At 41.6% G+C, this 72,089-nt stretch overlaps 2 protein-coding genes across 2 annotated transcripts in view; both read left to right on the top strand.

Moving 5' to 3' along the window:
- Positions 1-20,004, top strand: part of LOC135518510 (ropporin-1-like protein) — a 25,090-nt gene extending 5,086 nt beyond the window's left edge. The window contains exon 6 of the mRNA XM_064943682.1: positions 19,598-20,004. Coding sequence (XP_064799754.1) covers positions 19,598-19,655 — 58 coding nt within the window. The 3' untranslated portion in view covers positions 19,656-20,004. The remainder of the gene's footprint in view (positions 1-19,597) is intronic.
- A 10,685-nt stretch (positions 20,005-30,689) lies between these two features.
- LOC135517155 (ankyrin repeat domain-containing protein 33B-like) lies at positions 30,690-57,683 on the top strand. The gene is made up of 6 exons (XM_064941203.1): positions 30,690-31,735; positions 53,380-53,509; positions 53,767-53,907; positions 54,220-54,361; positions 55,111-55,309; positions 55,436-57,683. Exons 1-6 carry the CDS (start codon positions 31,304-31,306, stop codon positions 55,985-55,987), a joined length of 1,596 nt encoding a protein of 531 aa, XP_064797275.1. The 5' UTR covers positions 30,690-31,303; the 3' UTR covers positions 55,988-57,683.
- Positions 57,684-72,089: the final 14,406 nt, after the last annotated feature.

The following is a 72,089-nucleotide window of genomic DNA, read 5'->3' as shown; positions in this document are numbered from 1 at the left end:
TATGAAGAGGAAGTATTACTGCAGCTCAGTTTGACAACGAATGGAACTTTCTCATTAGTCATGTAGTGGATGACCTCCAGTGCTGTAATTACTGGGACAGTGAAGCATTCTTCAGTTGGCTCTATAGTCCCAACAGTTTAGATTTGAAATCAAACAATGACTTTGAGGATGAAGTGCAGACCGTCAACTTTAATTTGAGGGTATTCGTGTCAGGTGAACTGTTTAGAAATTACAGCACTTTTTTGTACATCGTCCCCCTGTTTTAGGGGACCAAAAGTATTGGGACAAATTCACTTGATGTTTATTAAAGTACATATAAATGCTAACCTACCCTGTTATTGTAATGGTGACGTTTTGGGGGTATGATATTTGTGCTTTTATAAAAGTGACCCCAAAATGACACAATACAGGATTTACCGGTCAATTTCTATTGGGCATAACATCATCCAAAACAAACAGAAAATACACCCAACAAACGGAGGACCAAATGCTTTTCCCTGCTTTAAGTTGTCCAGGTACTGTTGGGGGGGTCTGTGTTCTAAAAGTGCTGTAATTTCTAAACGGTTCATCCGATATGGATGAAAATACCCTCAAATTGAAGTGGACCATCTGTACTTTAAGCCCTTGGTCTGTACTTTAAGCCCTTGGTCTGTACTTTAAGCCCTTGGTCGTGCTTGATTTCCAAACTGTTGAAGAATAGAAGCCAAAAGAAGAAAAAAGGATTCACTGTCCCAATAATTACTGAGGGAACTTTAGTTAGAACAATGTATACAAGGTTTACCCAAAAGCCCTTCAGCCCAACTTAAATCAAAAGGGGACGTCAGTTGCTCGAAAAAACATTCCTTACCCCAGGATACTTCAACTAGTAACTATCATTCCTTACCCCAGGATACTTCAACTAGTAACTATCATTCCTTACCCCAGGATACTTCAACTAGTAACTATCATTCCTTACCCCAGGATACTTCAACTAGTAACTATCATTCCTTAACCCCAGGATACTTCAACTAGTAACTATCATTCCTTAACCCAGGATACTTCAACTAGTAACTATCATTCCTTACCCCAGGATACTTCAACTAGTAACTATCATTCCTTATCAACTAGTAACCATTCCTTACCCCAGGATACTTCAACTAGTAACTATCATTCCTTACCCCAGGATACTTCAACTAGTAACTATCATTCCTTACCCCAGGATACTTCAACTAGTAACTATCATTCCTTACCCCAGGATACTTCAACTAGTAACTATCATTCCTTACCCCAGGATACTTCAACTAGTAACTATCATTCCTTACCCCAGGATACTTCAACTAGTAACTATCATTCCTTACCCCAGGATACTTCAACTAGTAACTATCATTCCTTACCCCAGGATACTTCAACTAGTAACTATCATTCCTTACCCCAGGATACTTCAACTAGTAACTATCATTCCTTACCCCAGGATACTTCAACTAGTAACTAACTTATCCCAGGATTCAACTAGTTACCCCAGGATACATCCCAGGATACATCAACTAGTAACTATCATTCCTTACCCCAGGATACTTCAACTAGTAACTATCATTCCTTACCCCAGGATACTTCAACTAGTAACTATCATTCCTTACCCCAGGATACATCAACTAGTAACTATCATTCCTTACCCCAGGATACTTCAACTAGTAACTATCATTCCTTACCCCAGGATACTTCAACTAGTAACTATCATTCCTTACCCCAGGATACTTCAACTAGTAACTATCATTCCTTACCCCAGGATACTTCAACTAGTAACTATCATTCCTTACCCCAGGATACTTCAACTAGTAACTATCATTCCTTACCCCAGGATACATCAACTAGTAACTATCATTCCTTAACCCAGGATACTTCAACTAGTAACTATCATTCCTTACCCCAGGATACTTCAACTAGTAACTATCATTCCTTACCCCAGGATACTTCAACTAGTAACTATCAGGATTCTAGTAACTATCATTCCTTACCCCAGGATACATCAACTAGTAACTATCATTCCTTACCCCAGGATACATCAACTAGTAACTATCATTCCTTACCCCAGGATACATCAACTAGTAACTATCATTCCTTACCCCAGGATACTTCAACTAGTAACTATCATTCCTTACCCCAGGATACTTCAACTAGTAACTATCATTCCTTACCCCAGGATACTTCAACTAGTAACTATCATTCCTTAACCCAGGATACTTCAACTAGTAACTATCATTCCTTACCCCAGGATACTTCAACTAGTAACTATCATTCCTTACCCCAGGATACTTCAACTAGTAACTATCATTCCTTACCCCAGGATACTTCAACTAGTAACTATCATTCCTTACCCCAGGATACTTCAACTAGTAACTATCATTCCTTAACCCAGGATACTTCAACTAGTAACTATCATTCCTTACCCCAGGATACTTCAACTAGTAACTATCATTCCTTAACCCAGGATACTTCAACTAGTAACTATCATTCCTTAACCCAGGATACTTCAACTAGTAACTATCATTCCTTACCCCAGGATACTTCAACTAGTAACTATCATTCCTTACCCCAGGATACTTCAACTAGTAACTATCATTCAACTAGTAACTATCATTCCTTACCCCAGGATACTTCAACTAGTAACTATCATTCCTTACCCCAGGATACTTCAACTAGTAACTATCATTCCTTACCCCAGGATACTTCAACTAGTAACTATCATTCCTTACCCCAGGATACTTCAACTAGTAACTATCATTCCTTACCCCAGGATACTTCAACTAGTAACTATCATTCCTTACCCCAGGATACTTCAACTAGTAACTATCATTCCTTACCCCAGGATACTTCAACTAGTAACTATCATTCCTTACCCCAGGATACTTCAACTAGTAACTATCATTCCTTACCCCAGGATACTTCAACTAGTAACTATCATTCCTTAACCCAGGATACTTCAACTAGTAACTATCATTCCTTACCCCAGGATACTTCAACTAGTAACTATCATTCCTTACCCCAGGATACTTCAACTAGTAACTATCATTCCTTACCCCAGGATACATCAACTAGTAACTATCATTCCTTACCCCAGGATACTTCAACTAGTAACTATCATTCCTTACCCCAGGATACTTCAACTAGTAACTATCATTCCTTACCCCAGGATACAGGATTCAACTAGTAACTATCATTCCTTACCCCAGGATACTTCAACTAGTAACTATCATTCCTTACCCCAGGATACTTCAACTAGTAACTATCATTCCTTACCCCAGGATACTTCAACTAGTAACTATCATTCCAACTAGTAACTTCATTCCTTATCCCAGGATACTTCAACTAGTAACTATCATTCCTTACCCCAGGATACATCAACTAGTAACTATCATTCCTTACCCCAGGATACATCAACTAGTAACTATCATTCCTTACCCCAGGATACTTCAACTAGTAACTATCATTCCTTACCCCAGGATACTTCAACTAGTAACTATCATTCCTTACCCCAGGATACATCAACTAGTAACTATCATTCCTTATCCCCCAGGATACATCAACTAGTAACTATCATTCCTTATCCCAGGATACATCAACTAGTAACTATCATTCCTTACCCCCCCAGGATACTTCAACTAGTAACTATCATTCCTTACCCCAGGATACTTCAACTAGTAACTATCATTCCTTACCCCAGGATACTTCAACTAGTAACTATCATTCCTTAACCCAGGATACATCAACTAGTAACTATCATTCCTTACCCCAGGATACAGGATACATCAACTAGTAACTATCATTCCTTACCCCAGGATACATCAACTAGTAACTATCATTCCTTACCCCAGGATACATCAACTAGTAACTATCATTCCTTACCCCAGGATACTTCAACTAGTAACTATCATTCCTTAACCCAGGATACTTCAACTAGTAACTATCATTCCTTACCTTAACCCAGGATACTTCAACTAGTAACTATCATTCCTTACCCCAGGATACATCAACTAGTAACTATCATTCCTTACCCCAGGATACATCAACTAGTAACTATCATTCCTTACCCCAGGATACTTCAACTAGTAACTATCATTCCTTACCCCAGGATACTTCAACTAGTAACTATCATTCCTTAACCCAGGATACTTCAACTAGTAACTATCATTCCTTACCCCAGGATACTTCAACTAGTAACTATCATTCCTTAACCCAGGATACTTCAACTAGTAACTATCATTCCTTACCCCAGGATACATCAACTAGTAACTATCATTCCTTAACCCAGGATACTTCAACTAGTAACTATCATTCCTTAACCCAGGATACTTCAACTAGTAACTATCATTCCTTAACCCAGGATACTTCAACTAGTAACTATCATTCCTTAACCCAGGATACTTCAACTAGTAACTATCATTCCTTACCCCAGGATACTTCAACTAGTAACTATCATTCCTTAACCCTTAACCCAGGATACTTCAACTAGTAACTATCATTCCTTAACCCAGGATACTTCAACTAGTAACTATCATTCCTTAACCCAGGATACTTCAACTAGTAACTATCATCCCAGGATATTCAACTAGTAACTATCACCCCAGGATACTTCAACTAGTAACTATCATTCCTTAACCCAGGATACTTCAACTAGTAACTATCATTCCTTACCCCAGGATACTTCAACTAGTAACTATCATTCCTTACCCCAGGATACTTCAACTAGTAACTATCATTCCTTACCCCAAGGATACTTCAACTAGTAACTATCATCAGGATTCAACTAGTAACTATCATTCCCAGGATACTTCAACTAGTAACTATCATTCCTTACCCCAGGATACTTCAACTAGTAACTATCATTCCTTACCCCAGGATACTTCAACTAGTAACTATCATTCCTTAACCCAGGATACTTCAACTAGTAACTATCATTCCTTACCCCAGGATACTTCAACTAGTAACTATCATTCCTTACCCCAGGATACTTCAACTAGTAACTATCATTCCTTACCCCAGGATACTTCAACTAGTAACTATCATTCCTTACCCCAGGATACTTCAACTAGTAACTATCATTCCTTAACTATCATTCCCAGGATACTTCAACTAGTAACTATCATTCCTTACCCCAGGATACTTCAACTAGTAACTATCATTCCTTAACCCAGGATACTTCAACCCAGGTACTAGTAACTATCATTCCTTATCATTCCCAGGATACTTCAACTAGTAACTATCATTCCTTACCCCAGGATACCAACTAGTAACTATCATTCCTTACATCAACTAGTAACTATCATTCCTTACCCCAGGATACTTCAACTAGTAACTATCATTCCTTACCCCAGGATACCCAGGATACTTCAACTAGTAACTATCATTCCTTACCCCAGGATACTTCAACTAGTAACTATCATCGGGATACTTCAACTAGTAACTATCATTCCTTAGGATACTTCAACTAGTAACTATCATTCCTTACCCCAGGATACATCAACTAGTAACTATCATTCCTTACCCCAGGATACTTCAACTAGTAACTATCATTCCTTACCCCAGGATACTTCAACTAGTAACTATCATTCCTTAACCCAGGATACTTCAACTAGTAACTATCATTCCTTACCCCAGGATACATCAACTAGTAACTATCATTCCTTAATACTTCAACCAGGATATCATTCAACTAGGATAACTAGTAACTATCATTCCTTACCCCAGGATACTTCAACTAGTAACTATCTAGTAATTCCTTACCCCAGGATACTTCAACTAGTAACTATCATTCCTTACCCCAGGATACTTCAACTAGTAACTATCATTCCTTACCCCAGGATACTTCAACTAGTAACTATCATTCCTTACCCCAGGATACATCAACTAGTAACTATCATTCCTTACCCCAGGATACTTCAACTAGTAACTATCATTCCTTACCCCAGGATACTTCAACTAGTAACTATCATTCCTTATCATTCCCAGGATACTTCAACTAGTAACTATCATTCCTTACCCCAGGATACTTCAACTAGTAACTATCATTCCTTACCCCAGGATACTTCAACTAGTAACTATCATTCCTTACCCCAGGATACATCAACTAGTAACTATCATTCCTTACCCCAGGATACTTCAACTAGTAACTATCATTCCTTACCCCAGGATACTTCAACTAGTAACTATCATTCCTTACCCCAGGATACTTCAACTAGTAACTATCATTACTTCAACTTATCATTCCCAGGATACTTCAACTAGTAACTATCATTCCTTACCCCAGGATACTTCAACTAGTAACTATCATTCCTTACCCCAGGATACATCAACTAGTAACTATCATTCCTTACCCCAGGATACTTCAACTAGTAACTATCATTCCTTACCCCAGGATACTTCAACTAGTAACTATCATTCCTTACCCCAGGATACTTCAACTAGTAACTATCATTCCTTACCCCAGGATACTTCAACTAGTAACTATCATTCCTTACCCCAGGATACTTCAACTAGTAACTATCATTCCTTACCCCAGGATACTTCAACTAGTAACTATCATTCCTTACCCCAGGATACTTCAACTAGTAACTATCATTCCTTACCCCAGGATACTTCAACTAGTAACTATCATTCCTTACAGGATACTTCAACAGGATCATTCCTTCAACTAGTAACTATCATTCCTTACCCCAGGATACTTCAACTAGTAACTATCATTCCTTACCCCAGGATACTTCAACTAGTAACTATCATTCCTTACCCCAGGATACTTCAACTAGTAACTATCATTCCTTACCCCAGGATACATCAACTAGTAACTATCATTCCTTACCCCAGGATACTTCAACTAGTAACTATCATTCCTTAACCCAGGATACTTCAACTAGTAACTATCATTCCTTACCCCAGGATACTTCAACTAGTAACTATCATTCCTTACCCCAGGATACATCAACTAGTAACTATCATTCAACTTAACTACCCCAGGATACTTCAACTAGTAACTATCATTCCTTACCCCAGGATACTTCAACTAGTAACTATCATTCCTTACCCCAGGATACTTCAACTAGGATCACTTACCCCAGGATACTTCAACTAGTAACTATCATTCCTTACCCCAGGATACTTCAACTAGTAACTATCATTCCTTACCCCAGGATACTTCAACTAGTAACTATCATTCCTTACCCCAGGATACTTCAACTAGTAACTATCATTCCTTACCCCAGGATACTTCAACTAGTAACTATCATTCCTTACCCCAGGATACTTCAACTACTAGTAACTATCATTCCTTACCCCAGGATACTTCAACTAGTAACTATCATTCCTTACCCCAGGATACTTCAACTAGTAACTATCATTCTTACCCCAGGATACTTCAACTAGTAACTATCATTCCTTAACCAGGATACTTAACTAGTAACTATCATTCCTTACCCCAGGATACTTCAACTAGTAACTATCATTCCTTACCCCAGGATACTTCAACTAGTAACTATCATTCCTTACCCCAGGATACTTCAACTAGTAACTATCATTCCTTACCCCAGGATACTTCAACTAGTAACTATCATTCCTTACCCCAGGATACTTCAACTAGTAACTATCATTCCTTACCCCAGGATAGTCAACTAGTAACTATCATTCCTTACCCCAGGATACTTCAACTAGTAACTATCATTCCTTACCCCAGGATACTTCAACTAGTAACTATCATTCCTTACCCCAGGATACTTCAACTAGTAACTATCATTCCTTACCCCAGGATACTTCAACTAGTAACTATCATTCCTTACCCCAGGATACTTCAACTAGTAACTATCATTCCTTACCCCAGGATACATCAACTAGTAACTATCATTCCTTACCCCAGGATACTTCAACTAGTAACTATCATTCCTTACCCCAGGATACTTCAACTAGTAACTATCATTCCTTACCCCAGGATACTTCAACTAGTAACTATCATTCCTTACCCCAGGATACTTCAACTAGTAACTATCATTCCTTACCCCAGGATACTTCAACTAGTAACTATCATTCCTTACCCCAGGATACTTCAACTAGTAACTATCATTCCTTACCCCAGGATACTATCATTCAACTAGTAACTAGTAACTATCATTCCTTACCCCAGGATACTTCAACTAGTAACTATCATTCCTTACCCCAGGATACATCAACTAGTAACTATCATTCCTTACCCCAGGATACATCAACTAGTAACTATCATTCCTTACCCCAGGATACATCAACTAGTAACTATCATTCCTTACCCCAGGATACTTCAACTAGTAACTATCATTCCTTACCCCAGGATACTTCAACTAGTAACTATCATTCCTTACCCCAGGATACTTCAACTAGTAACTATCATTCCTTACCCCAGGATACTTCAACTAGTAACTATCATTATCAGGATATTAACTATCATTCCTTACCCCAGGATACATCAACTAGTAACTATCATTCCCAGGATACTTCAACCAGGATACTTACCCCAGGATACTTCAACTAGTAACTATCATTCCTTACCCCAGGATACTTCAACTAGTAACTATCATTCCTTACCCCAGGATACATCAACTAGTAACTATCATTCCTTACCCCAGGATACTTCAACTAGTAACTATCATTCCTTACCCCAGGATACTTCAACTAGTAACTATCATTTCCTTATTCCCCCAGGATACATCAACTAGTAACTATCATTCCTTAACCCAGGATACTTCAACTAGTAACTATCATTCCTTAACCCAGGATACTTCAACTAGTAACTATCATTCCTTAACCCAGGATACTTCAACTAGTAACTATCATTCCTTACCCCAGGATACATCAACTAGTAACTATCATTCCTTACCCCAGGATACTTCAACTAGTAACTATCATTCCTTAACCCAGGATACTTCAACTAGTAACTATCATTCCTTACCCCAGGAGTAACTTAACCCAGGATTCAACTAGTAACTATCATTCCTTAACCCAGGATACTTCAACTAGTAACTATCATTCCTTCATTCAACTAGTAACTATCATTCCTTAACCCAGGATACTTCAACTAGTAACTATCATTCCTTAACCCAGGATACTTCAACTAGTAACTATCATTCCTTAACCCAGGATACTTCAACTAGTAACTATCATTCCTTAACCCAGGATACTTCAACTAGTAACTATCATTCAGGATATTCAACTAGTAACTATCCCCAGGATACTTCAACTAGTAACTATCATTCCTTAACCCAGGATACTTCAACTAGTAACTATCATTCCTTACCCCAGGATACTTCAACTAGTAACTATCATTCCTTAACCCAGGATACTTCAACTAGTAACTATCATTCCTTACCCCAGGATACTTCAACTAGTAACTATCATTCCTTACCCAGGATACTTCAACTAGTAACTATCATTCCTTACCCCAGGATACTTCAATAACTATCATTCCTTACCCAGGATACTTCAACTAGTAACTATCATTCCTTACCCCAGGATACTTCAACTAGTAACTATCATTCCTTACCCCAGGATACTTCAACTAGTAACTATCATTCCTTACCCAGGATACTTCAACTAGTACCCCAGGATACTTCAACTAGTAACTATCATTCCTTACCCCAGGATACTTCAACTAGTAACTATCATTCCTTACCCCAGGATACTTCAACTAGTAACTATCATTCCTTACCCAGGATACTTCAACTAGTAACTATCATTCCTTACCCCAGGATACTTCAACTAGTAACTATCATTCCTTACCCCAGGATACATCAACTAGTAACTATCATTCCTTAACCCAGGATACTTCAACTAGTAACTATCATTCCTTACCCCAGGATACTTCAACTAGTAACTATCATTCCTTACCCCAGGATACTTCAACTAGTAACTATCATTCCTTACCCCAGGATACTTCAACTAGTAACTATCATTCCTTACCCCAGGATACATCAACTAGTAAATCATTATACCCAGGATATTCAACTAGTAACTATCATTCCTTACCCCAGGGATACTTACCCCAGGATCAACTAGTAACTATCATTCCTTACCCCAGGATACTTCAACTAGTAACTATCATTCCTTACCCCAGGATACTTCAACTAGTAACTATCATTCCTTACCCCAGGATACTTCAACTAGTAACTATCATTCCTTACCCCAGGATACTTCAACTAGTAACTATCATCATTCAACTAGTAACTATCCCTTAGGATACTTCAACTAGTAACTATCATTCCTTACCCCAGGATACTTCAACTAGTAACTATCATTCCTTACCCCAGGATACTTCAACTAGTAACTATCATTCCTTACCCCAGGATACTTCAACTAGTAACTATCATTCCTTACCCCAGGATACTTCAACTAGTAACTATCATTCCTTACCCCAGGATACTTCAACTAGTAACTATCATTCCTTACCCCAGGATACTTCAACTAGTAACTATCATTCCTTACCCCAGGATACTTCAACTAGTAACTAATTCCTTATCAGGATTCTAGTAACTTATCATTCCTTACCCCAGGATACATCAACTAGTAACTATCATTCCTTACCCCAGGATACTTCAACTAGTAACTATCATTCCTTACCCCAGGATACTTCAACTAGTAACTATCACTTAACCCAGGATACTTCAACTAGTAACTATCATTCCTTACCCCAGGATACTAGTAACTAACTTAGTAACTATCTATCATTCCTTACCCCAGGATACTTCAACTAGTAACTATCATTCCTTACCCCAGGATTCAACTAGTAACTATCATTCCAGGATACTTCAACTAGTAACTATCATTCCTTACCCCAGGATACATCAACTAGTAACTATCATTCCTTACCCCAGGATACTTCAACTAGTAACTATCATTCCTTACCCCAGGATACTTCAACTAGTAACTATCATTCATTCCCCAGGATACTTCAACTAGTAACTATCATTACTTACCCCAGGATACTTCAACTAGTAACTATCATTCCTTACCCCAGGATACTTCAACTAGTAACTATCATTCCTTACCCCAGGATACTTCAACTAGTAACTTACCCCAGGATATTCCTTACCCCAGGATACATCAACTAGTAACTATCATTCCTTACCCCAGGATACTTCAACTAGTAACTATCATTCCTTACCCCAGGATACTTCAACTAGTAACTATCATTCCTTACCCCAGGATACATCAACTAGTAACTATCATTCCTTACCCCAGGATACTTCAACTAGTAACTATCATTCCTTACCCCAGGATACTTCAACTAGTAACTATCATTCCTTACCCCAGGATACTTCAACTAGTAACTATCATTCCTTACCCCAGGATACTTCAACTAGTAACTATCATTCCTTACCCCAGGATACTTCAACTAGTAACTATCATTCCTTACCCCAGGATACTTCAACTAGTAACTATCATTCCTTACCCCAGGATACTTCAACTAGTAACTATCATTCCTTCAACTAGTAACTAGGATACCCCAGGATACTTCAACTAGTAACTATCATTCCTTACCCCAGGATACTTCAACTAGTAACTATCATTCCTTACCCCAGGATACTTCAACTAGTAACTATCATTCCTTACCCCAGGATACTTCAACTAGTAACTATCATTCCTTACCCCAGGATACTTCAACTAGTAACTATCATTCCTTACCCCAGGATACTTCAACTAGTAACTATCATTCCTTACCCCAGGATACTTCAACTAGTAACTATCATTCCTTACCCCAGGATACTTCAACTAGTAACTATCATTCCTTACCCCAGGATACTTCAACTAGTAACTATCATTCCTTAACCCAGGATACTTCAACTAGTAACTATCATTCCTTACCCCAGGATACTTCAACTAGTAACTATCATTCCTTAACCCAGGATACTTCAACTAGTAACTATCATTCCTTATCCCCAGGATACTTCAACTAGTAACTATCATTCCTTACCCCAGGATACTTCAACTAGTAACTATCATTCCTTACTATCATTCCCCAGGATACTTCAACTAGTAACTATCATTCCTTACCCCAGGATACATCAACTAGTAACTATCATTCCTTACCCAGGATACTTCAACTAGTAACTATCATTCCTTACCCCAGGATACTTCAACTAGTAACTATCATTCCTTACCCAGGATACTTCAACTAGTAACTATCATTCCTTACCCCAGGATACTTCAACTAGTAACTATCATTCCTTATCCCAGGATACTAGTAACTAACTTACCCAGGATACTTCAACTAGTAACTATCATTCCTTACCCCAGGATACTTCAACTAGTAACTATCATTCCTTACCCCAGGATACATCAACTAGTAACTATCATTCCTTACCCCAGGATACTTCAACTAGTAACTATCATTCCTTACCCCAGGATACTTCAACTAGTAACTATCATTCCTTACCCCAGGATACTTCAACTAGTAACTATCATTCCTTACCCCCATCAACTAGTAACTATCATTCCTTCAACTAGTAACTATCATTCCTTACCCCAGGATACTTCAACTAGTAACTATCATTCCTTACCCCAGGATACTTCAACTAGTAACTATCATTCCTTACCCCAGGATACTTCAACTAGTAACTATCATTCCTTACCCCAGGATACTTCAACTAGTAACTATCATTCCTTACCCCAGGATACTTCAACTAGTAACTATCATTCCTTACCCCAGGATACTTCAACTAGTAACTATCATTCCTTACCCCAGGATACTTCAACTAGTAACTATCATTCCTTACCCCAGGATACTTCAACTAGTAACTATCATTCCTTACCCCAGGATACTTCAACTAGTAACTATCATTCCTTACCCCAGGATACTTCAACTAGTAACTATCATTCCTTACCCCAGGATACTTCAACTAGTAACTATCATTTCCCAGGATACATCAACTAGTAACTATCATTCCTTACCCCAGGATACTTCAACTAGTAACTATCATTCCTTACCCCAGGATACTTCAACTAGTAACTATCATTCCTTAACTATCATTCCCAGGATACTTCAACTAGTAACTATCATTCCTTACCCCAGGATACTTCAACTAGTAACTATCATTCCTTAACCCAGGATACTTCAACTAGTAACTATCATTCCTTACCCCAGGATACTTCAACTAGTAACTATCATTCCTTACCCCAGGATACTTCAACTAGTAACTATCATTCCTTACCCCAGGATACTTCAACTAGTAACTATCATTCCTTAACCCAGGATACTTCAACTAGTAACTATCATTCCTTACCCCAGGATACTTCAACTAGTAACTATCATTCCTTAACCCCAGGATACATCAACTAGTAACTATCATTCCTTACCCCAGGATACATCAACTAGTAACTATCATTCCTTACCCCAGGATACTTCAACTAGTAACTATCATTCCTTACCCCAGGATACATCAACTAGTAACTATCATTCCTTAACCCAGGATACATCAACTAGTAACTATCATTCCTTACCCCAGGATACTTCAACTAGTAACTATCATTCCTTAACCCAGGATACTTCAACTAGTAACTATCATTCCTTAACCCAGGATACTTCAACTAGTAACTATCATTCCTTAACCCAGGATACTTCAACTAGTAACTATCATTCCTTAACCCAGGATACTTCAACTAGTAACTATCATTCCTTAACCCAGGATACAGGATTCAACTAGTAACTATCATTCCTTAACCCAGGATACTTCAACTAGTAACTATCATTCCTTACCCCAGGATACTTCAACTAGTAACTATCATTCCTTACCCCAGGATACTTCAACTAGTAACTATCATTCCTTAACCCAGGATACTTCAACTAGTAACTATCATTCCTTATCCCAGGATACTTCAACTGGTGACTTTTCAGGAGAATAAAGGATGAAGCACTCTGTTGCTGGGTAAATCTGATATTTATTGACCAGAGAAACAACCAATAGGCTCACGTTTAGGCATGACTCACCTTCATCAGCCAGGGAGTGTTCTATTCGTCATATCAATCATAGATGTCAGTAGTAGTAGCAGCAACGCCACAGGTTATTCAAACGAGTATGATCATCAGTCAAGAGCCGTAGACACACATTCCACTTGAAAAACAAAAGACAGAAAGATCAGAAAGGAGCTGTTCATTCAGACCCTTTGTCTCGGCACAATCTAAGCAGTCGATCCAAAGTGCCTCTAACAATTTCCTCACTATATTCCCTCCTCTGGAGGACAGAGAAACTCGAGGCTGAGCCATGATTAGCGTTTGCGTAATGCCGCGCATTCCCCTAGTCCATATTTTTTTGTGCAGATAGCCGTTTTTGTGCTCAGCTATTCTTAATTTGAGCGCGTGTTTCGTCTGACCAATTTAAACAAGCCCACTTGGGCATGTAAATAACGTGTTGTACTACAATTTAGGATGTATTTTATCTTGTATTCTTTAACCGAACGTGGGTGATAGAATACTTTTGTGTCACATGAGTTGGAACAATGACCGCAGCGGTAGAAACCATTAAGGGACCTGGGAGCACACTGTGCACGACGCCGTCTCTGATATTACAACCCTCCTAGAGCATATCAGGGGAGGGTTGGACGCAAAGTCTTTGAGCAAGGGGTGACTCTGGAGAATGTGCCTGTGTTTGAGGATGAGGCTTTTTATCTGCCTGTATGGCACTGTAGTTAGGCTGCTTCATGCTTGAAAGATGATCAATGTAGATTTTACAGTGGGGTGTTCATGCCAGACATAGTGTTTCTTGAATATATGCCAGGGTTTCATTGGGGTAATCTAGTTCCCTGGCTAGCATGTCCCTGATGCTAATGTAATGAACTCCCTTACCTCACAACACCCTGTCATCCGATTGGCTATTGGCAGCACTGCTTAATAAGCCTATGATCTGAATTTCTCCTGACAGCGTTTAATCAACTCTGTAATCTGATTTGGTCCTTGCAGTGATTGGTTAGGTAATTCTGTGATTTAATTGGTTGCTGGCTCTTTTAGGTAAAGTACTAATTTGATCTGATTGGCTCTTGACAATGATGAGTGAAGGAGCAGAAAAGAGCTTGGTAAATGTAAATGTCAAAGACTTAATTGAAGAATCACTACTGTTGACCAATCACTAACGAAGGGGCCTAGACTTCGGGTACTGAACTTCGGCTTGCCTCAAGAAAGAAAATGGTGTGCTGGTCGAACACCCGCAAAAAAACAACTGCCGAACGCAGTCGAACTCCAACACAAACAAAATGTGACAAAATGTTGTCATAATCTTAACCAATAGTTAAGATTATGAATGTGACAAAATGTTGTCATAATCTTAACCAATAGTTAAGATTATGAATGTGACAAAATGTTGTCATAATCTTAACCAATAGTTAAGATTATGAATGTGACAAAATGTTGTCATAATCTTAACCAATAGTTAAGATTATGACAACATTTTGTCACATTTTGTTTGTGTTGGAGTTCGACTGCGTTCGGCAGTTGTTTTTTTGCGGGTGTTCGACCAGCACACCATTTTCTTTCTTGAGGCAAGCCGAAGTTCAGTACCCGAAGTCTAGGCCCCTTCGTTAGTGATTGGTCAACAGTAGTGATTCTTCAATTAAGTCTTTGTTGTCATTAAACGAGAGACGACTGCTTTTCAATGAGAAATCCTGCACCAATCATCTTAGTTAGATGGAAAATTGTGCGACTAAGATCTCCTCAGCACAAACGTGAAAATGAATGGCAGATTTCTGGGTGTGTTGTTGATACGGCAAATGTCTTTAGGCAGTATGCGAGCACAGAAGTTCACTTCGCCTCGCCGAGTTCTGCTTGGAGCAAAGACATACCACGTCATGATGCCAAAGGTACACTCACTGATGGGGAGCACTCTCACCTCATAGTGAGGTAATGGCTGGCTGGCTGCTGAGACAGCCTGCAGCATGATGCCAAACCTCAACAGCAGCCAACTCACTGAGAGGAAACCACTAAATCCCTAACACACCCACTGCAACTCTGACAGAGTACACACACACACACATACACACACACACATACACATACACACACACATACACACACACATACATACACACACACACACATACATACACATACATACATACATACATACATACATACATACATACATACATACATACATACATACATACATACATACATACATACATACACACACATACACACACACACACACAAACATACACACACACACACACACACACATACATACACACACACACACACATACATACATACATACACATACACACACAAACACACACACACACACACATACATACATACATACATACATACATACATACATACATACATACATACATACATACATACATACATACATACATACAGTGGGGCAAAAAAGTATTTAGTCAGCCACCAATTGTGCAAATTCTCCCACTTAAAAAGATGAGAGAGGCCTGTAATTTTCATCATAGGTACACTTCAACTATGACAGACAAAATGAGGAAAAAACATCCAGAAAATCACATTGTAGGATTTTTAATGAATTTATTTGCAAATTATGGTGGAAAATAAGTATTTGGTCAATAACAAAAGTTTATCTCAATACTTTGTTATATACCCTTTGTTGGTAATGACAGAGGTCAAATGTTTTCTGTAAGTCTTCACAAGGTTTTCACACACTGTTGCTGGTATTTCTTGTGAACCTCGAACAAAAGAGATCTCAGAAGACCTAAGATTAAGAATTGTTGCCCTGCATAAAGCTGGAATGGGTTACAAAAGTATCTGATGTTCATCAGTCCACGGTAAGAAAAGTTCTTTATAAATGGAGAACGTTCAGCACTTTTGCTACTCTCCCTTAGGAATGGCCGTCCTGCAAAGATGACTGCAAGAGCACAGAGCAGAATGATCAATGAGGTTAAGAAGAATCCTAGTGTCAGCTAAAGACTTACAGAGATCTCTGGGACATGCTGACATCTCTGTTAACGAGTCTACGATACGTAAAACACTAAACAAGAACGGGGGTCACGGGAGGACACCACCTGGAGAAGCCACTGCTGTCCAAAAAAACCATTGCTGCACGTCTGAAGTTCGCAACAGAGCACCTGGATGTTCCAGCTCTACTGGCAAAATATTCTGTAGACAGATTCAACTAATGTTGAGTTGTTTGGATGTGAGGAGAGAAAAAAGGCCCAGCACACCAACATCAAAACCTCATCCCAACTGTAAAGTATGGTGGAGGAAGCATCATGGTTTGGGGCTGCTTTGCCTCCTCAGGGCCTGGACAGCTTGCTATCAAAAACTTGGGAATTCATTTTTCCATTGATCAAGACATTTTGCAGGATAATGTAGGCTATCTGTCCGCCAATTGAAGCTCAACAGAAGTTGGGTGATGCAGCAGGCCAACAACCCAAAACACAGAAGTCAATCAACAACAGAATGGCTTCAACAGAAGAAAATACACCTTTTGGAGTGGCCCAGTCAGAGTCCTGACCTCAACCCCATTGAGATGCTGTGGCATGACCTCAAGAGAGCAGTTCACACCAGACATCCCAAGAATATTGTTGAACTGAAGCAGTTTTGTTAAGATGAATGGTCCAAAATTCCTCCTGATCTTTGTGCAGGTCTGATCCACAACTACAGAAAACGTTTGGTTGAGTTTATTGCTGCCAATGGAGGGTCAACCAGTTATTAAATCCAAGGGTTCACATACTTTTCCCACCCTCCACTGTGAATGTTTACAAGGTGTGTTCAATAAAGACATGAACATATATAATTATTTGTATTATTAGTTTAAGCAGACCGTGTCTGTCTATTGTTTTGACTTGGATGAAGGATCATATAAAATTTTATGAACAATTTATTCAAAAATCCAGGTAATTCCAAAGGGTTCACATACGTTTTCTTGCCACTGTACATACACATCAACACACAAACCTGTGACAGGGAACAATTACAAACACACAACATCAGAGAGCAAGTTTACAAACACACATACACTAGCACAGGTAAGACCAAGCTTAGCGGAGTAGGGTTTTCCTCTTTATCTTTCCAAATGAAGGGATGTAACCATAATACACAGTAGTATAGGTCCTAACCAGCAGTACTGTGTATTCACAGTATTATAGGTCCTAACCAGCAGTACTGTGTATTCACAGTATAATAGGTCCTAACCAGCAGTACTGTGTATTCACAGTATTATAGGTCCTAACCAGCAGTACTGTGTATTCACAGTATTATAGGTCCTAACCAGCAGTACTGTGTATTCACAGTATAATAGGTCCTAACCAGCAGTACTGTGTATTCACAGTATAATAGGTCCTAACCAGCAGTACTGTGTATTCACAGTAGTATAGGTCCTAACCAGCAGTACTGTGTATTCACAGTAGTATAGGTCCTAACCAGCAGTACTGTGTATTCACAGTATTATAGGTCCTAACCAGCAGTACTGTGTATTCACAGTATAATAGGTCCTAACCAGCAGTACTGTGTATTGTATAGGTCTAACCAGCAGTACTGTGTATTCACAGTATAATAGGTCCTAACCAGCAGTACTGTGTATTCACAGTAGTATAGGTCCTAACCAGCAGTACTGTGTATTCACAGTATTCACAGTAGCTATAGGTCCTAACCAGCAGTACTGTGTATTCACAGTAGGTCCTAACCAGCAGTAGTATTCACAGTAGTATAGGTCCTAACCAGCAGTACTGTGTATTCACAGTATTATAGGTTCTAACCAGCAGTACTGTGTATTCACAGTATTATAGGTCCTAACCAGCAGTACTGTGTATTCACAGTATTATAGGTCCTAACCAGCAGTACTGTGTATTCACAGTATTATAGGTCCTAACCAGCAGTACTGTGTATTCACAGTATTATAGGTTCTAACCAGCAGTACTGTGTATTCACAGTATTATAGGTCCTAACCAGCAGTACTCTGTATTCACAGTATAATAGGTCCTAACCAGCAGTACTGTGTATTCACAGTAGTATAGGTCCTAACCAGCATTACTGTGTATTCACAGTATTATAGGTCCTAACCAGCAGTACTGTGTATTCAGCTAATTCTGGATAGGTACAGCTCTAATACATGAGGGGGCCATACTGTGTGAGTGTGGAGCAACCTAGCCAGGACACAAGTCAGGACACATCAAAATCCCTCTTTTCAGATGGACTGGTAACCCACTTCTCCCTTCTAGGCTGTGATAGTCTCTTCATCATCTTTAGGTAGCTTAGGACTGACGCTTGTGCACAAGGCTCCATTGACTGTAGTGCCAGTCTGTGTGTAGAGGCTGTGGTCCCAGTGAAGATTTTGTTGCACATCAGAAGCCTCTACTGCAGCCTGGCTCTGGGAAACAACATCTCTGGGGAAGTGACGCTATCACAGAATAGTGTGAAGGGAGGAGGGAGGAAGAGAAAGAAAGAGAGAGAGAACAAGTGGACAGAGCTGGACCGGAAGGGAGATGGACGAGAGAGGGAAAGATGAGGGAGAACCGCTTTTGTCCCCTGGCAACATGCTGTCAGGGTAGGTCCCAGCTAACAATACAACAAGGTCCCACTCTCCTCTATTGCAACTATTTTCATGTTTTAAAGTCCTCTCCCCTCTCTCTCTCTATCATCCTCTAGGGAATGCCAAGGAGGGATGGTGCAGACAGCTAACTTCAGGGATGTGATTTTTTCCTGAAATGTGATTTTTCCTGAAACCAGTCATTCCTGCTTTTTTGTCGTCATCCTCCAAGCCAACAGCATTAGAAGGGATGAGTTATACCCCCAAAAGTAAAGTCCCATTTTCCCTGCCCTGAATTATAATGCTTTCTGTATTGTGGGCCAACAGACTGCAGTGACTAGGACCCAGGACAGGAAGCCTCATTCAAATACGTGTCTGTCTATTGCCTGTCTATAATACTGTACTGAGATATGACAGTGTGTGTGTATCTGTATCCATGTCCACTCTTATGGACTATTTATTTACTTGTACTTTGGTTCTGGGCATTTTCAATCCACCTGGGACTGAATAAAGTTGTTTTATAGTATTTCTAGGCTGTCTTTTAATAAATGGTACGTACACACACACACACACACACACACACACACAGTCAGACACACACACACACAGTCAAACACATGCATGCGAGCGAGTACGCACACATACAAACAACTTGTGTTAGGGTGTTGGTGTTGCTCTGTGGGTATGAAGGGTGTTGCTCTGTGGGTAGAATTTGTTAATTGCTACTCGGAAGGCTAAATAAATACTATTTAATGCCATTTACCATGCACTCTCTCTCCACCTCTCTCTCTCTGTCCACCTCTCTCTCTGCCCACCCCTCTCTCGCTCTCTCTGTCTCTCTGCCTACCTCTCTCTCTTTCTGCCCACCTCTCTCTCTGCCCACCCCTCTCTCGCTCTCTCTGTCTCTCTGCCTCCCTCTCTCTCTCTGCCCACCTCTCTCTCTGCCCACCCTTCTCTCGCTCTCTCTCTCTGCCTCCCTCTCCACCTCTCTCGCTCTCTCTTTCTCTGCCGACCTCTCCACCCCTCTCTCTGCCCACCCCTCTCTCGCTCTCTCTCTCTGCCCACCTCTCTCTCTGCCCACCTCTCTCTCAATTCAATTTGCTTTATTGGCATGACGTAACAATGTACATATTGCTAAAGCTTACTTTGGATATTTATAATATTAAAATAATAAGAATCAAAATTGCCAACGGGACAACAGTAACAACAATAACCAAGGGTCAAAATAACCATACAATGAACAATAACAATAAGCATAGAGGACATGTGTAGAATGGTTGGTCTGTCAGACACTGTCCCTCATCTTATGGCAGGCAGCAATGTAGTGCGCTGCCAACCCACAGCTCTCTGCATCCTCCCCCAACAGGATGGGTAGCCTACTCTCATCAGAGAGGTCTTTGAATCATTGAATAGGGGTTTCACATTTTGGGAAATGACACTCTCTAATTGTTTTATATATTTTTTAAACATTTTGTCAGGAAATGCAGCTCTGTCTCAGGTTCTGCTGTTGTGCAGTGGTTGCACAACCTTTCCTCTACAGGGAGCCAGGTTTTCCTCTGTCTACCCTTCTCAATGGCAAGGCTGTGCTCACTGTGCCTGTACTTTGTCAAGGTTCTTCTAAGGTTTTGATCAGTAACCATGGTCAAATATTTAGCCACAGTGTACTGTCGATTTAGGGCCAGATAGCACTGCATTTTGCTTTGTGCTTGTGTTTGTGTTTCCCAATAAGCAATATAGTTTTGTTTTGACTGTGTTGTAATTTGGTTTATCCTGATTGATTGGATTTTCTGGTCCTGAGGCTTCAGTGTGTTAGTAGAACAGGTTTGTGAACTCAGCCCCAGGACCAGCTGGATGAGGGGACTCTTTTCTTTGCTCAGCTCTTGGCATTGCAGGGTTTGGTAATGATATGAGAGGGGGTCACTGTATTTTAGATGTTTCCAAAACTTAATTGCTATTTTTGGAGTTTTTATTATTCATGGATTTTGGACTAATTTTGCCCTGCATGTATTGTTTGTAGTTTTCCTCTGGACATGTAGGAGAATCTTACAGAACTCTGCATGCAGGGTTTCAATGGGTGTTTGTCCCATTTGGTGAAACCTTGTTTTGCAAGTGGACCCCACACCTCACTGAAATAAAGTGCAATTGGTTCAATAACGCATTCAATTAGTTTTAGCCAAATGTTAAGGTATTTGAATTTGTTTTTTAATGGGGTAGAATGCCCTGCGTGCTTTCTCTCTAAGTTCATTCACTGCATCATTAAGGAGTCTAGTTTAGCTTATTTTTAAACCTAAGTAATTGTAGTGTGTGCAGAACATATATTATGTACCAATTGAGAACTTTTGTCTAATCTTTGGTCCCTCTCTTTCTCTCTCTGCCCAACTGCCTCTCTCCCTCTCTCTACCTCTGGCTCTACCCCTCTCTCTCTCTACCTCTCTGTCTCTCTCTACCCCTCTCTCTCTCTTTCCCTCTCTCTCTTTCCCTCTCTCTCTCTCTACCCCTCTCTCTCTCTCTCTCTCTCTACCTCTCTGTCTCTCTCTACCCCTCTCTCTCTACCTCTCTGTCTCTCTCTACCCTTCTCTCTCTCTACTACCCCTCTCTCTCTCTCCTTTAGTGTCTACCTGGTGTCCTCTGCTCAGGCCAATTAACTGATTGACCTGTTGGTTCAAGAGCTGCTAATCAACCTATTAATACTCAGCAGATTGGTACTTTATGGTAACAGGGGAAACCACTCATAGAGACCTGTAAAAACCCACACAGGGTATTTCAGACTGGTTCAAGTTTACCTCAGAAATAAACCAGTTTTTTCCAGACATCTGAACCTTGGGCAGCTCTATGCATTTAAGGTGTTGTGTAGGCCCCGTGGTAAAGGAAATAATTGGAGAGGTCTGTAGGGAGAGAGAGAACATGTATAGACATGTTTAAATCCCAGGTTGGATGCTGTTGTGTTGAGGAATACTGCCTTAGATTACCAGAATGCTCTATGACTGGTTGGTGCTTGCCTACGGAGCTGTGAGGGGAACGGCACGGCACCGCAGTACCTCCAGGCTCTGATCAGGCCCTACACCCAAACAAGGGCACTGCGTTCATCCACCTCTGGCCTGCTCGCCTCCCTACCACTGAGGAAGTACAGTTCCCGCTCAGCCCAGTCAAAACTGTTCGCTGCTCTGGCCCCCCAATGGTGGAACAAACTCCCTCACGACGCCAGGACAGCGGAGTCAATCACCACCTTCCGGAGACACCTGAAACCCCACCTCTTCAAGGAATACCTAGGATAGGATAAGTAATCCTTCTCACCCCCCCTTAAATGATTTAGATGCACTATTGTAAAGTGGCTGTTCCACTGGATGTCAGAAGGTGAATTCACCAATTTGTAAGTCGCTCTGGATAAGAGCGTCTGCTAAATGACTTAAATGTAAATGTGGTTAGTTGTCAGTCAGTTCCTCTAGATACAGTATAAATGTCATATAAGACCTTCATGGGGGAAGTAACAGCATTGAGATGACATTGACTCAGGCTCATCTTTGTAGTGACACACCTTCCTCTGTGGCTATCTCACACCTGTGGCCCTACCCCCAGGGGTCCTACTCTGATTGGCTGTCTGGGGATTCCAGGAGCGGCTCACTGTCGAGGAGATGAATGTTATTGGCCGGTGGTGCATAATCCCAGAGGGATAGTACTTTAGGGGCTGAAATTACATGGCAGGAAGTTACATCCTCCTCACTGTCTCACACAAACACACAAACTAACTCCAGCCAGGGCCGTGACTAAAAATCATTAGATGTGGGACGGCAGGTAGCCTGGGCCAGTAACCGAAAGGTTGCTAGATTGAATCCCCGAGCCGACAAGGTCAAAATCTGTTGTTCAGCCCCTGAGCAAGGCAGTTAACACCCAACAACTGCTCTCTGATTCAGAGGGCTTGGGTTAAATACGTAAGATGCATTTCAGTTGAATGCATTCAGTTGTACAACTGACTAGATATCCCCCCTTCCCTTGTGTCAGACCTGTGACTAGATCAGGAGAAAACAGGCCTGTGAATAGATCAGGAGAAAACAGACCAGTGACTAGATCAGGAGAAAACAGACCAGTGACTAGATCAGGAGAAAACAGACCAGTGACTAGATCAGGAGAAAACAGACCAGTGACTAGATCAGGAGAAAACAGACCTGTGAGTGACTAGATCAGGAGAAAACAGACCAGTGACTAGAGAAAACAGACCAGTGACTAGATCAGGAGAAAACAGACCAGTGACTAGATCAGGAGAAAACAGACCAGTGACTAGATCAGGAGAAAACAGACCAGTGACTAGATCAGGAGAAAACAGACCAGTGACTAGATCAGGAGAAAACAGACCAGTGACTAGATCAGGAGAAAACAGACCAGTGACTAGATCAGGAGAAAACAGACCAGTGACTAGATCAGGAGAAAACAGACCAGTGACTAGATCAGGAGAAAACAGACCAGTGACTAGATCAGGAGAAAACAGACCAGTGACTAGATCAGGAGAAAACAGACCAGTGACTAGATCAGGAGAAAACAGACCAGTGACTAGATCAGGAGAAAACAGACCAGTGACTAGGAGGAAAACAGACCAGTGACTAGATCAGGAGAAAACAGACCTGTGACTAGATCAGGAGAAAACAGACCAGTGACTAGATCAGGAGAAAACAGACCAGTGACTAGATCAGGAGAAAACAGACCTGTGAATAGATCAGGAGAAAACAGACCAGTGACTAGATCAGGAGAAAACAGACCTGTGCTTAGATCAGGAGAAAACAGACCTGCTGAACTGAACACTGGACAGCCTTGCCATCCACTCCTATTGGATCTGATTAGCTATGTACTGATACATTACAGACCGACTGAGAGGCTGCTGGGGCCGGGCCAGGGGCGGATTCGGGTCAGACACACAGAGAGAGGAGAGACTCCCTCTAGCAGATGCACAGATCCAGAGGACATTTAAAATCACAGCACCACTGGCTGGCCCTGGGACTGACATCACGAGGATCCCACTGGGAACAGATATCTATTCCACGTTCAAATTGAAATTACGTGGCAACAACGTTGATTCAACCAGTCTGTGCTCAGTGGGATGGGACCATATTAAACACATTAGTGTATGGTAGCCTGCCCTGGATAGGTCTGTGAATCAATAGTTAGTTTGGTGGAGTATCTAGGCTAATGGGCTGCTCACAGTATGCCTACTTTAACTTGGCTTGTTCTGCAGGTGTGGAAATATGAAAACTATTTGGTTGAATCAAGGAAGGATATTGTATGAATTGTTGTAACTGTTTTGATTGAATGGCTGAGTCAGTCAGCTCTGAGGTAGTGTAGGGGATTCCATGAAAAGAGGAACGAACTTCTATGGTTTTGATTACACCGCCAAAACCTCACACATTATCTCATTTTCGTTTCCAAGAAACAGAAAAGGGGTGTTTTTCCTGTAAAAAATAAAATTGTTTTACTTCAGAATGACTGCTCATAAGTTGTGCGTTTTCTTTTCTGCAGTATGAATCATCCGAACAATGACAGAACCTGGCACATTCTTTCTCACTTGTGCCAAACAATATAGTTTGAAAAGGGGGTTTAACATTAGGAAGGGTAGCACTGGGTTTACCTCGTTTAGTTCTGATCAGTGGCGTCATTAGGCCTGGGCTTCCAGGGCTTCAGCCCCGGATGGTTTTGGTCCAGTCCCAAAAATAACAGTATTTTACAATTCAGTCTGATATGAGTTTCTACAACCACACATCACTTGCTCTATGCAATTTAACATTTGTATTTTTACTGACAAATTTTACTGACAAAAATAAACAATCCAACCTACTGCACTAGGCCGTAGCAGGCACTGCAAAAAGCCCCTGGAGTGATGCGGTGCCTGCTGTTATTGGTCAAGATTTCACAACGCAGTAGACTGCTCACGTTCCTTGACCCTTCCTCCACCCCTACAGCAGCTGTTAGATGTCAATGTCACCACTCAGCAAGACGCCTGACACTCAGAGGCTGCAGCATAGCACAGCGCTAATATGGATATTCCAATTTCTTCCCGAAAGAGGCGCAAAAAAAGTGAGCAGGTTGAGGCAACAGTGAATGAGGTGGAGAGAGCAGAAAAGCCAGGAAGTCAAGTGCAGCAGAGATAGTCATATGTTTGTGTAGGGTTGGTGGTAGCTAACTAGGTACTCTCCCTCAGCATAAGGGTTGGTGGTAGCTAACTAGGTACTCTCCCTGAGCATAAGGGTTGGTGGTAGCTAACTAGGTACTCTCCCTGAGCATAAGGGTTGGTGGTAGCTAACTAGGTACTCTCCCTGAGCATAAGGGTTGGTGGTAGCTAACTAGGTACTCTCCTGAGCATAAGGGTTGGTGGTAGCTAACTAGGTACTCTCCCTGAGCATAAGGGTTGGTGGTAGCTAACTAGGTAACTAACTAGGTACTCTCCCTCAGCATAAGGGTTGGTGGTAGCTAACTAGGTACTCTCCCTGAGCATAAGGGTTGGTGGTAGCTAACTAGGTACTCTCCCTGAGCATAAGGGTTGGTGGTAGCTAACTAGGTACTCTCCCTGAGCATAAGGGTTGGTGGTAGCTAACTAGGTACTCTCCCTGAGCATAAGGGTTGGTGGTAACTAACTAGGTACTCTCCCTCAGCATAAGGGTTGGTGGTAGCTAACTAGGTACTCTCCCTCAGCATAAGGGTTGGTGGTAGCTAACTATAGTCTCCCTCAGAATAAGGGTTGGTAGTAGCTAACTAGCTAGTCTCCCTCACCATAAGGGTTGATGGTAGCTAACTAGCTAGTCTCCCTCACCATAAGGGTTGATGGTAGCTAACTAGCTTGTCTCCCTCACCATAAGGGTTGGTAGTAGCTAACTATCTAGTCTCCCTCAGAATAAGGGTTGGTAGTAGCTAACTAGCTAGTCTCCCTCACCATAAGGGTTGGTAGTAGCTAACTAGCTAGTCTCCCTCAGCATAAGGGTTGGTAGTAGCTAACTAGCTAGTCTCCCTCACCATAAGGGTTGGTAGTAGCTAACTAGCTAGTCTCCCTCAGCATAAGGGTTAACCTAGCTAATGCTAATAAGATTAGCACTCAGCATCCTTAAACTATTGGTTGTAAGTCAGAGTTATTTAGCCGTATATTTAGTGAATGGTCAAGCTAAGGATGTTGAAATAATCATGATATTAGGAAAAATTATTTATTTTCCACGAGTATGTGATGGGTTTCGTTTCTGTAGCTAGCTTGGCTGAATAGCCACTTCGGTAGCTACTGGCTAGCTAGCTAGCTGAGACCGAAGAGATGAGATAATGTGCTTCAGTCAGAAAAACATTATCTTCTGGCATTGACACTGTGCCCCCCTGTGGACTGAGGCTGAACTTTACTGCATTATATTTAACCTTTTTTTGTATTACTCTTTTTATTCACTTATTTAGCTACTTGTTTTTACATTGTTGAGAGGTTAACCTGCAAGTAATAATTTTGTTGCACTGTGTACTCTGTGTATATCGTGTCTTATATGACAACAACAAAAAAATAACTTTATGGTGATTTTTCAGTAGCATATTGTGAAATAATATTGTAATTAAACTGAATCATTAAAAGCATTAAAGGAACCTGTAATCACACCTGTATAGCATAAGAAAAGCCAATATTCAAAAGAAATAGACACACATTGTAATCCAGATGCATGCCTGGATAAGAAGTATCAGAATCAATATAATGAATGTACTTGTGAATGCAGCCTGGTACGGGCCCCTATTATTTTTTTACCAAACTGTCACAGTTGCGCCACCAATATAATCGGGTCAGTGATTTGTAGAGTGTTAAATGATTTGTAGAGGCGGGAAAAAGCCTGCCTCCAAGAAAGAACTTTGGGTGGGAAACTAGTGGTGCAAAGCCAAAAAGAGTTGATCATTTACATAGACAAGAGTGACTATGTATGTGATGTAAGGATGAAACTGTATAAAAGGAGTGTGCTGAGGCTGGGAAAAACAGTTGATCCAGGGACCAGATCGGCCTGTTACTTTGTAATAAAGTCTACTTTGAATTCACAAGTTCCCGTATCTGAGAATATTATTGGACCAATATTTCTACGACAACTTCAAATCAAATTTTATTTTTCACATACACGTGGTTAGCAGATGTTAATGTGAGTGTAGCGAAATGCATGTGCTTCTAGTTCTGACCATGCAGTGATATCTAACATGTAATCTAACCTAACAATTTCACAACTTGAACTTAGAAGGAGGAGGGCAGCCAGAAAGAGAGGGGAAAATATTGTCAGCTTTGTGGATAGTTTGTAGGTAAACAAAACATTGAAAATACATAGGCTCTTAACCTCTGACATCTATGGGGGCGCTATTTCATTATTGGATAAAAAACGTGCCCGTTTTAAGCGCGATATTTTGTCACAAAAAGATGCTCGACTATGCATATAATTGACAGCTTTGGAAAGAAAACACTGTGACGTTTCCAGAACTGCAAAGATATTGTCTGTGAGTGCCCCAGAACTGATGCTACAGGCGAAACCAAGATGAAACTTCAAACAGGAAATGAGCAGGATTTTTGAGGCTCTGTTTTTCATTGTCTCCTTATATGGCTGTGAATGTGCCATGAACGAGCTAACACTTTCTACCGTTTCCCCATGGTGTCTGCAGCATTGTGACGTATTTGTAGGCATATCATTGGAAGATGACTGGTATTTTGAAATATTGCGAAAGACATTTTAGCTGCCGCCCGCTGTTTATTGACAGCCGCCCACAACTCAAAAATCAGCTGTTGGATATTTGCCGCTTGGGCTGCTCAACAGCGGGATTCCCAAATGTAGGCCTATGCCTTTTTGATATAACTAAACACAATCCACAGCAATGTTGTTTAAAGAAGCCATTGATCCTCTGTGGCACAATTATTCTCTCTGGTGTAGTGTTTTTAATGATTTCATTTATTTCAGTACAGACAGGAGTAATTATATACTGTCATTTTGCTAATTTATTTATATTTATCTGCAGCACTTACAGCACCCCTTCCAGCGGCAATGGTTTCTTCCACGGAGTGTGTACAGTAACACCATATGAGGTTATTGCGTAGCTCGGTCTACTGTTACAATCACATTTAAAATAATCTCTCAGCCGACAGTTAAAAGAGAACACATTCAGTAGGCGAAGTCAATGAAGCCAATAGTGTTTTCAGTTATATTGTTATAGAACCTTTGTCGGCCTCATGTCTTTGTGAACCAGCGTAGCACAGTTTCAATGTCCATAAGGCTAATCAGAAAACACGTCGAATTACTTGAATGGCCAACGGGAAAAGTGTCAAAATTAGTATTCGCATCAGTAGGCTAAGTGACTGAAATGCATTAGAAAAGTTTTGGAGAGATCAGGAAAACATCAGGGAAGCTTATCGGATAGGTTATAGGCCTACTGTGTGTGTAGAGAACATCTGCATTGCTTTCAATTGCTAGACTAATGATCATGAGCACTGATCTCAATTTAGCTAATATTTCCCAGTCTAATTGTAACCAAATATCCAAATGGACATTCAGTGAAAACGAAAAATCTTCCATTGAATGATTTATCAAGACGTGTCCCCCATGCTTGACGCTGTCAAAACGGACACTGTCAAAACAGGGCTGAAATGATCAGTTGACCACACATGGCAATCGATTTACATTTGTTAAAAGAAGTGGTGTACTGCTGTGTTTGTTTAGGTAGCCTACTAAAGCACAGTTTTTTACTGTTATTTTGTCTTAACTTCTGAATGACAGTTGGTACCAACATGTAGCCTATTATACTGTATAATACATTTTTAGAATATAATTAGAATGCATCCTCCAAATTCTAGAATTGCCTATGCCTACACATGTGGTTCAATTAATTAATAAAAAAAATGTTTTCTTCCTTAAAACACCAAATTAGATCTACCTTATTTTACATTAGGCGATAATAAACGATAAACGATAATTCCCCACGTTTTACAGGTGAAATGTCCATGCTGCCTTTGATCCCAATCAGTTTCACGGGAATATGCATTTTGATCTTATTGAATGATATAGGCTAAGTAGCCTAATTACTATTTCATCTAATGTTAGAGCCGATGGAGCTAAACACAGCCACCTGGATGTTGTTTCAATCAAAACATGGTACGCTGTTGAGTGACATTTCAGCAAGCATCCTAAATTGTCATAAGAAATGATGTGGTGTCTTTGGTCTAACCGTATCTTAATATTATGTATGCTATTATATTTGATTTATTATGTAGAATACTAATGAATCATTAATGGATCTTGTGAGACAGCACCATTCTGAGAAGTGGCAGCTCTACACCCCTGGTTATAACAGTTGGATGACTTCGGGAGTGTCACCACATCTCTATGAACTAAGAGGTGAATTCATTTGGCCAAATGTCTTACACCATCACAGCAACGGAAAGGTTTAGGGTTGACCCCGAAAGCCAGGGTCCTGGTGATGTCCCTGGTGAGCACGCAGTCGACGGTATCACTGAAAGTATCACTTAAAGCTGCTCCATTGATTCTAATTACAGCACTGTGTGTGTGTGTGTGTGTGTGTGAGAGAGAGAGAGAGAGAGAGAGAGAGAGAGAGAGAGAGAGAGAGAGAGAGGGAGAGAGAGAGACTGTGTGTGTGTGTGTGTGTGTGTGAGAGAGAGAGAGAGAGAGAGAGAGAGAGAGAGAGAGAGAGAGAGAGAGAGGGCGAGAGAGAGAGAGAGAGAGAGAGAGAGAGAGTGTGTGTTTAGGTACTGTGTGATTCTTTAATCAGTTTGGCTCATCGGACAGGTCAGAGTTCATGTTTGAAGTTGTTGAGTAGTTTTTGGCAATACACTGTAGATGTATGTGTTCCGGAGTAGAGAGATTATTTCAGAGTAGAGAGACCCACAGTAACAACTGTAATTGACTATTGATGGTGTCTGCTGTGGCAGGTGGGAAGGTGCAAATCACTAGAAAAATATATAATCTCTCAATGTTCTAATCTCTCAATGTTAATCATAAAATGCACCAAATTCATCTATTTAGCTGTTGAAATTATTTGTACATCTTTTTAGGGGGATGCCTCAGGACCACCCTACTGGCATTGGGCTAAACCCCCGAATGTCTTCATATCCTAGAAACGCCCCTGGCTCTGATGCTTCCGATGGGTTTGCCCGATTTTAATCTGCTCAAACGAAATGAGAGGGAGGGAGGGAAGGGGAGAGCGAAGGAAGGAAAAGAGAGAGAGAGAGAGAGAGGAGGGGGGGTAGTACACTACGAAACTAATCGGATTATGGGAAAGTTTAGCGTGTGCCTGTTTCTCTATTCTACATTGGTTTCTATTCTATTCTACACTGGTTTGGTGTGTGTGGTATTTTTAATTTCTGTACTGTCTGTTTTCTCCCCGAAATGAGGACCGGAATTTTGTCTCATCTCGATGATGAAATAACAAATCGGCGGAACTCTCTCGGTTTGATTTGTTTAGGAGGACTTTGACTGGTGAATTAAAATGAAGAAAAAAAGCACCAATAATCTTCTCATCTCGAATGCGGACTACAAACCCGTGTTGCCTGGGTTGGTACTCCAGAGCGAGAGCAGAAATATGTTTTGATGTCTATTTCTCACGGAATGCGGGATGATGGAGTTGAAATATTAACCGGGACATATTCCCCAAAGGAGTCGGAGCGGCAGTTGGCCTGTTGGATTACGTCAAAACTATTTGCCAAACCTTCACTTTCATTTCATTTCCAGGCTCTTTACAAAGTTAAACTCATAATCCGCGTTGATGTTGGCAAACACATCCAAGTGCGCCAGCCCACATCCACCATTCTTTCCCCCAAGGAGGACAGCCACCTAGGGGGTTAGATGGTTCTGATCACGGACGAGAGAGACGGAGGTGGCTCCTCTACTACGACCCGTGTCAACCAGCTGCAGCAGAGCACCAAAGGCGCCAGCGTTTTCTTCCAGGTCCACCCGACCATAACCGCCGAACCCCCGCCCTTATCAAACGACGACTCATACCTCGGGTCCTGTGAGTCTGAGGGAGACGAGGACGATGACTACGAGGAATACGACGATTTATCGTTATTACCGGACACCAAGAGTATCGCCTCGGACGACTCATTCTACCCACCGGACGATGCGTTCGCGGACAACGAGCGGACCCCCTCCCCGCAGAGTCCCGAGCCGTTGTCGTTCTTCCAGGCGTGCTGCACCAACAATGCCACGATAGTCCGGATCATGATCCGACAAGGTGTGAAGGAGGCGGAGGTGAGGGAGACGGATAAAAACAACAGGGTAAGTCGAGTTCGATGTGCCTATATGTACAGTGTCAAATAGTTTCCTCGGAAAGTGTTCTGTTCTAATGCATGTATATCCAGTGGCTGCTCCTCTTGTGTGTTTGGAGATGAGGAAAATATAATTAGGTCGTTTGGACACAATTGCGCGTGAGGTGCGAACTCATATGTGCGTAATTACGCATGGTCAAAAGGCGTATCCAAAGTGATCAACTGTTGCATGTCTGTTGGATGAAGACTTGGGCATTTCACACATTTATGTCACAGGAGTTAAACAAGAACATGTCAGCCACCACAACAGTATTTAGATGATCCATATATCACCGACCACTGTAGCTGATCATAACCAGGGGTGTAGAGCTGCCACTGTTCAAACTTTCAGATTCATGAGGACCTTTGTATCCCAAAGTTAAACCTGTCCTTCCATCCCTGCTGAACTGAGTTGCTAATGTAGTTTGTTCCACATCTTGGCCTAAGTGCTTTGTTTCCTTGGTTTCCCTGGTTTTGTTATGAAACTGGTTTCCTGTAGATGGATGAAACATTATATGGGTATACTTTATTGTACCCAGTTCCATGTTTTATTCAAGTTGTTTGATATAACGGCCATATTCATTTAATATCCTCTCAGGTGTGTGTGTGTGTTTGTGTGTGTTTGTGTGTGTGTGTGTGTGTGTGTGTGTGTGTGTGTGTGTGTGTGTGCGTGCGTGTGTTTGTGTGTGTGTGTGTGTGTGTGTGCGCGTGTGTGTGTGTGTGTGCGTGCGTGTGTGTGTGTGTTTCTCCCTACCCATAGTTTATGGGTTTAGAGAGAGGAGCCTGGAGCTCTGCTAGTCATAATTACAGCAACAGGAAAACACTGAGCCTCTCGCAGTCAGTAGAACAGCCAGTCTTGTTTGTTTGTTTGTTTGTTTGTTTGTTTGTTTGTATGTATGTATGTATGTATGTATGTATGTATGTATGTATGTATGTATGTATGTATGTATGTATGTATGTATGTATGTATGTATGTATGTATGCATGCATGTATGTATGCATGTATTTCTGTGTGTCTGTGTGGATTTAGGGTAATTGTGAGAGAATCAGTGTAATATAGGTTTGCTTTCTGACTTTCTAATATGAATCTACCTTCAAATGAAGGGCCTGTTTTAAGACAGAGATTCATGAGAATACTTTTCTAATTTAGGTCTACAGACTGTCCAGCGACACATTACAACTCAATATCTGTTTTCTATAAAACATAGTGTAGATTTTATTAGACGATGTAAGTCAAAGAGAGAGCGAGCTTCGCATCTGTTTATCAACGTTCCGATCCACCTGCTGTTTTAACTGTCATTATGACTCAACAGATGTTTTTCAACCACAGCCCTCACAACAGAGAGACCAAAGAGGAACTGGCTGGAAACCACCAGTGGGGCCACTCCTCCATTGACACACAGACACTCAAAGCCACTGAAGTCTTCACTGCTGTACGGGGCGGCAGGGTAGCCTAGTGGTTAGAGCGTTGGACTAGTAACCGGAAGGTTGCAACTTCAAATCCCTGAGCTGACAAAGTACAAATCTGTCATTTTGCCCCTGAACAGGCAGTTAACCCACTGTTCCTAGGCTGTCATTGAAAATAAGAATTTGTTCTTAACTGACTTGCCTAGTAAAATAAAGGTTACAAAAATTGTTGTTTTGCTTTTTTTCATGCAAAGGACAGTTGCATAAACATACACAGACAAACACACACTCACTTGTTCTATCAGTGCACTGTATCAGGGGCCTTTTCTCAGATTGTACAGTGAAGTGGTCATGCAGTCCTCTCTGTGTGTAATCACTGATGAGGTCAGAGTGCCTGAGGGAGGAGGAGCGGGAACTACATCATCGGAACCGGAATGCCATGATGCCGACTGGATGTGTCTCTCTGCCTGGCCCTGTGCCTGCTACCCATCTCACCCCATGCTGTATAGCATTGAGAGAGAGAGAGAGAGAGCTGTCCCTTCTTGTCACCCTGATAAACTCTGCGTGCGTCTGCTGTCTGTCTCATGTTCATTACACTGAGAGATACTCCTGTCTCCTGTCTCCTGTTTCCTGTTTCCTGTCTCATGTCTCCTGTCTCCTGTTCATTACACTGAGAGATACTCCTGTCTCCTGTCTCCTGTTTCCTGTCTCCTGTCTCCTGTTTCCTGTTTCCTGTCTCCTGTCTCCTGTCTCCTGTCTCCTGTTCATTACACTGAGAGATACTCCTGTCTCCTGTTTCCTGTTCATTACACTGAGAGATACTCCTGTCTCCTGTCTCCTGTCTCCTGTTCATTACACTGAGAGATACTCCTGTCTCCTGTTTCCTGTCTCCTGTTTCCTGTCTCCTTTCTCCTGTTTCCTGTCTCCTGTCTCCTGTTTCCTGTCTCCTGTTTCCTGTCTCCTGTTTCCTGTCTCCTGTCTCCTGTTTCCTGTCTCCTGTGTGTGTCTCCTGTTTCCTGTCTCCTGTCTCCTGTGTGTCTCATGTGTGTTCATTACACTGAGAGAGAGAGAGAGTTCATTACAGAGAGAGTCTCCTGTCTCCTGTCTCATGTCACCCTGATAAACTCTGCGTGTCGTCTGCTGTCTGTCTCCTGTTCATTACACTGAGAGATACTCCTGTTTCCTGTCTCCTGTTCCTGTTTCCTGTCTCCTGTCTCCTGTCTCCTGTTCATTACACTGAGAGATACTCCTGTCTCCTGTTTCCTGTCTCCTGTCTCCTGTTCCTGTCTCCTGTTTCCTGTTTCCTGTCTCCTGTCTCCTGTCTCCTGTTCATTACACTGAGAGTCTCCTGTCTCCTGTTTCCTGTTCATGTCTCCTGTTCTCCTGTCTCCTGTCTCCTGTCTCCTGTCTCCTGTTCATTACACTGAGAGATAGTCTCCTGTTTCCTGTCTCCTTTCTCCTGTTTCCTGTCTCCTGTCTCCTGTTTCCTGTCTCCTGTTTCCTGTCTCCTGTTTCCTGTCTCCTGTCTCCTGTTTCCTGTCTCCTGTCTCCTGTCTCCTGTTTCCTGTCTCCTGTCTCCTGTTTCCTGTCTCCTGTCTCCTGTTCATTACACTGAGAGATACTCCTGTCTCCTGTCTCCTGTCTCCTGTTCATTACACTGAGAGATACTCCTGTCTCCTGTTTCCTGTCTCCTGTCTCCTGTTTCCTGTCTCCTGTCTCCTGTTTCCTGTCTCCTGTCTCCTGTTTCCTGTCTCCTGAGAGATACTCCTGTTCCTGTCTCCTGTTTCCTGTCTCTCCTGTTTCTCCTGTTTCCTGTCTCCTGTCTCCTGTTCCTGTCTCCTGTTCATTACACTGAGAGATACTCCTGTCCTGTTTCCTGTCTCCTGTCTCCTGTTTCCTTTCCTGTCTCCTGTTTCCTGTTCTCCTGTCTCCTGTTTCCTGTCTCCTGTTTCCTGTCTCCTGTTTCCTGTCTCCTGTTTCCTGTCTCCTGTCTCCTGTCTCCTGTTTCCTGTCTCCTGTTCATTACACTGAGAGATACTCCTGTCTCCTGTTTCCTGTCTCCTGTCTCCTGTTTCCTGTCTCCTGTCTCCTGTTTCCTGTCTCTTGTCTCCTGTCTCCTGTTCATTACACTGAGAGATACTCCTGTTTCCTGTTTCCTGTTTCCTGTCTCCTGTCTCCTGTTTCCTGTCTCCTGTCTCCTGTTTCCTGTCTCCTGTCTCCTGTCTCCTGTTCATTACACTGAGAGATACTCCTGTCTCCTGTTTCCTGTCTCCTGTCTCCTGTTTCCTGTCTCCTGTCTCCTGTTTCCTGTCTCCTGTCTCCTGTTTCCTGTCTCCTGTTTCCTGTCTCCTGTTTCCTGTCTCCTGTTTCCTGTCTCCTGTCTCCTGTCTCCTGTCTCCTGTCTCCTGTTCATTACACTGTTCATTACACTGAGAGATACTCCTGTCTCCTGTTTCCTGTCTCCTGTCTCCTGTTTCCTGTCTCCTGTCTCCTGTTTCCTGTCTCCTGTCTCCTGTCTCCTGTTCATTACACTGAGAGATACTCCCTGTTTCCTGTCTCCTGTCTCCTGTTTCCTGTCTCCTGTTTCCTGTCTCCTGTTTCCTGTCTCCTGTTTCCTGTCTCCTGTTTCCTGTCTCCTGTCTCCTGTTTCCTGTTTCCTGTCTCCTGTTTCCTGTCTCCTGTTTCCTGTCTCCTGTTTCCTGTCTCCTGTTTCCTGTCTCCTGTTTCCTGTTTCCTGTCTCATGTCTCCTGTCTCCTGTTCATTACACTGAGAGATACTCCTGTCTCCTGTCTCCTGTTTCCTGTCTCCTGTCTCCTGTTTCCTGTCTCCTGTCTCCTGTTTCCTGTCTCATGTCTCCTGTCTCCTGTTCATTACACTGAGAGATACTCCTGTCTCCTGTTTCCTGTCTCCTGTCTCCTGTCTCCTGCCTCATGTTCATTACACTGAGAGATACTCCTGTCTCCTGTCTCCTGTTTCCTGTTTCCTGTTTCCTGTCTCCTGTCTCCTGTCTCCTGTCTCCTGTTTCCTGTCTCCTGTTTCCTGTCTCCTGTTTCCTGTTTCCTGTCTCCTGTTTCCTGTCTCCTGTTTCCTGTCTCCTGTTTCCTGTCTCCTGTTTCCTGTCTCCTGTCTCCTGCCTCCTTTCTCCTGCCTCCTGTTCATTACACTGAGAGATACTCCCTTCTCCTGCCTCCTGTTCATTACACTGAGAGATACTCCCTTCTCCTGCCTCCTGTTCATTACACTGAGAGATACTCCCTTCTCCTGTCTCGTGTTCATTACACTGAGAGATACTCCCTTCTCCTGTCTCGTGTTCATTACACTGAGAGATTCGTTGTACATCAGCTGTACTATTTGAGTGTGTATGGGGCCAACAAAGGGATTAGTGGTTAGGGTTTGAGATGTGTTTTCAGTTTGCTTAGTCACAGAAACAAGGGACAATGTTTTCATCTGTGAAATGATCTCTTGGATCAGGAATGATGACCTTAGCTATCTGTCACACTGTCAACAAAGCTCTGTTTTTGGGTTTGAGTCTCTCTGTGTGACGTACGTCCCATCTCATGTCCTCTGGTGTTACCGAGGCAACATCTATATCTGATACACAGACAGAAACAAAACTAAATCTGTCAAGAAAGGGGGAACACTTATAGAATTCTGTTTACTATTGCTGTAGTTTAGAAGTAAAATGTAACAATGTAAAATGTAACAATGGAACCTGGTCAGTTGAAGACAAGGAACGATGAACAGGCTACATGGTAGAGTAATATGGTAGCATACAGCAACAGTACACAGTCAACAACCTGTCTAGGGGGTTAAAGGTCATCCTCTGGACTGGACACAACCCTGATGATAGAGAGAACCTCTAAACCAGTGGAGGCTCTTCAGATGAGGAAGGGGAGGACTATAGTCCTCAGTGAGTTTCATAAAAACAAAAATAGTGAAACGTTAAAAAAGTTATCCTTTTTAGATAAAACTGTACTAAATATATTCACGTCACCAAATAATTGATTAAAACACACTGTTTTGCGAAAAAGGTCTATGGTAGCCTCAACAGCACTCTGTAGAGTAGCACCATGGTGTAGCTGTACGACAGCTAGCTTCCGTCCTCCTCTGGGTACATTGACTTCAATACAAAACCTAGGAGGCTCATGGTTCTCACCCCCTTCCATAGACTTACACAGTAAAACAACTTCCGGAGGACGTCCTCCAACCTATCAGAGCTTTTGCAGCTTGAACTGACATGTTATCCATCCAATCAAAGGATCAGAGAATGAATGTAGTACTGAAAGCATAAGCTACAGCTAGCTACCACTGTAGTGTATAAAATGTGATGAGTAGCTGACTCAAAGTGAGAGAAAGACAGTAGTCGAACAGTTTTTAACAAATTAATTTCTTCCAAAATTAGGGAGAAGCAAGAGAGAAATAGAGAGAGAGAACTTAACTTTAACTTAGCGAGCAAATGCATGCTATGTTAGCTAGCAGGCTATGGCTATCAAACAGAGAGGGATGCTATGTTAGCTAGCAGGCTATGGCTATCAAACAGAGAGGGATGCTATGTTAGCTAGCAGGCTATGGCTATCAAACAGAGAGGGATGTTATGTTAGCTAGCAGGCTATGGCTATCAAACAGAGAGGGATGCTATGTTAGCTAGCAGGCTATGGCTATCCAACACTGGAACTCTTCCAAGTCAAGGTAAGCGTTTGGTTTTACGAATTTATTGCCACCGGGGCTCGCCAGTGTAACTGCCAAACGGCTTTCTGACTGTACGCTGTACTGCACGATTGTACTGCATGCGTTAGTTCTAGCAGTTCTAGTAGACTATGACTTGACAATGATGTAGGCTGTGTGTAGCAGTTAGCGTTTATGATATGAACGTTTGGCCTGGAAAGGTTTTTTCACCTACTCACAGACAGCTGATGTGCTGTGCACTGAAATCCATAAACGAAGGGAAAAGTTGAGAGGAGTCGAGTGCGCAGATTGTCTAATTATATTAAACAATGAGCAACGTTACCATGCAGTGTTTATGTGGCTGTTATGAAAGTGAACTATTTTCGTGTGATCAGGTGGTGTATTCATTCCACCGATTCCGTTGAAAAACTTTTCTTAAACGGAAGCAAACGGAATAAAACGGGGATAAACATACCTGAATTTGTCTGATAGACTTGTTTGCAACTGTTGAACTAATGATTACACCCTAGATCAGCTAGATGCAGGCAAGAATGTACAAGGTGGTATTGAATGTGTCACTGTTTGTCACCTTGTTTACTCACAATACTCTTGACCTGTGTGCATCTTCGTTGTAAACTTTCATTCATAGGTTAGGTTGTAGTAACCTCATGATTGGAACAGGGACCATTTGAGTATCATCGAGCAGCCTAAACCTATAGATGTTACATTGAACTTGGTGAATGGAATATGAATGACAGTCATCCAACATGCTGTAATAGAAGTAAGGCCATGCTCATAAAGAAATTATCTCTCATCATAAACAGCACTGACCGCCACTGCTCTAAACCCCTAGAGATAAAGACACTGACTGGAGGGACAACGGGATGTTTTATTCAACATGTTACATTTCTTCTTTCTTGAGGTTGATCTTTCTTTTGTTGAGGAAAGGCTTCAAAGTTGAACATACTGTATGTCTTCAACACAAACACACCACTCTCTCAGTGACCTGTGGAAGTTTCAGCAACGGGCTGTTTCTTGACAGAGTAGTGTGTGCGTGTCTATTTGTATGTGTGTGTGTGTCAGCAGTGGCAGTCCCTCCCTCCTTCTGTCTCGGTTTAGCCTCTCCCACGCTCTCTCTCTCTCTCTCGCTCTCTCTGTCACACACAGATGGATGGACACAGCAGATCACTAGAATGAGGCCACCCCTCTCTCTGTCCCTTCCCCATGTTACCTCACCCCTCTCTCTCTCTCTCTCTCTCTCAGTGTGAAGCTGATAGGGCTAAGCTTTTCTATTTCTGTCTCTATATTCCGAGATTACTCCCTGGCACTGGGTCTCTCTCTCTCTCTCTCTCTCTCTCTCTCTCTCTATGTGTATCAGCGTCCTGGGATTTTGTGTGTGTACCTGTGGGGCTGAGAGCGGAGTAGTTTCACTCAGTGACCCTATTGACCTTAAGGACCTCCTCCTACAGTATATATCTAATGGGACTAGCCCTGATGCTCCTCCTCTTTCCCCCGACCCCTCCTACAGTATATATCTAATGGGACTAGCCCTGATGCTCCTCCTCTTTCCCCCGACCCCTCCTACAGTATATATCTAATGGGACTAGCCCTGATGCTCCTCCTCTTTCCCCCGACCCCTCCTACAGTATATATCTAATGGGACTAACCCTGATGCTCCTCCTCTTTCCCCCGACCCCTCCTACAGTATATATCTAATGGGACTAGCCCTGATGCTCCTCCTCTTTCCCCGACCCCTCCTACAGTATATATCTAATGGGACTAGCCCTGATGCTCCTCCTCTTTCCCCCGACCCCTCCTACAGTATATATCTAATGGGACTAGCCCTGATGCTTTCCCCCGACCCCTCCTACAGTATATATCTAATGGGACTAGCCCTGATGCTCCTCCTCTTTCCCCGACCCCTCCTACAGTATATATCTAATGGGACTAGCCCTGATGACCCCTCCTACAGTATATATCTAATGGGACTAGCCCTGATGCTCCTCCTCTTTCCCCGACCCCTCCTACAGTATATATCTAATGGGACTAGCCCTGATGCTCCTCCTCTTTCCCCCCGACCCCTCCTACAGTATATATCTAATGGGACTAGCCCTGATGCTCCTCCCTTTCCCCCGACCCCTCCTACAGTATATATCTAATGGGACTAGCCCTGATGCTCCCCTTTGACCCCTCCTACAGTATATATCTAATGGGACTAGCCCTGATGCTCCTCCTCTTTCCCCCTGACCCCTCCTACAGTATATATCTAATGGGACTAGCCCTGATGCTCCTCCTCTTTCCCCTGACCCCTCCTACAGTATATATCTAATGGGACTAGCCCTGATGCTTTCCTCCTACAGTATTTCCCCCTGATGCTCCCCCTCCTACAGTATATATCTAATGGGACTAGCCCTGATGCTCCTCCTCTTTCCCCTGACCCCTCCTACAGTATATATCTAATGGGACTAGCCCTGATGCTCCTCCTCTTTCCCCTGACCCCTCCTACAGTATATATCTAATGGGACTAGCCCTGATGCTCCTCCTCTTTCCCCTGACCCCCCTCCTACAGTATATATCTAATGGGACTAGCCCTGATGCTCCTCCTCTTTCCCCTGACCCCTCCTACAGTATATATCTAATGGGACTAGCCCTGATGCTCCTCCTCTTTCCCCCTGACCCCTCCTACAGTATATATCTAATGGGACTAGCCCTGATGACTAGCCCTGATGCTCCTCCTCTTTCCCCTGACCCCTCCTACAGTATATATCTAATGGGACTAGCCCTGATGCTCCTCCTCTTTCCCCTGACCCCTCCTACAGTATATATCTAATGGGACTAGCCCTGATGCTCCTCCTCTTTCCCCTGACCCCTCCTACAGTATATATCTAATGGGACTAGCCCTGATGCTCCTCCTCTTTCCCCTGACCCCTCCTACAGTATATATCTAATGGGACTAGCCCTGATGCTCCTCCTCTTTCCCCTGACCCCTCCTACAGTATATATCTAATGGGACTAGCCCTGATGCTCCTCCTCTTTCCCCTGACCCCTCCTACAGTATATATCTAATGGGACTAGCCCTGATGCTCCTCCTCTTTCCCCTGACCCCTCCTACAGTATATATCTAATGGGACTAGCCCTGATGCTCCTCCTCTTTCCCCCGACCCCGCTACACAGTTTCTCCCTGTAGTTAAGAGCTCCTTAAACTGACTCCCCGAAAAACATCTGGGTCAGATGGTATAGATTCTTTCTTCTTTAAGGTTTCTGCCACTATCATCGCCAAGCCCATCTCTGACCTTTTTAACCTGTCTCTCCTTTCTGGGGAGGTTTCCAGTGCTTGGAAGGCAGCCACGGGGTGTCCTTTTTTAAAGGGGAGATCAAGCTGATCCTAACTGTTATAGGCCAATTTCTATCTTGCCCTGTTTCTCAAAAATGTTGGACAAACTTGTCAATAATCAACTGACTGGTTTTCTTGATGTCTATAATATTCTCTCTGGTATGCCGTCTGATTTATGGATGTGTCACTGCAGCCTTCAATGTTTAATTTATGTCACCACTGTTCTTGACTCTAAGCAATGATGTGCTGATATTTTATTGACTTGGCCGAAGCTTTTGATATGTAGCCATTCCAAGTGGATCACCAAACATTTCTGTAAAACACACAACGATAAGCCCTATTCTTTATTTGTTTGCAGGTCGCTGCACTTGATTCAGCAGCGCCGGGAAGTCAGTGTTCCCATGTTGAACCATTTCATGTGTCTGAAGGTAGAACTCCGCCTACCTGCAGGCCCAGAGAAACAAATCATGTACACCTGTAGGCCTACCGCTGGCCAATCAGATAGCTGAGATCACAGTGTCGAGTTCCCTCGCTCCATAGGCTGTAAAAAGAAACCTTGAACATTTTTGAAACTATGACTAGAGAGAGACTCAATGAATATAGCAAAGAGCTGCTGTTTTTATGATTAAGTTAATCTTTAAGTTGTTATTCAGCACATTGTTCAACAGTTTTATAAGACATCAAATGCGTGTTTCAATAAGCTTGCGTTGATATTATTTGGGAGTTGTGTATTTTTTAATATCAAGGAATATTTCACTTTCTCTGGTCATATGAGTAACAACATGAATTGGTGCATGAGGCAGAGATAATGCAGTGCGACTTGAGTTTCGCTATCAGCTGGAAGACTGTCTGTCCTCTTTTCTCAGCGGAGGGAGGGAGAGAGAAGGGACAGTGAGTCGCGTGGGAGGCAGCCTCAACTGCACTCTCACTCCCCTCAGACTGACCATCAGATGCAGGCTAATAGTCTACTCAAATTTTAAAAAGCTAACTATTATGCTCACTCAGCTGTGCCTCACAAGTAATACAGCAAATGATCTATTACCAACCAGTGTGGTCATAAACCTTCCATTTTGAAAATGGTATGAGAAGAACAGCATTGGCGGGAAAAATAAAGTGTATGCAGTGATAATGTTTCAGAGCATTTTTAAACAATTTTATTTTGGGTAATTTTCATTGTTGGACATAAAATACTTTAAAAACAGTTTTGAAATGATTTTATTAGTAAAACATCTGTTTGGGCTTTTTGCGGTTTTGGGCTTTTTGCGGTTTTGGGCTTTTTGCGATCTACAAATAATTTGTCATTATGTTCTGGCCCCCATCCACTCAAGAAAAAAATTGCCCATGGCCGAATTTAGTTGATGATCCCTGGTATTGAGCTTTATTAAGTCACCTCATATCAGTACTTAGGAGTATGGTTAGACTACACGGTCCTTCTCTCAGCACATGTGGCTTGCGAAAGTATTCACCCCCTTGGCATTTTTCCTATTTTGTTGCTGTACAACCTGGAATTCAAATAGATCTTGGGGGCGTTTGTATCATTTGATTTACACAACACACTTTGAAGATGTAAAATACAATATTTATTGTGAAGTAAACAAGAAATAACACAAAAAACAGAAAACTTGAGCGTGCATAACTATTCCCCCCCCCAAAAAAAATCCAATACTTCGTAGAGCTCTCTATAAGCTTGGCACATCTAGCCACTGGGATTTTTGCCCATTCTTCAAGGCAAAACTACTCCAGCTCCTTCAAGTTGGATGGGTTCTGCTGGTGTACAGTAATCTTTAAGTCATACCACAGATTCTCAATTGGATTGAGGTCTGGGCTTTGGCTAGGCTATTCCAAGACATTTAAATGTTTCACCTTAAACCACTCAAGTGTTGCTTTAACAGTATAATTAGGGTCATTGCCCTGCTGGAAGGTGATTCTCCTTCCCAGTCTCAAATCTCTGGAAGACTGAAACAGGTTTCACTCAAGAATTTCCCTGTATTTAGCACCATCCATCATTCCTTCAATTCTGACCAGTTTCCCAGTCCCTGCCGATGAAAAACATTTCCACAGCACGATGATGCCACCACCATGCTTCACTGTGGGGATGGGATTCTTGGGGTGATGAGAGGTGTTGGGTTTACACCAGACATAGCGTTTTCCTTGATGGTCAAAAAGCAACATTTTTGTCTATTCTGACCAGAGTACCTTCTTCCATATGTTTGGGGTGTCTCCCATATGCCTTTTGGTGAACACCAAATGTGTTTTCTTTTTTTCTTCTTTAAGCAATGGCTTAAAGCCCAGCTCTGTGGAGTGTGCAGCTTTTATTTTTTTAATTTCACCTTTATTTAACCAGGTAGGCTAGTTGAGATCAAGTTTGCAACTGCGACCTGGCCAAGATAAAGCAAAGCAGTTCGACACATACAACAACACAGAGTTACACATGGAATAAACAAACATACAATCAATAATACAGTAGAAAAATCTATATACAGCATGTGCAAATGAGGTAGGATAAGAGAGGTAAGGCAATAAATAGGCCATGGTGGCGAAGGAATTACAACATAGCAATTAAACACTGGAATGGTAGGATGTGCAGAAGATGAATGTGCAAGTAGAGATACTGGGGTGCAAAGGAGCAAGATAAATAAATCAATACATTATGGGGATGAGGTAGATTGTATGGGCTATTTACAGAAGAGCTATGTACAGGTGCAGGTGACCAGTTAGCTGAGATAAGGCGGGGCTTTACCTAGCAGAGACTTGTAGATGACCTGGAGCCAGTGGGTTTGGTGACGAGTATGAAGCGAGAGCGTACTACCCACCCCCAGTGGTGGGTGGTAAACGGGGCTTTGGTGACAAAACAGATGGCACTGTGATAGACTGCATCCAATTTGCTGAATAGAGTGTTGGAGGCTATTTTGTAAATGACATCGCCGAAGTCGAGGATTGAAGGATGGTCAGTTTTACGAGGGTATGTTTGGCAGCACGAGTGAAGGATGCTTTGTTGCGAAATAGGAAGCTGATTCTAGATTTAATTTTGGATTGGTCATGTTTAATGTGAGTCTAGAAGGAGGGTTTACAGTCTAACCTGACACCTAGGTATTTATAGTTGTCCACATATTCTAAGTCAGAACCGTCCAGAGTAGTTGGATGGGCGGGCAGCGATTGGTTGAAGAGCATGCATTTAGTTTTACTTGCATTTAAGAGCAGTTGGAGGCCACGGAAGAAGAGTTGTATGGCATTGAAGCTTATCTGGAGGTTAGCTAACACAGTGTCCAAAGAAGGGCCAGAGACTTAAAGTGGTCCTGTGGACAGATACTCCAATCTCTGCTGTGGAGCTTTGCAGCTCCTTTAGGGTTATCTTTGGTCTCTTTGTTGCCTCTCTGATTAATGCCCTCCTTGTCTGGTCCATGAGTTTTGGTGGGCGGACCTCTCTTGGCAGGTTTGTTGTGATGGCATATTCTTTCCATTTTTTAATAATGGATTTAGTAGTGCTCCGTGAGATGCTGATGATATTTTTTTAGAACCTCACCCTGATCTGTACTTCTCCACAACTTTGTCCCTGACCTGTTTGGCGAGCTCCTTGGTCTTCACGGTGCCGCTTGCTTGGTGGTGCCCCTTGATTGATGGTGTTGCAGTCTGGGGCCTTTCAGACAAGGTGTATATATATTGAGATCATGTGACACTTAGATTGCACACAGGTTGATTTTATTTAACTAATTATGTGACTTCTGAAGGCAATTGGTTAAAACCAGATCTTATTTTGTGGCTTCATAGCAAAGGGGGTGAATACATACAGTTGAAGTCAGAAGTTTACATACACCTCAGACAAATACATTTAAACTAAGATTTTCACAATTCCTGCCATTTAATCCTAGTACGAATTCCCTGTCTTAGGTCAGTTGGTATCACCACTTTATTTTAAGAATGTCAGAATATATAATAGTAGAGCAAATTATTTATTTGAGCTTTTATTTCTTTCATCACATTCCCAGTGGGTCAGAAGTTTACATACACTCAATTAGTATTTGGTAGCATTGCCTTTACATTTTTTAACTTGGGTCAAACGTTTTAGGTAGCCTCACACAAACTTCCCACAATAAGTTAGGTGAATTTTGGCCAATTCCTCATGACAGAGCTGGTGTAACTGAGTCAGGTTTGTAGGCCTCCTTGCTCGCACACGATTTTCGCACACGATTTTCGCACACGATTTTCAGTTTCATTTTGCCACAACTTTGGATGCTTGGGGTCATTGTCCATTTGGAAGACCCATTTGCGACCAAACTTTAACTTCCTGACTGATGTCTTGAGATATTGTTTCAATATATCCACGTAATTTTCCTCCCTCATGATGCCATCTATTTTGTGAAGTGTCCCTCCTGCAGAAAAGCACCCCCACAACATGATGCTGCCACCCCCATGCTAGCGACTGGAACGAGCATGGTACTACCATGTTGTGTTTCTGTCATGTTGTGTTGCTACCATGCTGTGTTGTCATGTTGCTGCTACCATGTTGTGTTGTCATGTGTTGCTGCCATGTTGTGTTGTCATGTTGTGTTTCTACCATGCTGTGTCGTCATGTTGTGCTGCTACCGTGATGTTGTCATGTTGTGCTGCTTCCATGTTGTGTTGTCATGTTGTTTTGCAGCCATGTTGTGTTGTCATGTTGTGTTGCTGCCATGTTGTGGTGTTGTCTTAGGTCTCTCTTTTTGTAGTGTTGTGGTGTCTCTCTTGTTGTGATGTGTTGCTACCATGTTGTGTTGTCATGCTTCCATGTTGTGTTGTCATGTTGTTTTGCAGCCATGTTGTGTTGTCATGTTGTGTTGCTGCCATGTTGTGGTGTTGTCTTAGGTCTCTCTTTTTGTAGTGTTGTGGTGTCTCTCTTGTTGTGATGTGTTGCTACCATGTTGTGTTGTCATGCTGCCATGTTGTGTTGTCATGTTGTGTTGCTGCCATGTTGTGTTGTTGTCTTAGGTCTCTCTTTTTGTAGTGTTGTGGTGTCTCTCTTGTCGTGATGTCGGTTTTGTCCTACATTTACATTTTGAATCCCATCCCCGCAGGCCGTCTTTGTCAATACAAATGTATTCTTAATTGACTTGCCTCGTCAGATAAAGGTTCAATAATGTTTTTGTTTTTTTATCCTGCGCTCTGGCATTTTGGCCACCTGTAATGTTTTGTTCTGGGAAATGTATGATTAGACATGTTTTTTAACACCTGCTGATCAAATAGATGTTATTTGTCTCAAAAACAGTGAAAATGTGTAACTTGTATAACAATTAGGGTTTCAAACAGGGAAAAAATGTAATGTTTCCACAACAGGGTTGGGATTTGGACGTTGCTCCAGGCAAAACACTATGGACACCAGACTGCTGTCTTTTAATCAACGAATATCTTCAAAATTAGCCAATTTAGTTGTTGTATTTGTTCTGTGGATGAAGAGTTTGCACTGTTGCAAACAAGTAAAGACAAATCTTACGAAATGTAAAACATGATCCAACAACCTTGGACATGGAAACCTGTTACTCAAGCACATTACAGAACAATGTCATCCACACTAAAGACACACCTCTTCACACAGATTCTCTGTTGTCTTAGTTACAGAACAATGTCATCCACGCTAAAGACACACCTCTTCACACAGATTCTCTGTTGTCTTAATTACAGAACAATGTCATCCACACTAAAGACACACCTCTTCACACAGATTCTCTGTTGTCTTAGTTACAGAACAATGTCATCCACACTATAGACACACCTCTTCACACAGATTCTCTGTTGTCTTAGTTACAGAACAATGTCATCCACACTAAAGACACACCTCTTCACACAGATTCTCTGTTGTCTTAGTTACAGAACAATGTCATCCACACTAAAGACACACCTCTTCACACAGATTCTCTGTTGTCTTAGTTACAGAACAATGTCATCCACACTAAAGACACACCTCTTCACACAGATTCTCTGTTGTCTTAGTTACAGAACAATGTTATCCACACTAAAGACACACCTCTTCACACAGATTATCTGTTGTCTTAGCTTTCCATCCTCCGTCTAGTTCACTTCCCTGGTTAGTCTGTCATCATGTTTAGTCAGTTTTTATATCCCGACTTATTTTAATGTGATTTTTATAGCTTTTTATCCTGCTGGTTTCCTTCTGTATGTTAAGTGACTTTGGGTGTCTTGAAAAGCACTTAAAATAAAGTGTAATGTGATTATGAATGAAACTTGTGCATTTAAAAAAACAACAACATTCAAATCCTTTTGGAGCTGCTAAGCAGTTATGCAGAACCGAGTGCAAGAGCTGGGAGCAACATCAATCCACTACAGAACAGATTAGGATTTGGGAAGGACACACATTAATCTGCTTTAAGAACAAGCCAGCGCCCTAAATGTAAAACATCAGAACGTCCGCTATGTGTATGGCCAGGTACATTACGTGCAAAGGCAATATTTCACACACACAGCCATCGTCTCACGTAGAATTTAAACACCAATGAACAATTTCGCTGCTCAGTTATTCCATGAATTCCTGATAATGCAGCACACAAATCACTTAAATCACACACACACACACACACACACACACACACACACACACACACACACACACACACACACACACACACACACACACACACACACACACACTCACACTCACACACACTCACACACACACACACACACACACACACACACTCACACACACACACACACACACACACACACACACACACACACACACACACACACACACACACACACACACACACACACACACACACACACACACACACACACACACACACACACACACAGTCGTTCCCTAGAAGTACCTCTCACGGTGATTGTTTCAGGGTTGAGCCGTGAGTGTCTGGCATTATTTTTAGCCTCAGCAATCAATAGGCTTGTCTCATACCCCCCTCCACCTACCCACCCACCCACCCACCCACCCAATCAACCAACCACACACTCACTCACTCACTCACTCACTCACTCACTCACTCACTCACTCACGTACACACACACACACACACACACACACACACACACACACACACACACACACACACACACACACACACACACACACACACACACACACACACACACACACACACACACACACACACACACACACACACACACACACACACACACACAACCTGTTGCTTTAAACCATCACCTGACATTAATCATGTTAGCAGGTTAATGCAAACACACCTTCTCACCAACATAGCTGTTAGACAGGCCCTCGAGAGCTGCAGTCCTTCTGGTTTTCTTTTAACACTAAGATTAAGAGGACTTAGATTCCTGCCATAAACCCCGGACCGTTGATCATCACAGCTAGCTAACTGCCACTGAGTGACCCAGCCCTGAAGCGTGCCCTGAGCCAGGCGCTTCTCCCGGCTAGCAAACGAAATTACCACAACTACAATACCTCTTTTGCCATCTGGCACGGTTCCTTCGTCAACACGGCGCCCCGCCGTACCACCATGACTGGACCCGGAGACGTAATTCCATCAGCTGTGCCTTCAACCGGCCTTCTCCGGACGACAAAGCAGACGCTTCTACTTTCCCCGGACTGCTAACACAGTCAGTCAGGAAAGCAAAGACTTTTTCAAACAGAAATTTGCATCCTGTAGCTCTAACTCCAAAAAGTTCTGGGACACTGTAAATTCCATGTAGAACAAGAGCAACTTCTCCCAGCTGCCCACTGCACTGAGGCTAGGCAACACGGTCACCACCGATAAATCCTTGATAATCAAAATTGTCAATAAGCATTTCTCTACAGCTGGTCATGCTTTCCTCCTGGCTACCCCAACCCCGGCCAACAGCTCCGCACCCCTCGCAGCTACTTGCCTAGACAATCTGGACCCTCTCTTTCCAAAATTATCCGCGATATTGTTGCAACCCCTATTACCAGTCTGTTCAACCTCTCTTTCGTTTCATCCGAGATCCCTAAAGATTGGAATGCTGCCGTGGTCATCCCCCTCATCAAAGGGGGATTACACTCTAGACCCAAACTGTTACAGACCTATATCCATCCTACCCTGCTTTTCTAAATTCTTTGAAAGCCAAGTTAACAATCAGATCACAGACCATTTCAAATCCCACCGTACCTTCTCCGCTGTGCAATCCGGTTTCCGAGCTGGTCACGGGCCATGCTCAAGGTACTAAACGATATCATAACCGCCATCAATAAAAGACAGTACTGTGCAGCCGTCTTCATCGACCTGGCCAAGGCTTTTGACTCTGTCAATCACCATATTCTTATCGGCAGACTCAATAGCCTTGGTTTCTCATATGACTGCCTTGCCTGGTTCACCAACTACTTCACAGACAGAGTTCAGTGTGTTCTCCGGTCCTCTGGCAGTCTCTATGGGGGTGCCACAGGGTTCAAATCTCGGGGCAACTCTTTTCTCTGTATATATCAACGATATTGCTCTTGCTGTGTGTGATTCCCTGATCCACCTCTACGCAGACGACACCATTCTGTATACATCTGGCCCTTCTTTGGACACTGCGTTAACTAACCTCCAAACGAGCTTCAATGCCAAATAACACTCCATCTGTGGCCTCCAAACGTTCTCTGCCCGCACCCGCCTGCCCGACTAGCATCACTACTCTGGACGGTTCTGTCCTAGAATATGTGGACATCTACACATACCTAGGTGTCTGGCTAGACTGTAATCTCTCCTTCCAGACTCATATCAAACATCTCCAATCCAAAATCAAATCTAGAATCGGCTTTCTATTTCACAACAAAGCCTCGTTCACTCACGCCGCCAAACTTACCCTAGTAAAACTGCCGATCCCACCGATCCTCGACTTCGGCGATGTCATCTACAAAATAGCTTCTAATACTCTACTCAGCAAATTGGATGCAATCTATCACAGTGCCATCCATTTTGTTACCAAAGCGCCTTATACCACCCACCACTGCGACCTGTATGCTCTAGTCGGCTGGCCCTCACTACATATTCGTCGCCAGACCCACTGGCTCCAGGTCAACTGTAAGTCTATGCTAGGTAAAGATCCGTCTTATCTCAGCTCACTGGTCACGATAACAACAACCACCTGTAGCACGCGCTCCAGCAGGTATATCTCACTGATCATCCCCAAAGCCAACACCTCCTTTGGACGCCTTGCTTCCAGTTCTCTGCTGCCAGTGACTGGAACTTACATTTCCCTCACTAACTTTAAATATCAGCTATCTGAGCAGTTAACAGACCGCTGCAGCTGTACATAGTCCATCTGTAAATAGCCCACCCAATCTACCTACCTCATCCCCATATTGTTTTTACTTTGCTGCTCTTTTAAACACAAGTATCACTATTTACACACCATCATCTGCTCATCATCATCTGCTCATCTATCACCCCAGTGTTAATCTGGTAAATTGTAATTACTTTGCTACTATGACCTATTTATTGCCTTAACTCCTCATGCCATTTGCACTCACTATATATTGACTTTCTTTGTTTCTACTGTGTTATTGACTGTACGCTTGTTTATTCCATGTGTAACTCTGTGTTGTTGTTTCTGTCGCACTGCTTTACTTTATCTTGGGCAGGTCGCAGTTGTAAATGAGAACTTGTTCTCAACTGGCCTACCTGGTTAAATAAAGGTGTTCTCAACTGGCCTACCTGGTTAAATAAAGGTGTTCTCAACTGGCCTACCTGGGTAAATAAAGGTGTTCTCAACTGGCCTACCTGGTTAAATAAAGGTGTTCTCAACTGGCCTACCTGGTTAAATAAAGGTGTTCTCAACTGGCCTACCTGGTTAAATAAAGGTGTTCTCAACTGGCCTAACTGGTTAAATAAAGTTGAGAAAAAAACAAGAAAAAAACAACATATAGATTGGAGAAGGGGACTGTTACATACATATAGAGGTTGGAGAAGGGGACTGTTACATACATATAGAGGTTAGAGAAGGGGACTGTTACATACATATAGAGGTTGGAGAGGGGGACTGTTACATAGATATAGAGGTTGGAGAAGAGGACTGTTACATACATATATACGTTGGAGAAGGGGACTGTTACATACATATAGAGGTTGGAGAAGGGGACTGTTACATACATATAGAGGTTGGAGAAGAGGACTGTTACATAGATATAGAGGTTGGAGAAGAGGACTGTTACATACATATAGAGGTTGGAGAAGAGGACTGTTACATAGATGTAGAGGTTGGAGAAGGGGACTGTTACATATACAGTATGTAGAGGTTGGAGAAGAGGACTGTTACATAGATATAGAGGTTGGAGAAGAGGACTGTTACATACATATAGAGGTTGGAGAAGGGGACTGTTACATACATATAGAGGTTGGAGAAGGGGACTGTTACATACATATAGAGGTTGGAGAAGGGGACTGTTACATACATATAGAGGTTGGAGAAGGGGACTGTTACATAGATATAGAGGTTGGAGAAGAGGACTGTTACATACATATAGAGGTTGGAGAAGGGGACTGTTACATACATATAGAGGTTGGAGAAGGGGACTGTTACATAGATATAGAGGTTGGAGAAGAGGACTGTTACATACATATAGAGGTTGGAGAAGGGGACTGTTACATACATATAGAGGTTGGAGAAGGGGACTGTTGCATACATATAGAGATTGGAGAAGAGGACTGTTACATACATATAGAGGTTGGAGAAGGGGACTGTTGCATACATATAGAGATTGGAGAAGAGGACTGTTACATAGATATAGAGGTTAGAGAAGAGGACTGTTACATACATATAGAGGTTGGAGAAGAGGACTGTTACATACATATAGAGATTGGAGAAGAGGACTGTCACATTGCTATAGAGATTAGAGAAGAGGACTGTTACATACATGTAGAGGTTGGAGAAGAGGACTGTTACATACATGTAGAGGTTGGAGCAGGGGATTGCCACACTGGGCGCAGTTGTTGTGGGAGGTTAAGTGCCTTGCTCAAGGGCACAACGGCAGTCAATGGCATCTAGGATTTGCTACCAACAACCCTCTGGTTTCCATCTCACTTCCCAACAGATTATTTTCCCAGTCAGACCCAGGATTCAAACTGACAAACCTCCGGTTGCTGGCTTGCCTCTCTAACCGCCGCTACTCTAAAATATACATTTTACTCCTAATAGAAAGAATACCCCAAGTTTGCTGTCTCTATTGTACTGTCCTTTATTCCTCTCCTTTGTAACCAATACCTCTTATATCCTTGCTCTGTCTCCATCTCCTCTCCTTTGTAACCAATACCTCTTCTATCCTTGCTCTGTCTCCATCTCCTCTCCTTTGCCTCTCTCCACTCACCCCCCCCCCTCCCTCTCTGACAGTAGTGTTTGTTTTGGCTGATGAAGTGTTGGCCTTCCGGAAAACACTGGAACTTTTCCAGGAGATTCCAAGCTGTATACACACACATTTCACTGGCATTCCAAGAACACGGCATTCCAAGAACACGGCATTCCAAAAACACGGCGTGACAGAAAGCAGTAGGAGTTTTCCACAAGGATCGAAATTCTGTTTTAACAGCAAACAAAACTGATTTAATGTTGATGGTATGATATTAGTTTTGGACCGTACATACAGGCCTCCCGTTGTTGTCTAACCTCATTGACACTGGCTTTGATCTCATATCATGTTTCCCCAGTTAAGCATCAGAACAGAACTAGCACTGTCAACTAGATTGTCTATTCAGGAAGCAACTTTACCATGCAGACACGCACGCATGCACGCACAATGGCCTTCCCGGAACAGTAGCCACCTCAGCGCTATAGGTAGAGAGGGTGGGAGGGAGAAACAGAGCTGTTGAAGACAGAACATTAAAACGCCTGTGACTGTCTGAGACAGCCTTTTAAACCTTTTCTCTCTCTCTATATCTCTCTCGCTCTCTCTCTCTCTCTATATATATATCTAACTCTATATCTCTCTCTCTATCTATCTCTTTCGCTCTCACTCTCTATATATATATCTCTAACTCTATATCTCTCTATCTCTCTTTATATATATCTCTAACTCTATATCTCTCTATCTCTCTCGCTCTCTCTATATATATATATATATCTAACTCTATATCTCTCTATCTATATATATCTCTAACTCTATATCTCTCTATCTCTCTCTCTCACTCTCTCTCTCTATATATATCTCTAACTCTATATCTCTCTATCTCGCTCTCGCTCTCTCTATATATCTCTAACTCTATATCTCTCGCTCTCTCTCTCACACACACAGACGGGGCTGATGGTGGCGTGCTACCAGGGTTATGTTGACGTTGTCATAGCGTTGGCTCAGTGTTGTCACCTGGATGTCAACTGGCAGGACACTGAGGGGAATACCGCCCTCATCACAGCTGCACAGGCAGGTACGACACACAAACACACAGACCCACACACACTCGCATGCGTGCACACAGACCCACATACACTCGCATGCGCGCACACAGACCCACACACACCGCATGTGCGCACACAGACCCACACACACGCGTGTGCGTGCACACAGACCCACACACACTCGCTTGCGCGCACACAGATCCACACACACTCGCATGCGCACACACACAGATCCACACAGTTCAAAAAGGTTCACAAGGCTCTCCCCATCTCGCCCCCCCTCCAGGTCACATAATGATCAGTAACTACCTGTTGAACTACTCCCCTGGTCTGGACATAGAGAGGAGGAACTGTCATGGCTTCACGGCTCTGATGAAGGCTGCTATGCAGGGCAGGGTGGAGTGTGTACGAGCCCTGATGCTAGCAGGTAAGTACACAGATGGACAAACAAATTCACCTGCTTCATATTTAACTTACTTTAACATATATTTCATCATTCATATTTAATATTTAACTTCAAACAGTTATTTAAAGCAGAAATAACATCTACCAGTAGGGTTCAATTTGACATCTGAAGGATCTCGTCATACATTTATCTCCTTGCCTCTTTCCTCCTCTCTCCTTCTCTCTCTCTTACTCTCTCCTCACCCTACCTCCTACTATCTCCTCCTCTTTCCTCCACTCTCTCCTACTTTCCTTCTCTCTCTCCTACTCTCCTCCTCTCTTTCTACTCTGTAAGGAGCTGACACGGAGGCGAGGGACTTTGGTCGTCAGCTGACCTCCAGAGAGTGGGCGTTTTTCACAGGACGCTACGACACCGCCTGGGCCATGACACGTCTCCACTCCAGACCCTGTCCTTATCAACTATGTGACACATACAGGTAGACTATACTTGATGAGTGATGATGAGGATGGTGGTGATGATGATGATGGTGATGATGAGGATGGTGGGGATGATGATGAGGATGGTGATGATGAGGATGGCGGTGGTGATGATGAGGATGGTGATGATGAGGATGGTGGTGATGATGATGAGGATGGTGATGATGACGAGGATGGTGGTGATGATGATGGCGGTGGTGATGATGAGGATGGTGATGATGAGGATGGTGATGATGAGGATGGTGGTGATGATGATGAGGATGGTGATGATGAGGATGGTGGTGATGACGAGGATGGTGGTGATGATGATGGCGGTGGTGATGATGATGATGGTGATGATGAGAATGGTGGTGATGATGATGGTGAAGATGATGATGGTGATGATGATGCTGGTGGTGATGATGATGATGGTGATGCTGGTGGTGATGATGATGATGGTGATGCTGGTGGTGATGATGGTGGTGATGATGATGATGAGGAGGATGGTGGTGATGATGATGGTGGTGGTGATGCTGGTGGTGATGATGATGGTGGTGATGATGATGAGGAGGATGGTGATGATGCTGGTGGTGGTGATGGTGATGAGGAGGATGGTGGTGATGAGGATGGTGATGAGGATGGTGATGATGCTGTTTCTGCTGATGATGGAGGTGGTGATTCTTATTATTATTATACAATGTCATCGGTATAGTTTCATATTGCAATTCTTCCAATCGTATTATTTCCTAATCTGATATAATTGTTCCAGTCCAGAGTGGCCCCAGCTGGCGTCTCTAGTATCTAAGGCCCGGGAGCCTCGAGGCTGTATGCAGCGTATATCAGACACCATACGAAACGCTCTGACGTTCGCCAACATCACAGAGCCTGACGACGAAGGAGTCTTAGATCACCTAGTCACCGTCACAACAGCACTGGGGAGCCCCTTCGTGGCGATGGCTTGTTCCACAGTGAGTTAGAAACGTCTGTTTCTTCGTTCCTCTCACTTCTACTGTATTTAACCTCTCTCTGTCTTCATGTTCTCATTGCTCACCCCCCCCCTTCCTCTGATATACCTGTTTGTACTTGCTCTTCAGGTGTGTCCGACAAGCCCACCTTGCGTGGGTAAACGTCGCTACTCCGTCCCAGAGATCCTCCGACGCCAACGGGCCAAAGAACTGAAAACCCAGAACCCTGAGAGGCTCGACAACCACGGCAAACTCTTCCAGAACTCACGGGTCACTCTGGTGCCCAAACCTCCAAAGGACCGGCGGACCATCCTGCTACCGCCGAACAAAAACCCCACCACGACTAACCCTACCCTCGGTAAGGTGTCTGTGGCTGGGGCCTCTTCCTCCATGGCCCTGAGAAAGACTAGCCTGCTGCCTCTGGGTATGGTGAAGTGTAGCAGTGTGCGGCCGGGGATGTCCATTCCCAAGGTGAGAATCTCTAAGGCCCCAACGCCGACCTTTGAACCTGAGAGAGTCCACAGGAAGAGCAGTTTTAAGGACGGAGGGGGCGACTTCCTGCAGCTTCCCAAGTGGAGGTATAAAGAACTGAAGGAGGAGAGGAAGAGAGCGGAGGAGGCGGAGAGGAGGAGGGTGGAGGCGGCCACGAGGCGGCACCTGGGTTCCAGGAAGAGGAAATGACATCGTAGGAGGAAGTGATGTCACTCCACCCTGTCCTCCACTGTTGCCTAGGTAGCAGTTCAGAGGTTTTTTGGGGCTTTTTGAGGGAGTAAAAGTGACAGTGCTTTATTTTCTAATGCATTTGATTCACAAAATCAGCAGTATTTTTATAGTGTGATTTCTGTATTACCTGACACTTACCCAGGCTACAAACCCATATGATCTGACTGTGTACAGATCATTTTTCACTAATATATCTGACACATCACACGTTGAAACTTTATTGCCTAAAATGATGATACTATACGCTTCGGGAAGGGTTAGAATGGGACAAATATAAAGGGTTAAAATATTGCGTAGCCTATACAACCGTTGAGTTAAGCCTCCCAGCATTTCAAACTGACTTATCGTCAAAGATAAACATAAGATAAGCATCATTTTGTTACCAATGGCATTCGACTGACTTTTTTACATAGGCACTGTGCTTTGATATGTTGAAATGGCATCTACTTTATATTGGCTTTATGAAAGCTTTTCTAATTCTGTGAATGTATTTTGCATATAGATTGTACCTCATCAGGTATTTTTTTATTATGAGTATACTATATATAAACTGTTTTTATTTTCTACTAAAGTAGGCATATTTTGAGAATGTGAATGAAAAAAAGAAATGTCTTATTAGCAATATTATCTATCAAATGGAGGAAAACAAACTATATCCTGAAATGTTTACATGTTATGAATGAGATCAAAGTACTGCGACACTGACCTCAGATCAGCATCTAGGAGCACCTTCATCATGTGCTTTTCACAAACACACGTGTGTATTCCGATCAGACAGACGCCATACTATTGGTTGATAAGTTCAACAGAAAATAATGGGAGGTAGGATCACAAATGGCAACTGGAAAGTCTTGATATAATATAGTATTATTATGGTAGGGATTGATATAATGTAGTATTATTATGGTAGCGATTGATATAATATAGTGTTATTATGGTAGGGATTGATATAATGTAGTATTATTATGGTAGCGATTGATATAATATAGTGTTATTATGGTAGGGATTGATATAATGTAGTATTATTATGGTAGCGATTGATATAATGTAGTGTTATTATGGTAGCGATTGATATAATGTAGTATTATTATGGTAGCGATTGATATAATGTAGTGTTATTATGGTAGGGATTGATATAATGTAGTATTAACATGGTAGGGATTGAAGAGAAGACAATTTCACAGTGATAACCCCAAAGACAGGACTGGCTTTAAGTGGCATATTTTAGGTGTGTCTAACAGCCAGTGAGATATGTTGCTATGGAGTTACTAGGGGGCAGTTATTTCTGTAAACAAATGGAGCAGGCTAGGCAGCAGGAGTGGAACACTAAAATGCTTTCCCAGACATATCGCAAAGACTCCAGGTGAATTCTGTGTCTGCCCAAGTGTGCCCTGGTTCCCCTCATTGATTTAATAGGAATGGACGAAAACTCTCTAAACTCTCTGCTTATACAAGTCCAATTTAAAAAAAATATATATATTTAGTGAACAAGTGTACTCTTCTCTCAGGAAGCCACGCTATGGATTTACGAAACAGATTCACAAGGTTTTGTTTGTTTGAGTGGTAATGGAACCACAATGGGACCAGCAATATCTAGTCCGCGTACTCTACAATGTTCTTGTTTATGGTGAATAAAAACACAACTGGAATGCAACGCACTCTTCTGTTTGTGTCTGTGAGAGTGAGTGACTCTTTCTAAAACATAAAAAAGATGGTGCATCATTACCTGATAAGTACCAGGTCCATCATTACCTGATAAGTACCAGGTCCATCATTACCTGATAAGTACCAGGTCCATCATTTCCTGATAAGTACCAGGTCCATCATTACCTGATAAGTACCAGGTCCATCATTACCTGATAAGTACCAGGTCCATCATTTCCTGATAAGTACCAGGTCCATCATTACCTGATAAGTACCAGGTCCATCATTACCAGATAAGTACCAGGTCCATCATTACCTGATAAGTACCAGGTCCATCATTTCCTGATAAGTACCAGATCCATCATTACCTGATAAGTACCAGGTCCATCATTACCTGATAAGTACCAGGTCCATCATTACCTGATAAGTACCAGGTCCATCATTACCTGATAAGTACCAGGTCCATCATTTCCTGATAAGTACCAGGTGCATAATTTCATTTCCATATTTTGTTCTGTTACAGTCTGAATTTAAAATGGATTAAATAAAGATTTTGTGTCACTGGCCTACACACAATACTCCATAATGTCAAAGTGGAATTAGGTTTTAAAACATTTTGTCTGGAGTCAAAATGTATTCAACCCCTTTGTTATGGCAAGCCAAAATAAGAATTTGCTTAACAAGTCACATAATAAGTGTGGACTTACTCTGTGTGCAAAAATAGTGTTTAAGATGATTTTTAAATGGCTACCCCATCTCTGTACCCCACACATACACATGTGTAATGTCCCTCAGTCAAGCAAAGAATTTCAAACACAGATTTAACCACAAAGACTAGAGGTTTTCCAATGCCTCGCTAAGAAGGGCACCTATTGGTAGAAGGTAAAAAAAAATAAAAAATACAAAACAGACATTGAATATCCTTTGAGCATGGTGCAAGTTATTATTTAGGCTTTGGATGGTGTATCAACACACCCAGTCACTACAAAGATACAAGCGTCCTTCCTAACTCAGTTGCTGGAGAGGAAGGAAACCGCTCTGGGATTTCACCATGCCGCTCGCTAGCAGTGACTTTAAAACAGTTACAGAGTTTAAAGGCTGTGATAGGAGAAAACTGAGGATGGATCAACAACATTGTAGTTGCTCCACAATACCTACCTATATGACCGAGTGAAAAGAAGGAAGCCTGTACAGAATACAAATATTCCCAAAACAATGAGCAATAAGGCACTAACGTAACACTGCAAAAAATGTGGCAAAGAAATTAACTTAATGTCCTGGATACAAGCGTTAGGTTTGCTGTAAATCCAACACAACACACCACCGAGTACCACTCTTCATATGCTCAAAGATGGTGGTGGCTGCATCATGTTATGGGTACGCTTGTCATCTGAGTTGTTTTTATACAAGTAAACAGAATAGAGCACAGGAACAATCCTAGAGGTTCAGTCTGCTTTCCACCAGACACTGGGAGATGAATTCACCTTTCAGCAGGACAATAACCTAAAAACACGGCCAAATCTACACTGGAGTTGCTTACCAAGAAGACTGAATGTTCCAGAGTGGCCGAGTTACAGTTTTGACTTAAATCTTCTTGAAAATCTATGACAAGACTTGATAATGGCTGTCTAGCAATGATCAACAACAAACTTGACAGAGCTGGAATCATTTTAAAAAGAGTAGTGTGAAAATATTGTACAATCCAGGTGTGCAAAGTTCTTAGAGACGTACCCAGAAAGACTCACAGCTATAACGGGTGCCAAAGGTGATTCTAACATGTATTAACTCAGGGGTGTGAATACTTATGTAAATGAGATATTTCTGCATTATTCTCACTTTGTCATTATGGGGTTTGCGTGAAAATGAGTGAGAAACATGTTTTTAAATTCATTTTAAATTCAGGCTGTAACATTATATTTTACATATATATATATACAGTGGGGAGAACAAGTATTTGATACACTGCCGATTTTGCAGGTTTTCCTACTTACAAAGCATGTAGAGGTCTGTAATTTTTTATCATAGGTACACTTCAAATGTGAGAGACAGAATCTAAAACAAAAATCCAGAAAATCACATTGTATGATTTTTAAGTAATTAATTAGCATTTTATTGCATGACATCAGTATTTGATCACCTTCCAACCAGTAAGAATTCCGGCTCTCACAGACCTTTTAGTTTTTCTTTAAGAATCCCTCCTGTTCTCCACTCATTACCTGTATTAACTGCACCTGTTTGAACTTGTTTCCTGTATAAAAGACACCTGGCCACACACTCAATCAAACAGACTCCAACCTCTCCACAATGGCCAAGACCAGAGAGCTGTGTAAGGACATCAGGGGTAAAATTGTAGACCTGCACAAGGCTGGGATGGGCTACAGGACAATAGGCAAGCAGCTTGGTGAGAAGGCAACAACTGTTGGCGCAATTATTAGAAAATGGAAGAAATTCAAGATGATGGTCAATCACCCTCGGTCTGGGGCTCCATGCAAGATTTCACCTAGTGGGGCATCAATGATCATGAGGAAGGTGAGGGATCAGCCCAGAACTACACGGCAGGACCTGGTCAATGACCTGAAGAGGGCTGGGACCAAAGTCTCAAAGAAAACCATTAGTAACACATTACGCCGTCATGGATTAAAATCCTGCAGCTCACGCAAGGTCCCCCTGCTCAAGCCAGCGCATGTCCAGGCCCATCTGAAGTTTGCCAATGACCATCTGGATGATCCAGAGGAGGACTGGGAGAAGGTCATGTGGTCTGATGAGACAAAAATAGAGCTTTTTGGTCTAAACTCCACTCGCCGTGTTTGGAGGAAGAAGTAGTACAACCCCAAGAACACCATCCCAACCATGAAGCATGGAGGTGGAAACATCATTCTTTGGGGATGCTTTTCTGCAAAAGGGACAGGACGACTGCACCATATTGAGGGGAGGATGGATGGGGCCATGTATCGCGAGATCTTGACTAACAACCTCCTTCCCTCAGTAAGAGCATTGAAGATGGGTCGTGGCTGGGTCTTCCAGCATGACGACGACCCAAAACACACAGCCAGGGCAACTAAGGAGTGGCTCTGTAAGAAGCATCTCAAGGTCCTGGAGTGGCCTAGCCAGTCTACAGACCTGAACCCAATAGAAAATCTATGGAGGGAGCTGAAAGTCCGTATTGCCCATGGACAGCTCCGAAACCTGAAGGATCTGGAGAAGGTCTGTATGGAGGAGTTGGCCAAAATCCCTGCTGCAGTGTGTGCAAACCTGGTCAAGAACTACAGGAAACGTATGATCTCTGTAATTGCAAACTAAGGTTCCTCTACCAAATATTAAGTTCTGCTTTTCTGATGTATCAAATACTTATGTCATGCAATAACATGCAAATGATTTACTTAAAAATCATACAATGTCATTTTATGGATGTTTGTTTTAGATTCCGTCTCTCACAGTTGAAGTGAACCTATGATAAAAATTACAGACCTCTACATGCTTTGTAAGTAGGAAAACCTGTAAAATCGGCAGTGTATCAAATACTTGTTCTCCCCAAGGTATATATATATATGTATATATATATATATATATATATATATATATATATACAGTGTATATATATATATGTATATATGTATATATATATGTATATATATATATATATATATATATATATATATATTTATAACTCAAGGGGTGTGAATCCTTTCTGAAAACCACTGGAAGTAGCAGTGGAAACAGTCATGTAAAAGCCATCATTATGAAGGGAGAGGGATAGGTAGGTTGTAGCCAGAAGATCATGTTAAAATCCCTGTTATGAACAGAAGCAGTCTGAGATGGTCACCTGAGATTATAAACCCTGAGACGTGGTCAGCAAGTCTGTCAGCCTGGCATCTCTCCATCTGCAAATCCACCTCCTAACGACAGATCTGGGATCAGAGTCGTCAAAACCCAATCCTTACCATATCCAAACATATAACAGGGCAGGGAAACTCAGACTGGCACACTCTGCTGGGAGATAGGGGGTACTGCATGACAGGCTCAAATCACAATGAAAAAACAAACAGATGATCACTGATTTAGAAAATGGCCGTGATAAGGCTTTAGAAATAAGCATGACTACTATTTTATCCAGTCTTAGTCTTTCAATATCAGAGGTCTGTGTCAGTAGGACATAGTATCAGAGTAAAGTGTGTCAATGGGACATAGTATCAGTATCAGAGTAGAGGTCTGTGTCAGGAGGACATAGTATCAGTATCAGAGTAGAGGTCTGTGTCAATGGGACATAGTATCAGTATCAGAGTAGAGGTCTGTGTCAGTAGGACATAGTATCAGAGTAGAGGTCTGTGTCAGTAGGACATAGTATCAGAGTAGAGGTCTGTGTCAGTAGGACATAGTATCAGAGTAGAGGTCTGTGTCAGTAGGACATAGTATCAGAGTAGAGGTCTGTGTCAGTAGGACATAGTATCAGAGTAGAGGTCTGTGTCAGTAGGACATAGTATCAGAGTAGAGGTCTGTGTCAGTGGGACATAGTATCAGAGTAGAGGTCTGTGTCAGTAGGACATAGTATCAGAGTAGAGGTCTGTGTCAGTGGGACATAGTATCAGTATCAGAGTAGAGGTCTCTGTCAGTGGGACATAGTATCAGTATCAGAGTAGAGGTCTGTGTCAGTAGGACATAGTATCAGAGTAGAGGTCTGTGTCAGTAGGACATAGTATCAGAGTAGAGGTCTGTGTCAGTGGGACATAGTATCAGTATCAGAGTAGAGGTCTCTGTCAGTAGGACATAGTATCAGTATCAGAGTAGAGGTCTGTGTCAGTAGGACATAGTATCAGTATCAGAGTAGAGGTCTGTGTCAGTAGGACAGAGTGTCAGTATCAGAGTAGAGGTCTGTGTCAGTAGGACATAGTATCAGTATCAGAGTAGAGGTCTGTGTCAGTAGGACATAGTATCAGAGTAGAGGTCTGTGTCAGTAGGACATAGTATCAGTATCAGATTTGAGGTCTGTGTCAGTAGGACATAGTATCAGTATCAGAGTAGAGGTCTGTGTCAGTAGGACATAGTATCAGTATCAGAGTAGAGGTCTGTGTCAGTAGGACATAGTATCAGTATCAGAGTAGAGGTCTGTGTCAGTAGGACATAGTAGCAGAGTAGAGGTCTGTGTCAGTAGGACATAGTATCAGAGTAGAGGTCTGTGTCAGTGGGACATAGTATCAGAGTAGAGGTCTGTGTCAGTAGGACATAGTATCAGAGTAGAGGTCTGTGTCAGTGGGACATAGTATCAGTATCAGAGTAGAGGTCTGTGTCAGTAGGACATAGTATCAGTATCAGAGTAGAGGTCTGTGTCAGTAGGACATAGTATCAGAGTAGAGGTCTGTGTCAGTGGGACATAGTATCAGTATCAGAGTAGAGGTCTGTGTCAGTAGGACATAGTATCAGAGTAGAGGTATGTGTCAGTGGGACATAGTATCAGTATCAGAGTAGAGGTCTGTGTCAGTGGGACATAGTAGCAGAGTAGAGGTCTGTGTCAGTAGGACATAGTATCAGAGTAGAGGTCTGTGTCAGTAGGACATAGTATCAGTATCAGAGTAGAGGTCTGTGTCAGTAGGACATAGTATCAGAGTAGAGGTCTGTGTCAGTAGGACATAGTATCAGTATCAGAGTAGAGGTCTGTGTCAGTAGGACATAGTATCAGAGTAGAGGTCTGTGTCAGTAGGACATAGTATCAGAGTAGAGGTCTGTGTCAGTAGGACATAGTATCAGTACCAGAGTAGAGGTCTGTGGGATTTTGTGTCGAGGTCACCTCAAGTCACCCTATCAGGTAGCAGATAACCCTGTTGAAAGAAACATGCAGATCAGAGAGAGGCTGTAGTAATCGATTTCACGGCTATGGTCAAAGGCAAGGGTTGAGGCTCGGGTTAGGATTGAACCGGGATGCAGAGAGAGATGAAGCTAGGGTTAGGGGGTTGATAGGGGGCAGTCTGAGGAGTCCTGCGGCCATTTTGAGTCCTACACTATGTGTTTACCAACAATATGCTTGCTTGTAGATTGATGATAGAGGACCAGAAGTGTGTGTTTATGTTTACCTGAACCCATGCATGTGTGTGTGTGTGTGTGTGTATGTGTGAGTGTGTGTGTGTATGTGTGAGTGTGTGTGTGTGTGTATGAGTGTGTGTGTATGAGTGTGTGTGTGCGTGTGTGTGTATGAGTGTGGATATGGGTTTACCTGACTAGAGACCATGCACTGGCAGATCCTAATGTCACGCGTCACACCACCAGGTGATAGATGCTAACATGAGTGCTATAAACTGACAGAGCCTGGAGGGCTGATGCTAACGCTAGCTAAAAACAACATAATATGATTCAAATCAATAGAGGCACTCATACATAAACCCTACAAGGACATGGCAAAACGGGCACGACAAAATATACTGTACATGCTGTCTGACACAAGGGTATGTGTGGTAACACCTGGTCCAGAGAGAGTAAGTGGTCAAGGGGATGAGGGAGGAGAGTAGAGAGAGGGAGGAGAGAGAAGAGAGAGAGAGGGGAGAGTAGAGAGAGAGAAGGGAGGGGGGAGTAGAGAGAGGGAGGGAGAGTAGAGAGAGAGAAGGGAGGGGGAGGAGAGAGATGGGGGAGAGTAGAGAGAGAGAAGGGAGGGGGAGTAGAGAAAGGGGGAGTAGAGAGAGGGGGAGTAGAGAGAGGGAGGGGAGAGTAGAGAGAGAGGGGGGGAGTAGAGAGAGAGAAGGAAGGGGGAGTAGAGAGAGAGAAGGGAGGGGGGAGTAGAGAGAGGGGGAGTAGAGAGAGGGAGCGGAGGGGGGAGAGTAGAGCGAGAGAAGGGAGGGGGAGAGTAGAGAGAGAGAATGGAGGGGGCGAATAGAGAGAGGGAGGGGAGGGGGGAGAATAGAGAGAGAGAGGGGAGAGTAGAGAGAGAGAAGGGAGGGGAGAGAAGGAGGGGAGGAGGAGAGTAGAGAGAGAGAAGGAATGGTAGATGTGCAGAAGATGAATGTGCAAGTAGACATACTGGGGTGCAAAGGAGCAAGATAAATAAATAAATACACTATGGGGATGATGTAGTTGGATGGGCTAATTGCAGATGGGCTATTTACAGATGGGCTATGTACAGGTGCAGTGATCTGTGAGCTGCTCTGGCAGCTGGTGCTTAAAGTTAGTGAGGGAGATATGAGTCTCCAGCCTCAGTATTTGTTGCAGTTCTTCCAGTCATTGGCAGCAGAGAACTGGAAGGAGAGGCGGCCAAAGGAAGAATTGGCTTTGGGGGTGACCAGTGAGCTATACCTGCTGCAGCGCGTGCTACGGGTGGGTGCTGCTATGGTGACCAGTGAGCTGAGATAAGGCGGGGCTTTACCTAGCAGAGACTTGTATATGACCTGGAGCCAGTGGGTTTGACGACGAGTATGAAGCGAGGGCCAGCCAACGAGAGCATTGGTGACAAAACGGATGGCACTGTGATAGACTGCATCCAATTTGTTGAGTAGAGTGTTGTAGGCTATTTTGTAAATGACATCGCCGAAGTCGAGGATCGATAGGATGGTCAGTTTTACGAGGGTATGTTTGGCAGCATCAGTGAAGGATGCTTTGTTGTGAAATAGGAAGCCGATTCTAGATTTAATTTTGGATTGGAGATGCTTAATGTGAGTCTGGAAAGAGAGTTTACAGTCTAACCAGACACCTAGGTATTTTTAGTTGTCCACATATTCTAAGTCAGAACCGTCCAGAGTAGTGATGCTGGACAGGCAGACAGGTGCGTGCAGCGATCGCTTGAAGAGCATGCATTTAGTTTTACTTGCAGTTAAGAGCAGTTGGAGGCCACGGAAGGAGAGTTGTATGGCATTGAAGCTTGTCTGGAGGCCCAAGAATTTAACCCTGTGGAACCCCTGTAGAGACTGCCAGAGGTCCCGACAACAGAACCTCCGATTTGACACATTGAACTCTATCAGAGAAGTAGTTGGTGGACCAGGCGAGGCAATCATTTGAGAAACCAAGGCTGTTGAGTCTGCCGATAAGAATGTGGTGATTGACAGTCGAAAGCCTTGGCCAGGTCGATTACTGCAGAGTAATGTGTCTTATTGATTGCGGTTATGATATTGTTTAGGACCTTGAGCGTGGCTGAGGTGCACTCATGGCCATCTCTGAAACCAGATTGCATAGCAGAGAAGGTACGGTGGCATTCGATATGGTCGGTAATCTGTTTGTTAACTAAGAAAAGCAGGGTAGGATAGATATAGGTCTGTAGCAGTTTGGGTCTAAAGTGTCTCCCCCTTTGAAGAGGGGGATGACCGCGGCAGCTTTCCAATCTTTGGGAAACTCAGACGATACGAAAGAGAGGTTGAACACGCTAGTAAAAGGGATTGCAACAATTTCGGCAGATCATTTTAGAAAGAGAGGGTCCAGATTGTCTAGCCCGGCTGATTTGTAGGGGTCCAGATTTTGCAGCTCTTTCCGAACATCAGCTATCTGGAATTGGGTGAAGTCGCTTGGGCGACTTGCTGTGGGGGGTGGAAGACTATTGACCGGGGTAAGGGTAGACAGGTGGAAAGCACGGCCAGCCGTAGAAAAATGCTCATTGAATTATAGTGGATTTTTCGGTGGTGACAGAGTTTCCTAGTCTCAGTGCAGTGGGCAGTTGGGAGGAGGTGCTCTTATTCTCCATGGACTTTACAGTGTCCCAGAATGTTTTGAGTTTGTGCTACTGGATGCAAATTTCTGCATGAAAAAGCTAGCCTTAGCTTTCCTAACTGCCTGAACCAGTATTGGTTCCTAATTTCCCTGAAAAGTTGCATATCACGGGGGCTATTCGACGCTAATGCAGAACGCCACAGGATGTTTTTGTGCTGGTCAAGGGCAGTCAGGTCTGGAGAGAACCAAGGGCTACATCTGTTCCTGGTTCTAAATGTAATACTATTATGGTGTGTAGTATAATACTATGGTGTATAGTATAATATTATGGTGTGTAGAGTATAATATTATGGTGTATAGTATAATATTATGGTGTGTATAGTATAATATTATGGTGTGTAGAGTATAATATTATTGTGTGTAGAGTATAATATTATGGTGTATAGTATAATATTATGGTGTGTATAGTATAATATTATGGTGTGTAGAGTATAATATTATGGTGTGTAGAGTATAATATTATGGTGTATAGTATAATATTACAGTGTGTATAGTATAATACTATGGTGTGTAGAGTATAATATTATGGTGTGTATAGTATAATACTATGGTGTGTAGAGTATAATATTATGGTGTGTAGAGTATAATATTATGGTGTGTATAGTATAATACTATGGTGTATAGAGTATAATATTATGGTGTGTATAGTATAATACTATGGTGTGTAGAGTATAATACTATGGTGTGTAGAGTATAATATTATGGTGTGTAGAGTATAATATTATGGTGTATAGTATAATAATATGGTGTGCATAGTATAATACTATGGTGTGTAGAGTATAATATTATGGTGTGTAGAGTATAATATTATGGTGTATAGTATAATATTATGGTGTGTAGAGTATAATATTATGGTGTGTAGTATAATATTATGGTGTATAGTATAATATTATGGTGTGTAGAGTATAATACTATGGTGTGTAGAGTATAATATTATGGTGTACATAGTATAATATGGTGTAGAGTATAATATTATGGTGTGTAGAGTATAATATGGTGTAGAGTATTATTATGGTGTGTAGAGTATAATATGGTGTGTAGAGTATAATATGGTGTAGAGTATAATATTATGGTGTGTAGAGTATAATATGGTGTGTAGAGTATAATATGGTGTATAGTATAATATTATGGTGTGTAGAGTATAATGTTATGGTGTATAGTATAATATTATGGTGTGTAGTATAATATTATGGTGTGTAGAGTATAATATTATGGTGTGTATAGTATAATATTATGGTGTATAGAGTATAATATTATGGTGTATAGTATAATATTATGGTGTGTAGTATAATATTATGGTGTATAGTATAATATTATGGTGTGTAGTATAATATTATGGTGTATAGTATAATATTATGGTGTATAGTATAATATATAATATTATGGTGTGTAGAGTATAATATTGTGGTGTATAGTATAATATTATGGTGTGTAGAGTATAATATTATGGTGTATAGTATAATATTATGGTGTATAGTATAATATTATGGTGTGTAGTATAATATTATGGTGTGTATAGTATAATATTATGGTGTGTAGAGTATAATATTATGGTGTATAGTATAATATTATGGTGTAGAGTATAATATTATGGTGTGTATAGTATAATATTATGGTGTATAGAGTATAATATTATGGTGTGTATAGTATAATATTATGGTGTATAGAGTATAATATTATGGTGTGTATAGTATAATATTATGGTGTATAGAGTATAATATTATGGTGTGTATAGTATAATATTATGGTGTATAGAGTATAATATTATGGTGTGTATAGTATAATATTATGGTGTATAGAGTATAATATTATGGTGTATAGTATAATATTATGGTGTATAGAGTATAATATTATGGTGTATAGTATAATATGGTGTGTTTTGTATATTATGGTGTGTAGTATAATATTATGGTGTATAGTATAATATTATGGTGTATAGTATAATATTATGGTGTGTAGAGTATAATATTATGGTGTGTATAGTATAATATTATGGTGTATAGAGTATAATATTATGGTGTATAGTATAATATTATGGTGTATAGAGTATAATATTATGGTGTATAGTATAATATGGTTTGTTTTGTATATTATGGTGTGTAGTATAATATTATGGTGTATAGTATAATATTATGGTGTATAGTATAATATTATGGTGTGTAGAGTATAATATTATGGTGTGTAGTATAATATTATGGTGTGTAGAGTATAATATGGTGTAGAGTATAATATTATGGTGTGTATAGTATAATATTATGGTGTATAGTATAATATTATGGTGTGTAGTATAATATTATGGTGTGTAGAGTATAATATTATGGTGTATAGTATAATATTATGGTGTGTAGAGTATAATACTATGGTGTGTAGAGTATAATATTATGGTGTGCATAGTATAATATGGTGTGTAGTATAATATTATGGTGTGTAGAGTATAATATGGTGTAGAGTATAATATTATGGTGTGTAGAGTATAATATGGTGTGTAGAGTATAATATGGTGTAGAGTATAATATTATGGTGTGTAGAGTATAATATGGTGTGTAGAGTATAATATGGTGTATAGTATAATATTATGGTGTGTAGAGTATAATATTATGGTGTGTAGAGTATAATATTATGGTGTATAGTATAATATTATGGTGTATAGAGTATAATATTATGGTGTATAGTATAATATTATGGTGTGTAGTATAATATTATGGTGTATAGTATAATATTATGGTGTGTAGTATAATATTATGGTGTATAGTATAATATTATGGTGTATAGTATAATATTATGGTGTGTAGAGTATAATATTGTGGTGTATAGTATAATATTATGGTGTGTAGAGTATAATATTATGGTGTATAGTATAATATTATGGTGTATAGTATAATATTATGGTGTGTAGTATAATATTATGGTGTGTATAGTATAATATTATGGTGTGTAGAGTATAATATTATGGTGTATAGTATAATATTATGGTGTGTAGAGTATAATATTATGGTGTGTATAGTATAATATTATGGTGTATAGAGTATAATATTATGGTGTGTATAGTATAATATTATGGTGTATAGAGTATAATATTATGGTGTGTATAGTATAATATTATGGTGTATAGAGTATAATATTATGGTGTGTATAGTATAATATTATGGTGTATAGAGTATAATATTATGGTGTGTATAGTATAATATTATGGTGTATAGAGTATAATATTATGGTGTATAGTATAATATTATGGTGTATAGAGTATAATATTATGGTGTATAGTATAATATTATGGTGTGTAGAGTATAATATTATGGTGTGTAGTATAATATTATGGTGTGTAGAGTATAATATGGTGTAGAGTATAATATTATGGTGTGTATAGTATAATATTATGGTGTATAGTATAATATTATGGTGTGTAGTATAATATTATGGTGTGTAGAGTATAATATTATGGTGTGTAGAGTATAATACTATGGTGTGTAGAGTATAATATTATGGTGTGCATAGTATAATATGGTGTAGAGTATAATATTATGGTGTGTAGAGTATAATATGGTGTAGAGTATAATATTATGGTGTGTAGAGTATAATATGGTGTGTAGAGTATAATATGGTGTAGAGTATAATATTATGGTGTGTAGAGTATAATATGGTGTGTAGAGTATAATATGGTGTATAGTATAATATTATGGTGTGTAGAGTATAATATTATGGTGTGTAGAGTATAATATTATGGTGTGTAGTATAATATTATGGTGTATAGTATAATATTATGGTGTGTAGTATAATATTATGGTGTGTAGTATAATATTATGGTGTATAGTATAATATTATGGTGTATAGTATAATATTATGGTGTGTAGTATAATATTATGGTGTGTAGTATAATATTATGGTGTATAGTATAATATTATGGTGTATAGAGTATAATATTATGGTGTATAGTATAATATTATGGTGTGTAGTATAATATTATGGTGTGTAGTATAATATTATGGTGTATAGTATAATATTATGGTGTATAGTATAATATTATGGTGTGTAGAGTATAATATTATGGTGTGTAGAGTATAATATTATGGTGTGTAGAGTATAATATTATGGTGTGTATAGTATAATATTATGGTGTGTAGAGTATAATATTATGGTGTGTAGAGTATAATATTATGGTGTGTATAGTATAATATGGTGTGTTTTGTATATTATGGTGTGTAGTATAATATTATGGTGTGTAGTATAATAATATGGTGTGTAGTATAATATTATGTAGATGTGTGTGTGTGTGTGTGTGTGTGTAGTTTATAATCAAGTAAAGTTCAGTCAAAAGTTTGGACACACCTACACATTAAAGTGTTTTCCTTTATTTTTTACTATTTACAACATTGTAGAATAATAGTGAAGACATCAAAACTATGAAATAACACATGGAATCATGAAGTAACCAAAAAAAAGTGTTAAATCAAAATATATTTTATATTTGAGATTCTTTGAAATAGCCATCCTTTGCCTTGATGACAGCTTTGGACACTCTTAACCAGCTTCATTAGGTAGTCACCTGGAATGCATTCCAATTAAAAGGTGTACCTTGTTCAAAGTTAATTTCTGGATTTTCTTTCCTTCTTGATGCATTTCAGCCAATCAGTTGTGTTGTGACAAGGTAGGGTGGCATACAGAAGATGGCCTTCTCCCAAATAGGACTAAATCCATATTATGGCAAGAACAGACAGCTCAAATAAGCAAAGAGAAGTGACAGCCCATCATTACATTAAGACATGAAGGTCAGTCAATCTGGAAAATTAAGAACTTTGAAAGTTTCAAGTGCAGTCGCAAGAACCATCAAGCGCAATAATGAAACTGTCTCTCATGAGGACCGCCACAGGAAAGACCCAGAGTTACCTCTGCTGTGGTATGATGACACTGGCTCTCATGAGGACCGCCACAGGAAAGACCCAGAGTTAACTGGCTCTCATGAGGACCGCCACAGGAAAGACCCAGAGTTAACTGGCTCTCATGAGGACCGCCACAGGAAAGGAAGACCCAGAGTAACCTCTGCTGCAGAGGATAAGTTCATTAGAGTTAACTGGCTCTCATGAGGACCGCCACAGGAAAGGGAGACCCAGAGTAACCTCTGCTGCAGAGGATAAGTTCATTAGAGTTAACTGGCTCTCATGAAGACCACCACAGGAAAGGAAGGCCCAGAGTTACCTCTGCTGCAGAGGATAAGTTCATTAGAGTTACCAGCCTCAGAAATTGCAGCCCAAATAAATGCTTCACAGAGTTCAAGTTACAGACACATCTCAGCATCAACTGTTCAGAGACTGCTTGAATCAGACCTTCATGGTCAAATTGCTGCAAAGAAACCACTACTAAAGGACACCCATGAGAAGAAGACTTGCTTGGGCCAAGAAACACGAGCAATGGACATTAGGCTGGTGGAAATCTGTCCTTTGGTCCAAATTTGAGATTTGTGGATCCAACCGCAGTGTCTTTGTGAGACGCAGAGTAGGTGAATGGATGATCTCTGCATGTGTGGTTCCCACCGTGACGCATGGAGGAGGTGGTGTTATGGTGTAGGGGTGCTTTGCTGGTGACAGTCTGATTTATTTACTTAACCAGCATGGCTACCATAGCATTCTGCAACGATACACCATACTGTCTGGTTTGCGCTTATTTGTCATTTGTTTTTCAACAGGACAATGACCCAAAACACACCTCCAGGCTGTGTAAAGGCTATTTTACCAAGGAGAGTGAT

This window comes from Oncorhynchus masou, chromosome 28 (genome assembly GCF_036934945.1).
Source record: "Oncorhynchus masou masou isolate Uvic2021 chromosome 28, UVic_Omas_1.1, whole genome shotgun sequence".
NCBI lineage: Eukaryota > Metazoa > Chordata > Actinopteri > Salmoniformes > Salmonidae > Oncorhynchus > Oncorhynchus masou.
This window is presented reverse-complemented; position numbering and strand designations above follow the sequence as displayed.

Bases quoted from the DNA above. Each gene is read 5' to 3' on its own strand.
- LOC135517155 (XM_064941203.1), top strand. From the start codon at position 31,304: ATGGTTCTGATCACGGACGAGAGAGACGGAGGTGGCTCCTCTACTACG. The intron at 53,510-53,766 runs GTACGACACACA...CCCCCCCTCCAG, and splicing joins CATCACAGCTGCACAGGCAG to GTCACATAATGATCAGTAAC. The intron at 54,362-55,110 runs GTAGACTATACT...TAATTGTTCCAG, and splicing joins CAACTATGTGACACATACAG to TCCAGAGTGGCCCCAGCTGG.